This window comes from Neomonachus schauinslandi, chromosome 1 (assembly GCF_002201575.2).
Source record: "Neomonachus schauinslandi chromosome 1, ASM220157v2, whole genome shotgun sequence".
Taxonomy (NCBI): domain Eukaryota; kingdom Metazoa; phylum Chordata; class Mammalia; order Carnivora; family Phocidae; genus Neomonachus; species Neomonachus schauinslandi.
The window spans coordinates 100,646,040-100,718,128 of record NC_058403.1 but is presented as its reverse complement, the minus strand read 5'-3'; the positions used below and the strand labels follow the sequence as shown (position 1 = coordinate 100,718,128).

Here is a 72,089-nt window from a genome sequence, read left to right as displayed (position 1 = left end):
TTATATATGTCTGCTTTGTTTCCTGAAGAACTCATAGAGTACAAAATTACACTTAAAAATCCCTTTTATTACCCATAGCACAAATGGAGCTTTGTGTAACTATATTGTGTAACTAGCTTTGTGTAACTATTTTGTGTAACTATACTGTGTATACATATAGTGTATATAATATATAAGTTTTGTGTAACTATATTGTGATACATATAATGTATATAATAACATATAGTATAAAACTCCAATGAGGGATCATAATGAACACTCCCGCTTATTCCAGTCACCACCACCACCAACAAAAACAGGTATCCCTGTCAGGGCTGTCCCACACTCCAAGAGGCTCACACCTCAGCTTCCTTGAACTTAAACTTCCTTTGTGCTATATTTATCTAAACTATCTAAAAATGGTAGGGGCTCTTTTCCACATAGCACTTAAGGAATAGCTAAATTCAATGTTAAATCTTAAAATTATGATGATAATCTGGTCAATGTCTAGAATCAGGAATCAAAATCAATTTGACAAAGGATATATATACAGTGCAACAAGAAACCTAAGTATCAGTTTTTAAAAATACTTAACCTGAATGTTATAGAAGGTCTAGATACTGTTAGTGATCAAAAACAATACTCCTTCAAGAAATACTGAGATCAAAAACATGTCAAAGTCACATTATCTAAATAATGAAATACATAATGCAAATATGCCATAAGAAGCTGAAAATTCTATCATTTTATGTTGCATTTAGATACAACAGGTGCTGCTTCAACCTATAACTAAATCATTACAACTAGATCATCAAAGTATCCAGGTAACTTTCGTGGCAGTCTTAGGAGATAAAGTACATGAGAAGATAGTTAAAATGGACATTTGTCATCCTTTACAGTTCATAGAGGCTGTCATCCTGCTGGAGTAGCAGGAGCACACTTTCCAGTAGACATCAATTGTACAAAGAATTGGAGACCTAAGGAGATTGAGGCTTGGTTAAAGCCACACAGCCAGTAAGTGGGGGTCCCTGAGTCTCACACCCAGCTCTGTCTGCTTCTCAGTCTAGTTCACTCTCAGGTATAACTTGTACTTCTACTGCATATTAAGAGCAGGTTTCAGGTTTAGAGGCCTCACCCTGGCCTCAGGATCTTTGCACTTTCCATTCTCTCTGTCTGGACTGTCTCGCAGACATCCATTTGGCTCGTTACCTCACCTCCTTCAGTTTTCTGCTCTGATGCCACTTTCTTTGTGAGTTCTTCTCTGATTATTTAAAATCCCATTTACCCTCACCCCCACACACATACCCAAGAATTTCTCTGCCTTTTTCTTGCTTTATTTTTCTCCAAGCACTTACCAGCCTCTGATGTTATATATTTACTTGCTGACACTTGCATGTAAGGTCCACAAGAACAGAAGTAAAAATTCCTAATAAAAATTCTTCTGCTCCCTGTGGTATCCTAGAGCTAAAGCAATGGATGGCTTCTAGAAGACAACAAATATTTGTAGGATGTATACAAATTAAAAAAATAAATCCATGTAATTTCAAGTTTGAATTCATAGCAGTACAATTGTCTTCTGTGGCCGTAGTCTGAACAGCCTGATTTCTAGCTCTGAGGTTTTCATTCATTCACTGATTTGCTTTACTTCACATAATTTATCACTGCCTGAAACTTTATTATGTACTTATCCATGTACTTATTTATTATCTGTCTCTTTATTTTACTATAGTATTAGCTCTAAGAAGGCAAGGGCTTTGCCTGTCTCGTAAAGGGCTATATCCCCTCACAGAAAACAGTACCTGGCACATAATAGGAGTTTATTATAAGATAATAAATTAGTAAGTGTATTCATTTAAGAAACATTTATTGACCACCTGGCATGACCTGTCTTTAGTTTTATGAGGGAGAAAAACAAGTCAACAGGGAATTGCAACATAGGTAGGATTTACCATGGAAGGGGGAGAAATGTGCAGAAACGCCTAACCTGATTGTGAAGGGTTAGTGGAAGACTTTAAGCAGGATTTGGCATGAGTAGATTCTCTTTATCATCTCACTGTGGCATTTGAAAGGAAGGACAAGGCAGCAAGAATCACTGCTCATTACCAGATCCGCAAAGTCAGCAAACTGTAGGCATGAGCTGGGACTGTACCACCTGATAAGCCTCCACCCTGGCAGGTACAGAAAGCCAGTCACAGACCCAGCCTTCTGGAAGTGGATGGGCTAGACTGTCCCATGGCTCCATGGGGACAATTCGAACTCCACGACAGTGCTTGGGGACAGCTTATGGGTGTCTGAAATGCCCACCAGGAGCTTTTCTCACTAGTGTAAAACCTGGAAATAAGCAAAGCTGTAAAAATCTATATATCTTGATAAGCTAGTAATTCACATTCTAAATAACTCTAGAAAGTAATAGAAAGATTAAAAACTCTCCTTTCCCCACTTCCATCATGCATACAATTTTAAATAATACATGCAAATATTACATTTAATACTTGGAGATTTTTCTAAATAACTGGCTGGGTAAGCAGAAGATAAAAGTGATACTATGAATCAACTTCGACTGACTCTAGTTTCTTGAGACCCTATGATAATTTGTGTCAGCAAAGTCAACTTCCACCTGCATATAATAGGGAGAGAAATAGTGGGGGGCCTGTAAATGTGGGGGCAGAGGGATCTGTGCCTCTGGGGAAAACTTCAGGCACAGTGAGGGGAAAAAGCTTAGTGAAGAGCGTGTGTCCATTCATTCAGCTCACCTGTAGTTGGCCCTGCATGTGAAAAGCATGGTTTTAATTCTCTAACAGGAATCAAGGCTGGAGGGTAATAAATAGACCCACACAAATGCATTCAAATGATTTTTTTAAGAAATTGAGGTCAAACTCACATAACATAAAATTAGCCATTTTAAAGTGACTTTGAGTGCATTCACAATGTTGTGCAACTACCATCTCTGTCTAGTTCCAGAACACTTTTATCACCCCAAAAGGAAACCCCATACCTGTTTAGTATTTGCTCCCCATTCTCCCTTCCCCCTGCCCCATCTCTGAGAATTCACTTATTCAGGATATTTCGTATATATGGAATCACACAATATGTGACCTTTTGTGTCTAGCATCTTTCACTTAAGGTGAAAAAATTTCAAGGTTTCAAGGTTCATCCACTCTGTAGCATGTATCAGTACTTCATTTCTTTTTACGGCTGAATAATACTCCATTGTATGTATATACCGTATTTTGTTTATCCGTTCATCAATTGATAGACATTTAGGCTGTTTGCATCTTTCGGCCATTGTGAATCATGCTGCGGTGAATATACATGTGCATGTACTTATTTGAGTATCTGTTTTCAATTCTTTTTTGCATATACTACTAACTGATTTTTGGCAAAGAGGCAAAGTAATTCAATAGAGGAAAGACAGACTTTTCAACAAATGGTGCTGGAGCAATTGGACATCCATAGTCAAAAAAATAAACCATGACTTGCCCCCGATAACCTTGTACAAAAATTAATCCAAAATGGGTCATAGATTTAAATATAAGATGTAAAGCTGTAAAAAGTTCCAAAAGGAAACTGGTACAGTCACTCCAGAAAGCAGTATGGAGTTTCCTCAAAAAGTTAAAAATAGAGCTACCCTACGACCCAGCAATTGCACTACTAGGTATTTATCCAAAGGATACAAGCATAGTGATTTGAAGGGACACCTGCACCTCAAATGTTTATAGCAGCAATGTCTCCACAATAGCCAAACTATGGAAAGAGCCCAGATGTCCATCGAGAGATGAATGGATAAAGATGTGGTGTGTGGGGATGGCATAGCCACTCTGGAAGGATAGTTTGGCAGTTTCTTATAAAACTAAACATGCACTTACCATAATGACCTGGTGATTGCACTCTTGGGTATTTATGCCAGAGAAATGAAAACTTATGTTCACACAAATATCTGTACGTGAATGTTTATAGCAGCTTTGTTTATAAGCACTCCAAACTGAAAACAGCCAAACTCTGGTACATTCATACTGTAGAATACTACTCAGCAATCAAAAGTAGTAAACTATTTTTTTTTAAAGATTTTATTTATTTATTTGAGAGAGAGAGGATGAGAGAGACAGAGAGCACATGAGAGGGGGGAGGGTCAGAGGGAGAAGCAGACTCCCCGCCGAGCAGGGAGCCCGATGCGGGACTCGATCCCGGGACTCCAGGATCATGACCTGAGCCGAAGGCAGTCGTTTAACCAACTGAGCCACCCAGGCGCCCAAAAGTAGTAAACTATTGATACAGGCAACAACCTGGATGTTTCTCAAGGGCATTATGCTCAGTGAAAAAAGTCAATCTCAAAAGACTAATACTTTATAATCTTATTTATATAACATTCTCAAAATGACAAAACTATAGAGATGAAAAACAGATTAGAGGTTGCGATGGGACAGGGACAGGTGTTAGGAGAGGATGTAAATATATATGGAGTGTACGAGAGGGTTCCTTTGTGATGTGGAGCAGTCTGGTGTCTGGATTGTGGTGGGGGCTACATAAATATATATGCTTGGGATTACGTATGCATATAGGGCATAGAAACGCAAACACACACAAATGAGTGCATGTAAAAATTGGTGAAAAAATGAACACAATCTGTAGTCTAGTTAACAGCATTGTACAAATGTGGATTTCCTGTTTTGATATTGCATATATGATGTCACCATTGGGGAAAGCTGGATGAAGGGTACTACAAGTATTTCAAAATACAAACTTAAAAAAAAACACCTAAATAGTGAGTAAAAATGCTGGTAAAAAACTTAGAAATACCTGTATTTTGAGCATATAAATGAGAGTGTGACTTTAGGCCTTGCTGCATATTCCAGGCGAGCTAGAGGGAGTCCGTGCCTTCTAGGTGCTTAGGTAGTGGGTAGGATGGTTCAGTGAATGGCACATTGTCTCATAGGAGGTGAGCATGTAAACAACCTCCTATAATCTCTGAATCAAATACATTGATTAATTCCAAGCAAAGTGTGCAGGAATTGAGAGGAAAGAGGTTTTAAAGTAGTCCAAGAGGCTGGGAAAAATTTCTTAGGGGAGGTGTTTTCTGATATGAACCTTGAAGGATGGGTCTGATTCTGAAAGTACAGAAGAGAGTAAGGAAATTTTTCATGTGGATCTTAGAATTTTTTTTTTTTTTTTGGCTAGTATTTTTAAAATCAACCTTCTACTTTTTCCCCAAACTTATTCTTTCATGCCTTTAGCCTAGGAACCTAGATGAGTTTATATATGGTAAAAATGCACCACAGGGACTGGCTTGAAATGTGCTTATTTTGAGGCTCAAAGAGTGTTTAATGTCACTTCATAGTTCTTCAAAGAGAAGTACTTTGAGAGAGAACTTGAATTCCTTGGTCCTATAGCCATATGCCTAGAGGTACCAAGCTGCAGTCATGTAGCTGGGAACCCTGCCAAAATAAAAGAGTATCTCTTCCATCCTCATAGTTTTGTTTTGTTTTGTTTTGTTTATCAAGAAGAACTTGAAAAATGAATCCCACCAAGTGCTGCTGACAATAAAGAATATTGCCCCAGGTAGGGACACAACAGACCATTTGCAGTCAACAGAGTCTTGATTCTATATTTTCTTGCATCTACTTAAATTTGGGCTCCAGCCCAGAGGAGCCCAATTCCAAAGGAAAGCTAAGTGCCAGATATAAATAGACCGGGACAGAGCACAGGCAATTTATTCTATCATTTGTTGTCATGAGGAACTTACATTTTACTTGGCCCTGCCTTACCTTATTGGCAAGTGTTAACTCTATTATTTATCTAGTGAGGTTTTCTTCTATTTTTGCAAACATGAATTTGTACTTTAGAAAGAGGACTGCAAGTCCTTTCAACTCTATAGAGAAAGGATGCCCTTGCAGAGCCAACCGTTAGGGTGCACATACAACTATAGACAGAACCTGGGTGTTTGGCTGAACGGTGCCCTGGACATTACCTTATTAAACAACCTCATTTTGCAGGTGAGGAAACCGAGACCAGAAGAAAATACTCCTTTGTTGCAGAATAAGCGGAGTTTAAACTGCCCATTCGTGTATTTGTTCCTTCAGTACATTCTGAGCTCCTATGAGCCAGATGCTGTTCTGGATGTTGGGGGACATGGGGACCCTCTCCCAGGGAGCTGACAGAAGTGCTTGCAAAGGAGGGACTAGAGAATTAAAAAGTAAACAAGCAAACTTCCAATTTCATCACAGTGTCAAGTACTGGAGAAAAAGAAGTCCTGGGAGAGCGGCTCTCTGATGGGGGTGGGAGGGGCTCAGAGAGGGCTGTTGCCAAGAGGCACTTGTAAGCTGAGGCCCGAATGATGAGAAGGAGCCATCTGTGTTAAGACAGTGGCAGAGATTGTTACAGGTAGAGGAAGAGCTGAAGCCCTGAGGCAGGAAGGTGCCTGGCAGTTTCAAAAGAGCAGAAAGCAGATGAGTTCAGAAGGAGGGAGATGTGCTGGTAGGCGGAGAACTTGAGGGTTGAGACCCTACAGGCCTTGCAGGCCTAAGTGGCAACTTTTGAGATGTTGCAGGTTTGAGCAAAGGAGTTGCAGGATCTGGTTTACATTTTAAAAATAGTTCATTGTGTATCATGTGGAGTGAATGGTAGAGAAGCAAGAGCAGAAGCAAGGAGACTACTGGTACAGTCAGGCCAGACGAGAAGGAATGGCCTAGAATAGGGTGGTGGCAGAGACGAGCGAGACAAGTGATTGCATTTAGGATATATTTTGGAGACAGAACTGTTAGGACTATGGTTGGATTGGATATGGGTGTGAGGCCAAATGAGAGTAATCAGAAGGACTGAAGTTTTTGGCTTGAGTAATTGGGTAGGATCATTTCCTGAGATGGGGAAGTCTGGAGAGGAGTAGGTTGGGGAGAGTGTGGGTAGGGTGAGGAAACATTTATCAGAAAAAAATAAAGCACTATCGAGAATGGGGGAAAACAGGAGTAGATCCATTTTGGTAGAACAGTAAATGAAGACCTCACTCAGAAGTTGACATTTAAGGTGAAATCTGAAAGGCACAAAGCCAGCTAAGAGAACATTCCAGATAGAGGGAACCACAGGTGCAGAGGCGCAAGAAAAGAAATGGCTTAGCAAGTCAGAGGTAGGTGAAAGGAGCTATTGTGACTGCAGGGCAGGGAGTGAGATAGTCAAAAGAGTGGTTTCTATTTTTCGTACTGCTCAGGAACAAGTTTAACACTGTAACTTAGATGTGCAAAAAGAAATATTGCTTTTTTTCCCCTCTATCACTGACCTGATTTTCCTCACAGCTGCTACCCTGAATAGGAGTGGAGACTGTAAGAAGGGACCAGAAATTTAAACCTGCCCATTTGTGGTATATTCATTGCTTTCAGATAACTCCATTGCCTTCACAACGTGTGTGTGTGTGTGTGTGTGTGTGCGCACTGGGGGGGAGACTTTGGGTCCACACACCAGTCGTGTACTGCTTTCTAGCTCCCCTTGCCTCCATCTTGACAGGAGCCAAGCTCCTGTCGTGTACTTGTGCATCCAGTCAGGTGACATGTCTTGGGAGAACTCTTAGTCTGCTCTTTGGGCTCAGTCGGCCTGGAGGTCTTTCCTGCAGACTCACCCCTACTTCCATTTTCTCTGATGCCACAGTTCCTTCTCCCTGAGGTTTGAGAGCACCTGTGACTCCCAACTTAAGGCACTTCTGAGTCACCTCATCATTGTTCTGTGGCATCTTTAGCGGCAGGAACATCATCTCACATCCTTCACGAGGCTAGCAGGAACCTGGGGCTCTTCTGTGCCATATGGCAGCCAAGGAAGTCTCTGGGTAATTAAGTGTTCTCACTCCCTGACTGGGCTATGCTGCCATTTTTACTTTGCTGTGGTCTTTCATTGTTGGTGCTCTGTGTGGAGATGCCCTCTCAGAGTTGTCAATGGGAAGGGGCAGCAGCTCTTCCACTTTTGACTTCCTTCTTGACCCTCGACCTGTCTGATACCTGCCCCAACGATGTTATGGTCCGGGGAGGTGTGGTGGTGATCCATAACACATATGCATCTGACAATTGGCTTTCTCTACCTCTCTTCTTTTTCTAGCAAATTCTCTGACTAGAAGGAGCAAGTGTCCTTCTTCCTCCTTATGATAGTTTAAAAACATATCTGCAAATTCTCTGATACTCTTTCATCAAGAGGTGGAGTCTATGTCACTTCCCTTGAAACTGGGTGGACTGTCTTCCTTGATGAAAAGAACATGGCGGAAGTGATGTGGTGGGACAGAGGCTGGATTAGAAAATGCTGTGCTCCTTCTGCCAGATTCTCTTGAGACTCACTCTGGGAGCTTTTAGCTACCATGTGAGAAGCCCAGCTACCCCAAGGCCACCATTCAGGGAGAGTATGTGGGGAGATGAGAAAGAGAGGGAGGGGGAGGGAGAGATCTGAGGAGCTTGAGCTGTTAGTTGTTCAAGTATGCCAGGCCAGGTGCCAACATGCTAGTTAAGAAGGTGTCAAGATGATATCAGTTTCAACCACTGTCTGATTGCAACCTCAAGGGACAATTTGATCAGGAAACACCTGGCTGAGTTCATTCAATGCTCAGATTTATGAGCAAAATAAATGATTGCTCCCATTCTTTTGGGGTGGTTTGTTAATAAAGATTGGAGTACTCACTCCTCCTGGAGCTCACATTCTTACCAGTATTTTTCTTCTACCTTCAATAATCTGTACACTATGTCTCATAATTAAGCAATAGGTCCAGGCCTTCAAGTAGAATGACCAATTACCCTGATTTGACTGGGACTGAGTGGGTTCCTAAGATGTGGGACTTTCAGTGCTGAAACCTGGGAATATCCTGGGCAAATTGAGATGAGTTGGTCACCCTATTCCAAAGTTTGCTTTCAAGCTGAAGAAATTTTGGGATTTTTAGAATTATTGCATCACTATGAATTTTAATAAGAAGTGGCTTTGGCCTTGGATGCTGACCCATTGTTCTAGAGGATATCTGTCCTCCCAAAGGGAGTCAATGAGTAGGCTAATGCAGGCAAAGATAATTATAGGATCTGAAAAATATTTCAAAAATATCTCCCACAGATGGGGAAACTGGATCAGACAAGATCACTGACTTTTCCAAGGGCAAATAGTGACGAGGCCATAATTTGGGATACAGATAGTTGGACTTCAGTCAAGGGCTCTTAACTCCATATTATGTCATTCCCAATCCTCATCGATCTTTACTCTGTGAGTATGGTGTAATAGTGAACCCTGGATACTATTTAGGCGGAAGGAGAAATGTCCTTGCCAGTAAGATAGTTCACCATCTTCAGCTCTAGGCAGTGCACAGATTAGAGTAAAATCTAATCTGAGCCATACCCGGACAAACAGAGAACCAGAAAATACATCTCAATTAAAACAAAACCCTAAACCAACGTCAGGTCTGTTTTGAAATGGAGTTTTAACAGTCGCATCAGAAATGTTGGTGAAAAATTGCAGGCCCTGGTACTGCTGTCCCAGAAGAAGCCCAGCTAACTTTGGGTCCCAGTTTTAGGGCTCTCCTCGAAAGTAAAGGATGGGGCAGCTTCCAGCCAGCAGCAGGGCAGGTATAACTAGATATGGGCCAACAATGTTTCTGGGTGTGTCTTTTGGCAACGAAACGCAGACTGCTTTAGCAAATAAATAGGAGGTTGGTAACTATCTGCTCTGCGTAGGGCTGAAGATGGAGGACTAGGTGGGAGGAAGGGTGGAGAAGGAGAATATTACTTGAGGTCTGACTTGGCAGGAAACTGCCATTATGCTGCTTGCCCCACCTCTGTTTAGAAAGTGTATGTGGTATGCTTGTGTGTGGGCTGTGTGTGCTCCCAACCACTAGAATAGAGCTTTTATCAAAGAAAGCAAATTGCTCACTGATATGACATGGCCACCCAAAAGCCAGCCCTATCCCGTCCAAGGGATCCAGGAGGAAGCTCTGTTTTGACCGGCAAGGCAACGTGGTGAGGAGGCTGTGAATCATACATGGTTAGATTTGATTGGCATGTGAGCAGGTGTGAGTTGCATTTCATTTAATGATTATAAGATAAAGCCCTATAATTTTGCACAACCTAGAACTCATTCAGGCAACTGAAATTAGTTTCTTTTAAAAAGAAAGAGTCAAAGCTCTTGGCATAGGGTACTATTTTGAGATTTTTAACCTTTGCTCTTCTTCTGTATTTCCTCTTTTTTTCCTCCTTCCATTGAAGCAGGCAATTAAGTTTGTTCTTTGCTTCCATGGGGGGTGGGGGGTGGGGTTATGGTTGAGAGGAGAGCAAGCCTTGTCTGCTTGTCTTCCTGGCTTTGGGAGCAGAGGTGGGGAGCGTGTGGGTCAAAAAAGCACAGAAACAACATATTGGCCAGAAACCCAAAAGAAAAAAAGATTTGTCCAAGACAAGAGAGATTTCCCAGGACTGGAAAGAGAGAGAACATGGGGAGAACAGAGAGCTCTAAAGTCCTGAGACAGGGGCGCCTGGGTGGCTCACTCGTTAAGCGTCTGCCTTCGGCTCAGGTGGTGATCCCAAGGTCCTGGGATTGAGCCTCGCATCGGGCTCCCTGCTCAGCGGGGGGCCTGCTTCTCCCTCTCCCACTCCGCCTGCTTGTGTTCCCTCTCTCGCTGTGTCTCTCTCTGTCAAATAAATAAATAAAAATCTTAAAAAAATAAAAATAAAAAAATAAAGTCCTGAGACAGAGAAAAAACATGCCCTGAATCTTTCAACATTCATTCACTCAATTCCTGTACACACCATGCACTGTCCTAAGAGCACTGAACAAATACATAGAGACCCTTGCACTCGTGGAGCTTACATTTCAGTGACTATCAAAACATATGGGATTCTGATATGCCAGAGGCTATTCTAAGTGCATGGGATGTATTTACTTCTCAAGACCCATTGAATTAGATACTATATTCCCAGCTCACAAGTGAAGAAGTTTCAACATAGAAAGGTTACATAATTTGCTGATCTCCTAGCTAGTAAGTATCAGAGGCTGAACATTGAACCCAGACAAGCAGGCTTCATTGCTTTTAACTGCTTGCTTAATTTCTAGGCAGGGCTTTGGGAGGGTGGCAAGGCACTAGAGTTGAGAAATCTGCGTGGAGCAGTTTCACAGAGACTCCCATGCCCCAGGTAGGTTAGGGCGGCAGTGAAAAGACCCTGAAATTCTAGGGACTGCTGCCTGTGATGATGGATGTCTCTGAGTCAGTCTTCCCCTGAGTGTGTTCCACTGCCCCAAATTCTGGGAGGCCAGCATGAAAACAGAAATTAAGCTGAGTTAAACGAATACAAATGATAAAATAGATGACCAAAAAATAATAAGAGAAAGAGAATAAATGTTTTTGTAATCCTGAGTCTGTAGACTAAGAGCCAGCCGTGTATTTTGGGAAGTGTAGGAATTAGAGAAAGCTATGTGCTGCCCGTGGGAGGAGTTAAAAATCCCAATCCCTTCACATGTTCCCCATCCGCCCCCCTCCCCACCGCCTGCCCAGAATTAGGGCACTGTACAAGGGGACTAGGATTTCATGAAGGTGGAAGCCCAATCAAGTAGAGCTTATATTAAAAAAATAAATAAATAGGGCGCCTGGGTGCCTCAGTCAGTTAAGCGTCTGCTTTCCACTCAGGTCATGATCCCAGGGTCTTGGGATCAAGCCCCACATCGGGCTCCTTGCTCGGTGGGGAGTATGCTTCTCTCTCTCCCTCTGCCTGCCGCTCCCCCTGCTTGTGCTCTCTCTCTCTCTCTAATAGATAAGTAAAAATCTTTAAAAAATAAATAAATAAAAATAAAGTTCATCACTCCAATCTTTGTTTCTGACATTGCATTGACTTCTTTCTGAGTCTGACTCCTGCCTCCCTCTTATACAGACCATTGTGATTATACTAGGTTAATCTGGATAATCCAGGAAAATTGCTGAGTTTCTATTGATCAAACTCCCTCTTGGTCTGATTGATCCCAATGTCAATTAGTGATGGACAGTCTTAACATTGCAGTTGTGTGAACTGCTTTTAAACAAAGCAAGCATGGCCCGTGTTTCATATTTTACATAGCCCAGAATATGTTTTTATTTTTCTTGGTACATATCCAACCATTTTGAATTCAATAAGATTTGAACTTGAAATACCTCAGGTACAATGTCACTCATCAAAGAGGAGAGGAAATTTTACACAAATTGATCGTGTTTACTTATTACAAGCTATACTGGTTTTCTCATCTGAAACCCCAAGAATTCTTTGTGTATGTGTTGTCCTCCAGCTTGGGTATCTAGTGCATGGACACCCTGTCTGTGAATTCAGTCCTAGGTGGTTACCCGCTTTTTCTTCAGGAGAGAGAACTACTGACTCCAGTAAGTGCTCCTTTAACATCCTGCTCATATTGCAACTGCTAAATTCAAGTCATTCTCGGGGCAGAATGGCTCAGTTGGTTAAGCGTCTGCTTTCAGATCAGGTCATGATTCCAGGGTTCTGGGATGGAGCCCCACGGCAGGCTTTCTGCTCAGTGGGGAGCCTGCTTCTCTCTCTTTCTCTGCCTCTCACCCCAGCTTGTGCGTGCTCTCTCTCTCAAGTAAATAAATAAATTAAAAAAAAATTCAAGTCATTCTATTATCATTATGTGTCTGTCTATGCCATTGATTGCTGGGCTCTTCAGGTCATGTTTATATCTTCAATCTTTGTATCCAACACAGTGAACATGGCATCTGAGGTATTGTGAGTTCTCCACAGATATTTGTTAAATGGATTCGTTTATTGAAGAAAGAACAATACTTTGATTCCATGATGAGAGCTTTACATTGTTTCTGGTTTTCCTTTCCCTTGCATACCAGAAAACTTCAGCCAAATTGCTCTGTGACAATAACTCTCTCATCCTAATTCTAAAACATATTTTACTTCTGTTCTTATTTTTCTTTAAATTAACCTATGTGTTTTTATTATACGTAATGCCAAATGCTTTTTAGAACTACAAAGAACATAACTTATAAATAACATGTTTGGCAAATTTTGACTCATCTGGGATTTATGTTTAAGGAAGACCGATGCCTTTCACCATAGTGAACCTAATCACTATGATGGTAACAGTAGGAAAAACCAAGGAGCAACAACTATCAGATAAACATGGGAAGGTGGTGTGCATTGTGCTTATCAACAGGAAAGACAAATAGGGATCAAAGAATTGACTGCTGATGTGGAACTTCAAACAGGTACATTTCTATGTCTGGTACAGATGGCTATTATGTTGCTAGAAGAATCATGTTGAAAACATTTATTTTACTTTTAGTTATTTTTTTTTAATATCTAGGAGAAAGAAAAGGACATAGAAAATCTAAAGGATTTCTCAGAGGAAAAGGAATATTATAAACCTGGTGAGAAAGCTGCCCAGTGGTCCAATTATGAGAAAGGCAGACGGAAGATCCTCGTACCAAGATCAGACGGAGTCTGGAAGGTGCACCTCAATCACAACGAGAGAAAAACAGTATTTGAGATTGGGGAATGGTAGCCTTGGCTAGTCACAGGGACATAATCAATAAGAATATTGTTTTGTAAAATAAGGAGGATATTCTCTGTGAAATTACTCTTGGTTTTGTTACAGGCTTACCAAAAGGCCTAGGGCCAGAGTGAAATGGGAAAACAGGAAACAACAGGAGAAAAGAAAAATCAAAATGCTTGATGACAAGACAGAGCTTTATTTATTAAAGTTTTTACTTTGGAAAATTTGAGAAAGTAAAAAAGTTCATTTTTTTTTAACTGAAAATAGACCATTGGTTTTACTTAGAAAGCAAAGAACACTTTCTAAATGAATACAAATAAATGGAAGAATCCACAAAGAAGCAGTCATCTCATCATTACGTGAGTCAGTAGTCACTCTGTAAGGTGACCAGAAATATCTGGTTTTGTTTTTTTAACCCTGATGATATAAAATTTTCTAAATTTTTACCAAAGGTTAAACAAAGGTAGTTCAATCTTTAGTAAACAAGTGGTTTTTCCAGTTGGTCCAACAGTAGACAAGGTTTGCTCAAAAATCAATTTGAGGGGCACCTGGATGGCTCAGTCAGTTGAGCGGCCAACGCTTGAGATTGCAGCTCAGGTGATGATCTCAGGGTCCTGGGATCAAGCGCTCAGTGGGGAGTCTGCTTGAGGATTCTCTCTCTCCCTCTCCCTCAGCCCCTCCCCCTGCTCACATGCTCTTTCTCTCTCTCAAATAAATCTTTAAAAAAAAAATAAATGAAATCCAGTTTTAAAATGAAAAGTGTCCTCATTTAGAATGTTTTTGTTGCTCAAAGTTGGTAGGAATATCACGATATTGGTAAGAGGGGAAGGAAGGTGCCTATGGAAAATGCTGGGATCTGTAAGTGGGAAAGGAAGTTCCAAGAGGGTTGGCTGTGCTTGGCTGTAGTGAGAGCTCTAGTTCTTGAGCTGTTCTCAGAAGGCACAAAACATTGAGCCCATCTGAAACATCCTATTATCATGATTAACATTTAATCATGAGATTTCACATAAAAAGCCACATTTCTGATTTCTCTTGAAAAATCTGAGAGCATTCAACCGTAGCAACTATCACTGAGTAGGACTGAGTAGCTGCTGCTCATTGGGACAGGGCTGGCTCCCCGTCATCCATTCCTTCCCACCCCTGTTTTCTTCAGACGTGGAGACGGAGTGTCAATTGCCATCCACCCATGAGATTGCACAGGCGTTTGTCTTATGGTAGAAGTAATAAGATATGAGAACATGGCTCATAACCTTGTCTATATCAAAAGTGTGAAATAGACCAAGATGCCACATAATTCAAGAACAATGGGCGAAAACAAATTTCCTTGTGGAAATGAAGAGTAACCTAGGGATTCATATGCATATAAAATAAATCTGTATAGAAATCACCTGCCTGTTTTACTCATTTGTTCCCTAGCAGACTTTGGGTTTAAAATGCCTGGTTTAGCTTTTGTAGCTGCGATCTCATCTTTGGGCACAGATCACCCCTGAGGCTAAAATAATATGTTTCTTTTTCCAAGGAACAGTTCCCTTTTCTTTCTTTTCAGTGAAACTCTGACTTTTTATGGTGGTAAAATGCCCACAGCTGGGTCTATGCCAAAAATTTTAACCACATTTAACCCTTACTTCTCAGCTTCCTGTGTTGCTAACCATATAACCCAGTGCTGACCAATGAGATGTAGGCAGAACATGCTGATGAGTTGAAGAATTCATTTACCTGTAAAAGGGAACAGGTGCAGTTTGTTTGGCCTTTTACTATTACCCCTTTCTTCCTGCTTTGAAATGGACAAGTTCTCTGGAGATGTAAAAACCATCTTTTACCCGCAAGGAGACAGCCACGGGGGCAAAAGCCAATTTGTGAAGGATACTGAGCAGAAATAAAGCAAGAGTCTAGGCCCTTGGCTACAGGTGAATAGCTAAACCAATTGCCAGTAACTACCTAGGTTTGATTATAAAAGACAAACCCTTCATTGTTTATATCATGGTTGTTTGGCTTTTCTGTTACTTGCAGACGTAGGCATTCCTAATTGATTCGTTCTTCTCCCCTCCCCTCCATTCATATGTGCACAGTGCTTCTCACTATTTTGTACTTCCCACATCTGCCAAATTATGTTAACACCCCAATTCAGTTCCTACCAGACAATGTTTGCAAGGCATGGTGCTAGGATTTGGAATGCAGGATCCTATAAAGATGAGCAAGACAAATACTTTGTGTTAAAGTATCTTGTTATCTAGGGGCGCCTGGGTGGCACAGTCGGTTAAGCGTCTGCCTTCGGCTCAGGTCATGATCCCAGGGTCCTGGGATCGAGCCCCACATCTGGCTCCTGGCTCCTGGCTCAGTGGGGAGCCTGCTTCTCCCTCTCCTCTGCCTCTCCCCCTGCTCATGCTCTCTCTCTCTCTCTCTCTCTCTGTCTCAAATGAATAAATAAAATCTTAAAAAAATGCAAAATAAATAAATAAATAATCTTGTTATCTAGAAGGGAGAATTAGATACCTGCACACAATAATTGCAACACAAAGTAGAGCAAAGACAATGTGCAGGTTGTTATGGAATGTTCAAGGGGGGGGGGTGACAAATGCCATTGCACCTGGTTCCTGGCTGGAGTCATCAGGAGGGATTTCTTGGAGAGGGTGGAATTTGAGATGAGTCTTGAATGTTGGATAACATTTTAGAGGACTGCCTTCTAGAAAGGGACTGGTGGGAGGAAAGGCCTGGAGGCAGCAAATGTAGAACATGTTGGAGAACGAAGGTTCTATGGCCCCCTGCTCCCACACTCCAGACCCACTGGCCTCGCTGGTTCTTCCGGGAGCAAGCTAGTCCCAGCTGTGCACCCTCGCACGTGCTCCTCCTGCTCATGGCTCTCCCTTCTTCTCCTGTATGGTGGCCATCTGGGACTATTGTTTCCTTAGAGAGGACGTCTGTGGGTAGCCAAAGTCAAATAGGTCCCACTTGCCACTCTTTCTCTTTACTGTATTCTTGGCCTTTACAAAATTTAGATGCTTGTTTGTTTAGCAGTTGTTAATATTTATTGAAGACCTGTTGTATTCCAGGCATTGGCCTCACCTAGTAGCTATATTAGTGAATAAAAAAGTCAAGGAGCGCCTGGGTGGCTCAGTTAGTTAAGCGTCCAACTCTTGATCTCAGCTCAGGTCTTGATCTCTGGGTTGTGAATAAAAAAAAAGTCAAGCTTCATGCCTGTACATGCAGGTAATGAGACAGGTGATTAACAAACATAAAATTATTACCTGTTGTGTTAAATGCTAGGAAGGAAATAAGGGTAATCTGGGAGACACCTGGGCCTGGCAGGAGATAAATTCTGTTAATGACAGCACCTACTTCAGAGGATTTTGTGACGATAATAAAGATGATATATATAAAGAGCTAAATAGAGTGACTGGCACATAGTACTAAAATTAGTAATTACAAGTTTGTGTGAGTGTCTGAGTAAACTTTTTATTGCTACATATACAAGAAAGAGCACAGAGCAAAAGTCTATAGCTTGGTGAATTTTTTTTAAAAGAATTATTTATTTATTTATTTATTTATTTATTTATTTATTTATTTCAGAGAGAGAGAACACGTGGAGGCAGAGAGAATGCTTGAGCAGACTCCCTGCTGAGCACGGAGCCTGATGCAGGGCTTAATCCCAAGACCCCGAGATCATGACCTGAGCTGAAATCAAGAGCTGGCCACTCAACCGACTGAGCCAGCCAGGTGCCTCTATAATTTGGTGAATTTTTATAAATAAAACACACACATGTTACCCTTCCCAGATCAAGAAACAGAATATAACTTGAACCCTCAGAATCCCATCATGCTTCCTTCTAGTTAGTCACTTCTCAAGGGAAATTATTATTTTACCTCTCACAGTAGAGAATGATTTTGTCTGCTTTTTGAACTTTATACAAATGAAATCATAAGGTATGTACCCTTTTGTGCTTTTTTTCCCCCTGAAAAATGTTGTGTTTTACAGTATGAGAATTTTTTTTAAAAAGCAAATATATTCTATTGAAAATATTGATATGCAAAGAAATAGTTTTGGGTCAAATATTTTTAAAATTTAGATTTGATCAATTAATTAAAATCAGAAGTGTTGATTTTATTGTTATAAGAAATATTAGTTCTTGTAAGTCTTAACTGAGAATTTCTACATAAATGCTGTACAATGTATCAAATATAAACAGTAGTATAGCAAGAAAATAAGTGGTCAAAAATACACAGCAAAAGGAAAAATCAACAAGGTGAAAAGACAACCTGTGGAACAGGAAAAAATATTTGCAAACCATATGTCTGATAAAGGGTTAATATCCCAAATATATTAAGAACTCATACAACTCAATAGCAAAAACCCAAATAATCCAAGTAAAAAATGGGCAAAAGATCTGCATAGACATTCTTTCCAAAGAAAACATACGAATGGCCAGCAGGTACATGCAAAGATGCTCAACATTACTAGTCATCAGGGAAATGCAAATCAAAACCACAATGAGATATCACCTCATGCCTGTTAAAATGGCTGTCATGAAAAAGACAAGAGATAATAGATGTTGGTGAGGATGTGGAAAAAAGGGAACCTTTGTGCACTGTTGGTGGGATTGCAAACTGGTATAGCTACTATGGAGAGCAGCATGGGGTTTCCTGCAAAAAATTAAAAATAGAACTACCAAATGATCCAGCAATTCCACTTCTGGAAATATATCCAAAGGGAACAAAAACATTAATTTGAAAAGATATCTGTGCCCCCATGTTCACTGCAGCATTATTTACAATAGCCAAGGCATGGAAACAGCCTAAGTGTCCATTGGTAGGTAAATGGATAAAAAAGATGTAAGATATATATATGTATATGAATATTATTCAGCCATAAGAAAACAAGGGAATTCTGTCATTTGTGAAAACATGGATGAACCTTGAAAGCATTATGCTAAGTGAAATAAGTCAAACAGAGAAAGACAAAAACTGTATAATCTCACTTATATGTGGAATCTAAAAAAATAACCAAAAACAAAACAAAACAAAACAAAAAAACCAAACGAAATTTATAGAAAAAAAGAACAGATTTGTGATTACCAGAGGTGGGGGGTGGGGAGAGGGGGAATTGGAAGAAGGTTGTCAGAACTTCCAGTTATAAGATAGATAAGTAGTAAGGATGTAATGTACAACATGGTGACTCTAGCTAATGTTACTGTATGATATGTAGGAAAGTTGTTAAGAGAGAAAATCCTAAGAGTTCTCATCACAAGGAAACCAAATTGTTTTTCTTTTCCTTTTTATTCTGTATGTGATGGTGGATGCTAACTAAATTTATTATGGTAATCATTTCACAATATATGTAAGTCAAACCATTTTGTGGTACACCTTAAACTTATACAGTGATGTTAATTACATCTCAGTAAAACTAGAAACAACAACAAAAAATTTAACCAGTAGTAATAACCAGACTCCCTTTTCAAAGAATCTGGATACACAAAGAATGGGAAAATATTGTTGTAAGATTTTGCAGCATACAAAAGCATTTGATCCTAATTCATCGTCATCAACACCCCTTTCTTCTCCAGGAGTGCTGGACCTAGGTTAAATCCTATCAGTTCAGTAGGTTTATTATGTGAGCCATAGTGCACACATGCGTGCACGGTAGGTTCTGAATGCCAACGTCTGTCAAAGGTTGCTTTAGTAAGACACAGGATTTCAGTGTTGATATCATTGACTAGGCTTTTCCTTCTTTTCTCCCGAGATGGATCATCTCCTGGTGTTTTTCTCTCCAGGTGGAATGGATGAGTTGCAAGGTAGCCAAGTCGTATACCTGGCTACCAGGACAGGAGATAACCAAGGCGAGGCAGGAAAGCCGTTCTGACCCCGGGTGCTCCTAGGAGCCGGTGGTGTCTGATGCCCTGGAAGCAGCACCTTGCCTACACAGGCCACGTTCTCTAGCATCTCCCTGGATACCTTTACCTTTAGCTGAAACTGCCGCTCCTGCCCCAGCGTTGGCAGTCCCAGCCTCCGCTGGGCTATGCTATGCCTGCGGCTGCAGGGTGTTGATTTTCTTTACTTTTCTTTCTTTTTTTTTAAAAAAGATTTTATTTATTTATTTGTCAGAGAGAGAGAGAGCACAAGCAGGGGGAGTGGGAGAGGGAGAAGTAGGCTTCCCGCAGAGCGGGGAGCCCGATGTGGGCTGGATCCCAAGACCCTGGGATCATGACCTGAGCCGAAGGCAGACGCTTAACTGACTGAACCACCCTGGCGCCCATGTAGTGTGTTGATTTTCATTGCGTGTAGCATTCCATGGTGTGACTGTGCCACAATTTATTTATCCATTTCACTGTTGATGGATTATTTTTAAATGTTTGTCATTTCACCAGGTTGCATCTCCACACAGGGTTCAAAAGATTTTTATCAGATGAATGGGTATTGAGCAGGTGATGTGAGATAATACTGGAAAAGTGAATTAGGGCCATATTATGGAGAAATGTAAAAGTCCGGTAAAAAGTTTGCAGCAATTTCTTAGGCGAGAAGCTTTAGGGGGGGAGAGGTTAAAAGCATGAACTATGGTGGGGGCGCCTGGCTGGCTAAGTTGGTAAAGCATGCCACCCTTGATCTTGAGGTTGTGAGTTCGAGCCCCATTTCGGGTGTGTTCACTTAAAAAAAAAAAGCATGACCTGTGGAGCCAGACAATTTGGGTTTAATGGCCAGTTCTACTTACTAGCACTTAGTAGCTGTGTAACCTGGAGCAATGTACCTAATATCTCTGCCTCAATTTCCTTCTCTAAAACAATGGGTGTCATAGGGAGATTGTAAAGATTAAATGAGTTAATATTTAGAAATTGCTTGGATCAGGATCCAGCACATGGTAAATTCTACAACAGTGATCGTTAAGTAGAATGAGGGTCTCCACTGTCAGTTTTTTAACAGGGAAGTGGTATTGTTGGAGCACAGTGAGAGGCTGTCAACAAGGCAGGACCAGCGGTCCAGCTAGGGCGACTGTTCTTATCAGGAGGCTGACGGTCCCTGACCCGAGGGGTGTTACCTGTATCAGAAACGCTAGCGAGCAACTCAAATGCAGAGAAACAGCTACAAAACTATAGTTCAAAGATTCCATCCTCTGCCTCAGCAGACAAGCTGTGAACGGGCGGTTTGGAATTATGACCTATAAGTAGAAAACTTTCATCTTTTATGACCATCAGTTAACAAACAAACTGTAGTTATAGAGGTGGAATTTCAGAGCAGCAGAAGAGGGATTTTTTTTTCCCATCCCACTGAAATGACACAATGTTAAGAGTCTCTCTCTGCTCCCTGGGCTCTTGAGATTTGCTGGAATTTCCGCCGGAAGTTTCCTGCCGTGAAGTTGTCTGTGTTATGCTAGGTTATTCCGCTGGAGCCAAACTACAGAACAGTGAATATGTAGGAGTCTGGGAAGAAAGAGATGCTACACTCCAACTGCATAATTTGAAAAGAGTTTAAGAAAAGGACCATTTTACAGAATTAGGAGATATAAAAAGGTAGTGCAGAACCCTGAGACTTGCAAACTTGGGAAGATCTGACCACCTTAGATCTGAGGGCGGTGGGGAAGCTCACCAGAACCCAGAGAGGGCTGAGGACAGAAGCTGTGGGCTTTGGTACAGGGGACACCCAACCAATGGTTCCCTGGTAAGGAGGGAACTGTGAGAATGCATCCTGGACTTTCCTCTTACCCTGCCCTCCCCACTCTGCTAGTGTGCCCATTGGCGGAAACTTTCTGGAAGCCGGAAGGCACAGGAGTCCACTGATGCAGGTCCTAAAGGTCAGCCTTCCCAAGACACAGAGCAGGTGGAGTCCACAGAGGCATGGACCTGAAGGGGCAAATAATGCATGTCCCGCGGAAACAGAAAACAATGGCATTGGCCAGACAGCCCATTTCGCTACTTTCAGAGTCAACGTAATCTCATAAAACAGCTATGATTAACATGAATAGTAATAATCGGCATAGTAAAAACATACTTTTTATCTACTGGGCATCCCCTGTGCCAGGCACTGCGCTCAGCACATTGCATGCTTTAGTTCACTAAATCTTTACAATATTCCCATAGTTAGTGTCACTGCTATTTTGCAGATTAGGAAAACTGAGGTGTGAGAGAATTAATTGACTAACCTTAAGTACCATAGTGCAAAGGAAACACCTGGATCAAAATGTAGTCCCATGCTTTCTGAAGCCAAAGTCTGTGCCCTTGTTACCACTTGAGTGATCTACTGATCCCTTTTATTTACGCATTCCCTTCAAGTATTTTCTACTCAGTTAGATGAATCTATTTACATATAAATTGACACAATACAGAAATTATAAAGTCAGTTAAGTCCTTCCCATCTCTGTCCCTTAAAATATTTCCCTTCTCAGAAGTTCTCAGAAGTCTGTTAATGGTGTGGTATGTCTCCTTTCAAACTCTTTTTTCTGTGCATTTACAAATTTACATGTACATATGCAGCTATTCTATTTTTACATAAATAAGATCATTTTGTTTATAATTTTCTTCAACTTTTAAAAAATTAACTCATTTTTTGTTGATGTATAATTGACACACGGTGCTCTATTAGTTTCAGGTGTACAAGACTGGTCTGACATCTTTATACATTATGCTCAGGGCACCCGGGTTGCTCAGTTGGTTAGGTGTCCGACCCTTGGTTTCTGCTCAGGTTATGACCTCAGGGTTGTGAGATCAAGCCCCATGTCAGGCTCAGCACTGGGTATGGAGGCTGTTTAAGATTCTCTCTCTGCCCCTCCCCGCCTCTAAAAAAAAAAAAAAAAATTATGCTAAGCTCACTGCAAGTGTAGCTGCCGTCTGTCACCATACAATACCATTACAAATACCACTGACTATATTCCCTATGCTGTATATTTTATCCTCATGATTTATTCATTCCATAACTGGAAGCCTATACCTCCTACTCCCCTTCACCCATTTTGTTAACTTTTTTTACCCTGGTTTTTTTCCCCTACTTTGGACCCCTCCATACTATAGTGACTTGAATTATTTTATGTGCTGGCTTAAATACATATAGATATATAATTATGTATAAAACCCCCTTGTGCTTCTAGGTCATACACAACTATAAAACCCAAATGAATTAAGGACCAACAAAATTCCAAAATAAAACATTATCAGCATTAATGTAATACAGTTTAATGTAATTGAAAGGAAATTATAGATGGATGGGTTTAACAATAGGATGATGTTTGATTTTTCAGTTTTTGACTTGATCCTTTTGATTTTGAGCATGATGGCCCATTTTTTATGTCATCATCATCATTATTTTTATTTTTCCTTTTAAACAATAAACACTATACTCTCTTTTGATCCTATGACCAATCAATGTAATAGAGCATGCCAAAACTTACTGAAAATTTTACAAAGGACCATTGAACACAAATATTTTCCATGTATCTCTACAATTACATGTTCTGACAATAAACTTTTGCAAGCTGATTGATACAGAAGGAGATACATACAAAAAAGGAGCTTGCTTCCTGAATGGTACTAACAATCATACCCTTATATCTGAACTACTGTGTATAATGTGACCTGATTCCCCAACCATTGTTTAGCTTTTGCATAGCACAAGATGAGGTAATTTGGCCTCCAGTTGAACTTGGTGCCTCATTTCCATTCTAGGTCTGTCTCAATTCTTTCCTCATTAGCTTCGTGGTTTAGAGTATGTTACTGCACATTTTCATGATGTCATGTCAAAATCCCAGTTTATTAAGTGACTTAAGAAACTAAAGCGTTAGTCCGTGAAAATATCTTTCAATTTTGAGTATCATTGCAAATATCAAGATTTATCTTTATAATTGGCTAAAATAAATCATTTAAGTATAATAGCAGCCATGTTGTCATTTGGGTATGAAGATACACCAGCTCAAATGTGTGCAGTTATGTCTATTAACACATAAAAGTTAAATGCTGTCCTTTCAGATGATCAGGTGATAATAAGCTGATTACAAACAGCAGTGCAAATATGCAGACACTGGAATTAGTGGCAGTTTGTGGGTATTAAGTGGTCATCCAGATTGACCCAGAATATGCCTGTTTTTTTTCAAGAGTATCAACCATATGAAAATAAAGAATTAAAATAATCCCAAGATATTTGTGGGTATACTTCCCTCCCCCCCCCCAATTATGTGTAAGTGAACATCCACAGTTTAAGAACCACCGTGCACTATGTTTTATGTTCCTGCATGGGGTATAAAGGCAATCAGGATTGGGGGCAAGGAGGACAGAATTGCTAGAGCCAAGAATTTATAGAGTTTCTGTCTGCTGCTGGCAAGGAAGTTGGTGTTAAGAAAGGGATACTGTGGTCTGTGTGGGTTTCTGCCTCCCCAAACCCCAACCCAAGAAGATATTTCTCCCTCCTTCAGACAGGCTTAGACTAAATCCTTTCTGTGATGTCTAGGCCTTGAAAGATTAATGTCAACCTTCCAAGTTACCACTCCACTAGTTCGTACTGTGGCTTGAGACCCTTGTTTCCTGTTCCAAAGTATACTCATTTGCTATAAAAGGTAGGAGGGAAATCCAGGGTGGTTGTATGGTAATGGCCTCATAAATGTATTACCCTGCTATATAACTCACCCAGGTGGCATGAGTGCCAGAAATGTGTTTTGTTTTTTATCTTTTCTTGTGATTCAATATGGGTATATCCCATTGAAAGAAGAGTGTCCCCTTAAAATACTTTTTCAGACTAAGCAATAGTTAATTTTTCCTTTTTTCTTTCCTCTCCTCTTCCCTCCTTCCTTTCTTTCCCCCTCTCCTCTCCTTGCCCTTCATTTTTCTGAAAGATACCCTTTAGGTTATCTCCTTTGACTCAGAAGTATAGAATAGACATTCCCAAGTTGATAGATCTCGCTGGGGCAGAGCTATTGCTAGACAAGGATCTCCAAGACTCCCAGAACTGTGCTTACCATCCTAAGCATCTGCTAAGGAGTACAAATCAATAATATATTAATAAACACTGAGCCTTGTAGAACAATTTATCCAATTAATAAATATAAATGAATGAGGGAAATCTAAAACTGCCACTGGGCAAATACCATAGTAATAACAGATACAGGCAGGATCCACTGATGGATAAAATCAGTGGGTGAAAGTTGGAGTAGAAACTGGTTATTAGCAAAATCTCAAAGTATCAGTTATAAAGAAAAAATAGTAAATTGCAATGGAGAAACCAAACAGATGCCACAGTAACCAAATGGCCAAAGTCAATGTCACTGGCACTGAGACGTATCAATATCACCTACCTCTTGATATGATGCACTGAAGAAACATCACTTTTGTAGTAATCTTGTCAAAAAGACATAAAACCTCTGTTAAATCACGAGAAAACACCAGATAGGTCCAAATTGAGGAACATTCTACAAAATACCTGTCTAGTACTCATTAAAAAGTCAAGGTCATATATCAGATAAAGGGCTAGTATCCAAAATCTATAAAGAACTTATCAAACTCAACACCCAAAGAACAAATGATCCAATCAAGAAATGGGCAGAAGACATGAACAGACATTTTTGCAAAGAAGACATCCAAATGGCCAACAGACACATGAAAAAGTGCTCAACATCGCTCGGCATCAGGGAAATCCAAATCAAAACCTCAATGAGATACCACCTCACACCAGTCAGAATGGCTAAAATTAACAAGTCCGGAAACAACAGATGTTAGCGAGGATGTGGAGAAAGGGGAACCCTCCTACACTGTTGGTGGGAATGCAAGCTGGTGCAGCCACTCTGGAAAACAGTATGGAGGTTCCTCAAAAAGTTGAAAATAGAGCTACCGTATGACCCAGCAATTGCACCCCTGGGTATTTACCCCAAAGACACAAATGTAGTGATCCGGAGGGGTATGTGCACCCCAATGTTTATAGTAGCAATGTCCATAATAGCCAAACTATGGAAAGAGCCAAGATGTCCATCAACAGATGAATGGATAAAGAAGATGTGGTATGTGTATATGTATACACACACACACACACACACACACACACAGGAATATTATGCAGCCATCAAAAAAGGATATCTTGCCATTTGCAACGATGTGGATGGAACTAGAGGGTATTAAGCTAAGCGAAATAAGTCAATAAAAGAGAGACATGTATCATGTGATCTCACTGATATGAGGAATTCTTAATCTCAGGAACAAACTGAGGGTTGCTGGAGTGGTGGGGGGTGGGAGGATGGGGTGGCTGGGTGATAGACATTGGGGAGGGTGTGTGCTATGGTGAGTGCTGTGAATTGTGTAAGACTGATGAATCACAGACCTGTACCTCTGGAACAAATAATACATTATATGTTAAAAAAAAGAAGAAGAAGATAGCAGGAAGGGAAGAATGAAGAATGAAGAGGGGGAAATCGGAGGGGGAGACGAACCATGAGAGACTATGGACTCTGAGAAACAAACTGAGGGTTCTAGAGGGGAGGGGGGTGGGACGATGGGTTAGCCTGGTGATGGGTATTAAAGAGGGCACGTATTGAATGGAGCACTGGGTGTTGTGCACAAACAATGAATCATGGAACGCTACATCAAATAAATAAATAAATAAATAAATAAATAAATAAATAAATAAATAGAGAAGGGAAAAAAAAGTCAAAGTCATGAAAGACAAGGATAGACTGAGGAACTGCCACAGGTTGGAGGAAACTAAGGAGACAACCAAATGCAATATGGGATCCTGAATTGATTCCAGAACAGCAAACGGACATTAAAGGGAAAAAGTAAATACATTCAAGTAAGATCTATAGTTCAGTCAATAGTATCATACCATGATTCATTTCCTGATTTTGATCACTATGCTATGGTTGTATAACATATTAACATTAAAAGAAGCTGGGTGAAGGGTATATGGAAATTCTCTGTACTATTTTGCAACTTTCTGGCAAGTCTAAAATTATTTTATTTATTTATTTTTTAAAGATTTATTTATCTATTTTAGAGAGAGAGAGGAGGAGAGAATGGGGTGAAGGGCAGAGGAAGGGGAGAGAGAATCTTTTTTTAAAAAAATTTTTTAATTAACATATAATGTATTATTTGTTTCAGGGGTACAGGTCTGTGATTCATCAGTCTTACACAATTCACAATGCTCACCATAGTATATACCCTCCCCGATGTCCATCACCCAGCCACCCCATCCCTCCCACCCCCCTCCACTCCAGCAACCCTCAGTTTGTTTCCTGAGATTGAGTCTCTTATGGTTTGTTTCCCTCTCTGGTTTTGTCTTATTTCATTTTTACCTCCCTTCCCGTATGATCCTCTGTCTTGTTTCTCAAATTGAAGGAGAGAGAATCTTTTTTTAAAAAATTTTTTATTGTTATGTTAATCACTATACATTACATCATTAGTTTTTGATGTAGTGTTCCATGATTCATTGTTTGTGCACAACACCCAGTGCTCCATTCAGTACGTGTCCTCTTTAATACCCATCACCAGGCTAACCCATCCTCCCACCCCCTCCCCTCTAGAACCCTCAGTTTGTTGTTCAGAGTCCATCGTCTCTCGTGGTTCGTGAAGGAGAGAGAATCTTAAGCGGGCTCCATACTGAGTGCTAAGCCCAATGTGGGGCTCTATCTCATGACCCTGAAATCATGACTTGAGCCCAAACCAAGAGTCAGCCATTTAACCGACCGTGTCACCCAGGTGCCCCTAAAATTGTTTTAAAATAAAAACTTAAAAACAAAAAGAAAAAGTACTCAGAACAGACATTCTCTCTTGAGAAGGGCAGAAAAAATTTCAATCTTTAGGACCATCTTTAGAGTGCCAAGCAAGTTGATGGGATAAAGATCTTTGAGAACATTTGTACAAAGTCTTGTAGTTTGTGTGAGGATGTGTGAGGAATGTTATTGATTTTGTTTTGTCCTCCCTTTTCCATTTTCTGCCAAAATATCCTGCTTTTCCTTGGTAAGTGTGGTTTGAAAATTGTGTTGTATTTTAAATGTTATCATTATAAAATTCTGAGCACACAATTTTTCCTGTTGGGAACTCATTTCTAACTTTAATAGGGAAATAAAATGAGTTTTCCTTCCCCCAGTTATTGGTGGTAGTCTGCTTTTCGGGACTACAGCTCATCTTTTAAATGAGTCATAGTTGTGTCCAAATCTGATAAAATTAATCAATCAGCACATGTCTACTTACCACTTGCTGAAAACTCAGGACATAGCTGCAGTCCTTAGTGAGCTCACAATCTCTTTGGAGAAACAAGTGAACATAGGGAAAGCAGGGCAAAACCCGAAATGAAGCCCTGAATGATGTTGTGGTGCAGAATTTAAGTGCTGTGGAAGGAGAGGGGGTTAAGGGGTTGGAATGGTCACAATAACTTTCCTGCATAAGAAATTATTTCAAGGGGCGGCTGGGTGGCTCAGTCGTTAAGCGCCTGCCTTCGGCTCAGGTCATGATCCCGGGGTCCTGGGATCGAGCCCCGCATCGGGCTCCCAGCTCCGCGGGAAGCCTGCTTCTCCCTCTCCCACTCCCCCTGCTTGTGTTCCCTCTCTCGCTGTGTCTCTCTCTGTCAAAATAAATAAAAAATCTTTAAAAAAAAAAAAAAAAAAAAAATAAAAAGAAATTATTTCAATACAGTTATGCACAAACAATGAATCATGGAACACTTCATCTAAAACTAATGATGTAATGTATGGGGATTAACATAAGAATAAAAAAATAAAAATAAAAAAAAAAAAACATAAGCAGCAAAAAAAAAAAAGAAAAGAAATTATTTCAATACAAAAAAAAGAAATTATTTTAATATCAAAACATCAAGTCATACACATCAAGCGTATACAATTTTTATATGTCAAAGATATCTCAGGAGAGCTGTTAATAAAAAGAAATTATTTGATCTCAGTCTTGCATTGTTGGCAGAATTCCATAGATGGGGGTGATGGAAAGGATTTCAGATAGGGAGAGAATAAGCCAGCAAGCCCACACTCAAGTGATCAATGACAAGCACAGCCTGCCTGGGGTAGCCAGTGGATGTTGACCTGAAGTTTGATCAGTAGCCAATAGCAGGGGAAGAAGTGGGGCTGAATTATGGAGATTCTTGAAAACCAGGTCAAGAATATTAGATTACAAGCCTGTAGCAGATAATAGAGTCTTCACATGTTTGGGAACAGGGAGTCTATTGTAGTGATCTAGATGGGACCTGAGACCTTGCTAGGTTTGCATGTTGATAGTGGGGATGGAGAATGGACATGACACAGAATATATAAGAAACATTCAAGATTTGATAAATATGAGGGAAATGGAGAGGAGTCATAGAGGACTTGAGAATTTTCGTCTCAGGTAATTTGGATGCCAGTACTCCCGACAGCAGGAAATTCAGGAGGCAAAGGGATTCAGGGGAAAAGGACATTTTGGTATAAAGTTTGAGATATTGTAAGAGATTTGAATGAAAATGTTTTAGTAATAGTTTTATAAACTCATTCATTCATTCATTCATTGAAAAAACTATTATGTGTTTTGTGCCAGGAATTATGCTAAGTGCTGCATATCTTATCCCAGGGGAGTCTGGTAGAGCTAGACACCTATGCTATGATTGTAGGGAGCATGAAAAGGCTCTAGGAGCATCAAGGCAGGGCAAGTTTCTCAAGGTGTTGGGACTATGGGACTACAGGTCAGACAAAAATGGAAGATCCAGAAGTGTTGAAGTCATCTGCAAGAAATAATACGTGGAAACCAAGATTGGCTAAATCCAATTTTAATGGAAGCAAAAAGGCAGAAGGTCAAGGTGTGAGTCCTGCTGAGACACAGAGAGAATAGCAGAAAATCAAGTGTCAGCAACAGGGAGAAAGTACTGGAAAATTTGCATGAGCATATGTAGTGGTGTCCCAGACACTGAAGAGAGAGTCTCAAGGAGTTTGCCAATTGTTTGGATTTTGGAACAGCTTTGAGGGAATGGTCTCAGGGGAGCCAAACTAGCAGAGGTTGGAGAGGAGCTAGAGAGGAAGTGAAGGCATTAAGCACTCGTGTAAAAAGTAAGGTAATAAAAGAAACCTAAAAATAGGAAAGTAACCAGGCAGGGCACCAAGAGAGAGTGAAGTAAAATCTTCTCTGTTCATTTACTCTGTAAAAAAAAAAAAATGCTGATTCAGTTGCCAGGCACTGTGATGGCTACTTCATGTATATTTTCTCTTTTATTCCTCACAACTTTTTGAGTGAGTAGCAACATTTATTCAGCAAACATTTATTGAAGGCCACTTGGAGCCACGTAGTGTTTCCAAGGGGACAGGGATACAATAGTGGACAAAAATAGACAGTTCCTGCCCCCGTGGCACTTATTTTCTAAGGGGAGAATTAACATGAAATAAATCATGTCACGCATTATGAAAAATTGAAAAAGGAATAAGGTGTACTGTTACAGGACTTATCATTCAAACAGGGCTGTGCTCCAGTTCACCTTTGTCCTGTAAACACACATTTTGCTAAACAAATTAATAAAGGAAAGGCCACGACATCTTTATGAAAAAAGTTCTAATTTGCAGAGAAGTGTGCAAATGAGCACCCCGGGTTTGCAACTCTTAGGGCCACTCTGATTGTGGGCACTGATGTTAGGTGACTTCAAGTGGAAGTTTGTTCTGCTGCCCTCCTGAATCTTTGGATTCACCTGAGGCACCTTCTCAAAGCCAAGAATTAGGCCAAGAGTGTGCTCTGAAAGTAGCGGAGCTGGTGTTTAGCACTGAACCTGGGAAGCTGGCTCAGGTTGACCAAATGCCCCCTCTACCCCAACTCCCAGCGGCAGCCTGGGATTTAGAACCCCAGATATGTCTTACCAGAAGTGGGAGTTTCTAGGCACTATTCCCACTCTAGGCTCTGGAGTTTCCCACTTGGTTTTTTTTTTTTTTTAAGAGATTTTATTTATTTGTTTGACAGAAAGAGAGAGCGAACAAGCACAGGCAAGGGGGAGAGGGAGAAGCAGGCTCCCTGCTGAGCTGAAGGCAGACGCTTAATCCACTGAGCCCAGGCACCCTCCCACTTGGTCTTGACTCCCTATTTCTGTTCTCCTAGCTCCTGCCAATCCAAACAATTATTTTCTGTTTGCTCAGATCTTGATATTGGTTTTTAACCCCTGCCCAATAGACTGATATCACCTCTGACTGTTTTTTTTTTTTTCAAGATTTATTTATTTATTTGAGAGAGACAGAGAGAGGGAAGGAAGGGCAGAGGGAGAGGGAATCCCAGGCAGACTCCATGCTGAGCACAAAGACCAATGTGGGACTTGATCTCAGGACCCTGAGATCATGACCTGAACCGAAACTAAGAGTCAGATGCTTAACCAACTGCGCCACCCAGGCTCCCCACCTCTGACTGGCTTTATTTTTTATTTTTTTTAAGATTCTGTTTATTTATTTGAAAGAGAGTGAGGGGGGAGAGAGAGAGCACGGGGCAGAGGGAGAGCGAGAAGCAGACTCCCCACTGAGGAGGGAGCCTGATGTGAGACTTGATCCCAGGACCCTGGGATCATGACCTGAGCCGAAGGCAGATGCTTAACTAACTGACTGAGCCACCCAGGCGCCCTGGCTTTATTGTTTTTTCTAAGCTGGTTTCTGTCTCTGGAAGAGTCAGGATCCCACCATCCTGAATAGGTTTTACCATTTTTTCTCCTGTCTTTCATCTGGGAGGCAGGTAACTTCAAGTTTCCAGGATATATGACCATTGTTAAATCAGATCGACTTTTGAGCCTGGATTGAGTGTCCCATTATAGTAATTAACCCAGAGTCAACCCAGGTTTTAAAGAGGTGAGAAGCAACCATGTCCTCCTTGTGATTTCTTCTCTGAGCTTCTCAATGCTTTCAGGTCTTACAGGTAAATGTGACTTACAAGGCTTGTATCTTTGCGTGTCTGTGGAGTAAAGTCACCGTCACGGTCAGGTTGAAAGTTATTCATTATTATAATTTGAAAAATATGGCTGTTAAATGAAAGGCATGATCCCGAACCAGAAACAAATAAAAACAGGATTCCAATGCAGTCCCTTTTTATTTTCTTTGATCAGTGGGCTGTCCTGTTGGCCCAACCATCCCTAAACTAAGGCTCAGCATTATAAGTAGAACCAATCTTTATTTGTCTGAAACTCGCCAAAATCTAGCATCTTCTCCCTCATATCCTCATGGAGTTACCAGCTCATTACCTTTGATTTATTGGAGAGTCTGAAGCTCTTGCCTGTAAGAGGGAACAATTTCCTCACTCTCTGGTGCCCTGAAATATTTTCTCCTTTCCTAATCAAGAATTTTATTAAATCTTTCCCTCCCTTTCTAACAACCCAAGAACATCACCTGGAAGTGACATTATGCAAAGCAAGTTACCGCAGTTAGGACAGGACTGCACTTTATTCTTGCACATAACTTAATGGGTTTTTTTTTTTTAGTTTTGGGGAGGGATGGTCAACTCCATTTATGAAATAATGTATTTAAAGGGGGGGGTGCTAGATGACTCAGTCAGTTATTATCTGACTTTGGCTCAGGTCATGATCCCAGGGTCCTGGGATGGAGGCCTGTGTCCAGCTCCCTGCTCAGTGGGGACAGTGGGGAGTCTGCTTTTCCCTCTCCCTCTGCCTCTCCCCCTGCTCATGTTCTCTCTTTCTCTCTCTCAAATAAATAAATGAAATCTTAAAGAAAAAAAAGAATGTATTTTGGGGTCCAAGCAATATAACCAACTGGAATGGGAGAATGTTCATATTGGAGAATAAATTGATTTTAAAGTGGCCAATTGCTATTTATGCTATTTACTCATTAATATGTAACTCAGGCATCATCTCAGGTAGAAAGCCTCTGAATTTTCCCACCCCCACCTAAGACACTGCCGGGGCAAACCAGGATGTATAGTCACCCTCTGTAAAATTCTGTCTAAATCTCAAAGTGTTTTACTACATGCATTGATCTCTGGCAGTCACAGGGAATCAGTAAATAATAGAATGCAAAAACAAAAAAGTAGGGTAAAGGGGGGTGGTTGATATAGATGTTCAGAAGAAGATAACATTTCATCCAATGGTTAAGCACATTTCCTCTGGTGCAGACTGCCTCAGTTCAAATTCCAGCTCTCTCAGAGATTGTGTAGCCTTGAACAAGTCCCTTACACAATCTGCCTCAGCTTTCCCCCTCTGTAGAATGGGGATCCCTAAACGGATTGCTATGAGGACTAAGTGAATTACCTATGCAAAATGCTTAGAATAGTGCCTGACACATAGTACCTGCTGCATAAATGTTACCATCTATTATCATGGCATACGTTGGCCTAGCAGAAGAAGTAGAATTTGAACTAGAGCTGACAAGTAAGTGTGACTGGGTAAAGACAGCTATATGCCAGTATGTACATATGGCTATAAAGATTAGTGCTAAGGTGGTGGAAACAGTTGTTTTCATTTTATTTCTACTGGTCTCCATCCATTGCATTGGGTTGGGACGGCAATTCTCTGGTGTTCGGCCCAGTGGAAATTAAGCTTCACTTTCCTTCCGACCTCCTGATAGACATTGATAAGTCGATAATAGATTTCTGTCCAGTGAGCTGATACAGCCTCAGAACGCCTCTCAACACACACTCCAGGAAGGCCCTGCTAGTGACTGAAGAACCGAAAAAGGCAAAAACATATGTGCCATTCCCAGGTGAGTGTCTTACCTCACAGCAGAGAAACCTGGAGCCTAGAGAAGCGAAGTGACCCGCCCAAGGGGACACACAGCTACCAGAGCAAGAACGAGAACTTGGGTTTTTCTACCCTCCGGTTGACATTTATCTTTTCATCATCCACCACTGGCATTCATTTTTCTATTACACATTATCACTTGGTTAACTTAGTTTCTAATTAGAATGGCTTCTGTCACCAAATACATTAGTATGGCTTTAGATGGTTTAAAAATATGTGTGTGCGTGTATTGTCAAAAGTTCATAAATAACAGAAGGAAAACCAGGGATCACCTAAGTAGTAATTAGTAAAAGTTTATTGTGCATACACCAAAAAGACAATTCTCAAACCGAGAGCACTGGAACCAAAACATGGAATGAGGCTCAGGGGTGCATTGTTATAAGACAATTTATATAATTGAAAGGCGGTGACTATTCTTCATAGTGATTGGTTTATAATATTATAATTTTCTTAAATGATGGGGAATTGGTTAGTGGTTACCTTTGGGAAACTGTTCTGCTTATGATTTCCAGAGGCATAAGCAAGAAATGACCTAGTCAAGTCCGTCCGGCAGCATAAGCTAAATTAAGCTTTGCTTCTATGACTAAACTGGTTTTGTCTGCTCAGAGAATTTTTAAGGCTGGTCTCTGTTTGTTTTTGATTTTTAACGATCTCCTATATTATGTATCTATTACGTGAAAGACAGGTAGCCGCAAGTAATTAAAACAAATGGAATCGAGGTACAATCATGCATCCATAGGATGCCTTGGTGCCTTCCAACCATACGGTGAAATGGAGAAGCCTTACACGTTCTGCAGCAGGGCTGATGACACTATCTATCTGGCTTAACTGAATTATGGTGACATGATCTCGTACTCAGGTTGCAAATGAAAACTCCACCAAGCTCATCAGCGGCAGATTGAGTGTACTTAGAGCTTCAAGCCTAGAAGCATAAATTGTGATATTTTACTGCTCTTAAATGATGCATGATGAATGATTGAAGACATCATCCCATTGAACGGAATCTGGGGGGGAGTGTGATGTTCTTAACTATTTAGCACTTTAAGCTCTTAAGGGAGTGTTAAGTACTTTTATAGAAAACCTGTAGAGAAGTGATATTTGTTATGATTTAGACTGTGTCTAGAGAAACAGTGGAGCCTTGACCCTGTCATAGACATGTTGGGGAACCTGACTAGCGGGAGAAAGTTAAGTGGAGTGTCCAGCTTTAAACTGGATTTTAGTGACTTAATTAGCACTTAGCGAAGCCCTGGTAAAGTGGTTCTTGGTCTAGGCTGAATATTAGAATCACCTGGGGAGCTTTTTAAAGTACCACGCTGTGGTCCCCTTCAGGGATTCTGATTTAATATTTTGGGTGGGGCCAAGCACTGGTGGTTTTTAAAGCTCCCAAATGCTTCTAATGTATAGCCACAGATGAGAACCAATGGCGTGGTACTTGAGGAGCAAATTCATCAATTAGCTTTTAAAAATCCTCCTTCTTTCAGCAGTGAGCATGCAGCAATTGCTGTGAAGGAAAAATATAGGAGCGGAAGAGGAGTAACAGGTAGGAGATTCTAAGGGAGGGTCAGTAATTTCTCAAAACCTTCACCTACACTCGTTCAGAGTTTAAAAACTCTTTAGAGGTGAATCACTCAATACAAACTCTAACGACAGATCACGTCTGGAGATAGGACTCTATGCTTCCCGACCTGGAATTGTCAAAAGGACTTAATTTATTCATTATTCAGTTCATTGAATGAGCTTCTACAAAATTACATGGGGCCAAAAACACAAAACACAAAAAACAAAACACACATACACAAAACACAAGGTCTGTGCTCTCCAGGAGCAATTCACACAGGACTCTGTGGAAACTGACATAGGAGAGACACGGAATATTCCTATGTGGGTAACGGCTTTTCCTCCCCCGCACCCCTCTTTTGGAGCCAGTTACTTTTTCTGGCTCAGGGGAAACATAATTCCGGGCTGGGAGGATGGCAATGCCTTTGCATAACAAGGTGTAAAAGATAAGCTACCAGAGGTTACAGCGGACCCTTGTCTGTTGGCTAGACCAGGACAGGAACCGAACCGCTTCCCTCTTTGTAGATTCTACTCAGAGCCGGTCCTCTTATCCCCAGTCCTTTGTGTTCATCCAGTGGTGAAAACTGAGGTTGCTGAGAAAGACAGTGAACCATTCCTGGGGCAGCAAGTAAGAGTAGGCAGGGGGAGGGCCCCGAAGAGGCCTTGGGGGGGGGGGGGGCTGCGGAGTAGGCGTGGCTACTGAAATGTAAGGTGCAAGCTGAATCCCCCAGGAAGGCCTTTCCTATAAACCCACCACCCATTCAATGAACTAGATTTTCTCAACTGAATCTGCGGTAAAGGACTGACTGATTGCTCTTTGGGATTTTGTGTGTTTGCTTGTTTGTTTTTATTTGTGGACTGTCTTAACCTTTCTCCCATAACAATGATGGTTAGTGCGAGGGTTACAGAGGCCATAGAATTTCAGAGAAAGGTCAGGTTCCTATCAATAACCAGGGAAAGCTTCAGGAAGCTGAAATGCTGAGAGTCACTAGAATTTCATAGACTGTAGACTTTTTAATTTGAAGACACTCTGGAGAGACCCAAATCCATTCCCTAATTATCTAAGGAGGTTATTGAGCTTTGAAAAATAATGACGTAGTGGGGTTGGGATGGGGTGAGACAGAGTGAAACTTAGAAGCCAGGCCATAGGGGAGGGAAGACATAAGACCCACTGGAGGATGGAGAGAGGATCAGTTGCCTGATTATTCAGAAGATTTTTTTTACTATGGGCAAAGGTGAACTATTTTAACAAAAGAAACTGAATTATTAATATGAACAAGATATAAAACATTTGGACATGGCTCGTGTTAGGAAAAAAATATATGAGATCAGGGAATTTCTTTGAGGGATGAAGATGGAGGAGAGGCATTGCACTTTACTTGGAAGTGCGACTTTCCCAGTATGAACTCAGAAAACAAAAGGATAAGCCTTCTTCCATTTTCCTTCTTCCCTCCCCTCCCCCAATCTCTCTGACTCTTCTTCCTCCTTGTTCCTTTCTCTTCTCATTGCTGAGTGGGAATCCAAGCTGGGTGACATGGGGCTCTCCTCCATCGCTGCATCCCTAGTGATCAGGATAATGCCATCCAGGGAATTTACCCGCTGTTGTGTGTGTGTGTGTGTGTGTGTGTGTGTGAGAGAGAGAGAGAGAGAGAGAGAGATGTGGGGCACTCTCTCCTCCATTTTGCAGTCTCCCCTCCCCGACAATCAGACATCTGGGTTAAGTGCTGCCTCTGTTAGGAACAAAAATACAATAATAAAAAGCAATTTGAATTTTGAATTCCATCTGGAAATGATTAAAAGTGTGAATTTTGTTAATGGAATACGTCATCATTGTTCACAGAAAAGCTACAGAAATAGGCTTTGCCATTATGGTAAAGGCAACTGTAATTTTATTTTGGAACTCCTTCTGCCTCCTATTTCCTCATAATTTCTAACCAAATAACTGAAATTAAAAATTGGTCAGCCATGCTCCAATAACACTACTATTAAATCTTCTCAATACCATTACTTTCACTGTTCTCAGCATAATAATTCGGGAATGAATCAAAGAGAACCCGAGCCCGGAAGTTTGCTTTTAAAGCCTTTTCAAGCTGTAGAATTAGTCTTGGGATAATTTAATCCCTAGGAACAACCATGCTACTGATATTTTGGCTAGTCCGTTTTGATGATGCAAAGTACCTAGAGAATAACATTCTGTTTCGTGGTGGAAAATTGGAGTCCTTTCTTCCAGTCATAAGTGTAAGGACTCTTGATGAGATACAATGGAAAAAATAGAAAAAATATATGAAGGTGGCTTCCTTCAACCTCTCTTAGGATAGTTAATCAGCTCCAGAAATAACTTTACCAAAATGGGAAGTTTCTTTTGGAGTTTAAAGAAAAAGGTTTTGGGTATTTAATGCAATTACTCCTTTGATCCAGCCTATAAATAAGACGTATTGACTTTCTAGCTCCTAAATATATGTCAAATCAGACCATCTGTGTCTCTGCTTCTGATACTGCCCCCTTAGTCCAGCCCTCTCCTGCATGGGTTCTCCCTGCTCTGACCCCTGCCCCTCCTACTCACCCTCACACAACAGCCAGTGTCCCCCTCTTACAGTGTAAGATCACCTCCTTCCCACCTCGTCCTCCTGCTACCATCCTACAATGAGAGAAGTTTGGATTTAAGTCTCACTGGGTCTCCCAAATGCTCGACCCTCCCCGACTTTCTGTTGCTTCCTCTCCAGCACTCTCCTGTTCCTTTCGTAAGACCTTACCACAACTCATAAATATTTTGTTTGCTTATTTTTTTCTTGTGTCATCTTATGTACCAGATTGTATGATTCATGAATTTGGGAGTGTTACTGTTTCAGTCTCATTTATCTTTGTTTCCTAGTGGCAAGCTCAACAACTAGCCTGTAGTAGACTTCTCCTCCAGCGTTTTTTCGTTTGTTTGTTTTTTGTTTTTTATAAAAACTTTCAAACAGGGCTGCCTGGGTGGCTCAGTCGTTGAGCGTCTGCCTTCGGCTCAGGTCATGATCCCAGGGTCCGAGCCCCGCGTCGGGCTCCCTGCTCAGCGGGGAGCCTGCTTTTCCTTCTCCCTCTGTTCCTCCCCCCCCTCATGCTCTCTCACTCTCTCTCTGGCTCGCTCTCACTCTATCTTAAATAAATAAAATCTTAAAAAAAAAAAACCTTTCAAACATGCAGTAAAGTTAAGAGAATTTTACAATGGACATGTGAATACCTGCAATCTAGTTTCTACTAGGCTTTCTTCATTAGGTATCTATCCATCTTTCCATTCCTCTATCTGTACATGGTTGGCTTTTAATACGTTTGTTGAATGAATGAATAAACAGATGAATGAGTGCTACTCTTCTGGTTGATAGATGGAAGCTATTCATTCTGAGGTTGGCCCAGTACAAATACTGAGCTTCCTAACCTGTCGGTGACCCCATCCCATTGTTTCTGTATGGATAAGGGTATGGGGAACTATGTGATGTGCTCTAGGATGTGTATCTGCTAAGTTCTGTATTATGAACTGGGCTAGATACTGGGGATTCAGAAATAAGAACAAATTTCCTGCCTTCCAGGGGCACATGCTCTGCTAGTGAGAGAACCTAAATATGGTAATGATGGAAGAAGAAAGAAGTAGAAGATGTGAACTAGTGATTTTTTTTTTTAGTACACACAACTTATTAACAAAGACTGACCAGTGTTATCTTGGTGTTAAAACTGCCTGCTTTCTCAGCATTTTGTATTTTTGGTTGCACAAGTAGGGAAAAGCAGTTGTTGACTTGGCCAATATCCATGCAGGAACATTTTATGATTCCAAGTTCAGTGAGTGACAAACGCAAGCCCATTTTAACCATGAAACTTTTGACTGTTCTTTTTTTTTAAAGTTCTGTGACCACTATTGAAATATACAAATAATAGAAGAAAAGAAAAAGCATATAAAAAGTGTTTGTAATCTAGGCTAACGCTGGTCATGGTAAAGAGCATCTCTGCCTAGTGGGGCAAATTGACAGAGCAGGCACTGCAGGTGGGGTTCTCTTCCCTTCTGCATGCAGATAGGTGTTTTCCCCCCATACTATGTTTGATTATATTTGATGAACCCTGTGTTTATCATTTTGATTGCTCAGAGGAAATGCTTACCTTCAAAGTGACATCCTGAGGGCAGTGCTTTGCAAAATCCTTTATTAGGCTTTACTGTGTCTCTTCACATTTATTTTAACTCTTATTTTTAGAAGGAGGATTTTAAGAAGGTCAATGCGGTATCTTTGTAATTGAATTCCAAGAGTACTTAGCAGGGGTCCTTGTATATAAGCATGTTGAATCATTGTGAACTGGGAATGCATCCAAGTTCATGCTTAACTGAGAATCCTCTTTTAAATATTTAAAAGTGAAAGCAATCTTTCAAAATAGGCCTATGGGCTTGGACAGCGTAGAAATGGGTGAACACAGCACCCGGGTAAGCAGCAAAGGTGGAAACTGGGACCTGGGCTTCTTGCTCCTCTGACCTCAGCTCCTCTGACCTCATGCCCTTGCGTCTTTTAATCCATGTGGTTCTGTTTCCTAACCTGTTGGTGACCCCATCCCATCATTTTTCGTTTGCTCCCATTGTCCTCCCACGGGCTCCAATGTGCCACGTATTTCTGGGCCCGGAGGGTCCCCACCCTGGATTTGCTTCCTTGCTTTGCCACTAGCAGCTGAAGGACCTTGAACAAGAAATGCGTCTTTTCCAAGTTCCACGTCCCTTACCTGTACCTGGGAGACCTTAATATCTACTCCAACATGTAAAATGGGTTCACTATGGAGAAGACCCTTAATAAATGTTCATTTTACCCCGCTGTTTTAAGATCAGTTGCCCCAATGGATTATAAGAAAAGATAAGTTTAGGGGCATCTGGGTGGCTCAGTCGTTAAGCATCTGCCTTCGGCTCAGGTCATGATCCCAGGGTCCTGGGATCGAGCCCCACATCGGGCTCCCTGCTCCACGGAAAGCCTGCTTCTCCCTCTCCCGCTCCCCATGCTTGTGTTCCCTGTCTTGCTGTCTCTGTCAAAGAAATAAATAAAATCTTAAAAAAAAAAAAAAAAAGACAAGTCTGGGGTCAAGTGTGGATGGAAGTACCTAGATAGTTGGTGCAATATGAGGAAAAAGCAAATCTGGGGGTGACTGTCTTATTTACAAAATTAAGCCTAAGGGAGGGCGCCTGGGTGGCTCAGTCGTTAAGCATCTGCCTTCGGCTCAGGTCATGATCCCAGGGTCCTGGGATCGAGTCCCACATCGGGCTCCCTGCTCTGCGGGGAGTCCGCTTCTCCCTCTCCCCCTCCCCCTGCTTGTGTTCCCTCTCTCGCTGTGTCTCTCTCTGTCAAATAAATAAATAAAATCTTTAAAAAAAAAAATAGTAAGGTTCGTAATTCTGAGGGTCAAAATGTAAATAGTTTTTGGACAGTATTTGCACCCATGTTTGTGTTATGGAAAAAACATTTCCAAGGAAGGCTAGAGAGAAAGATGTTTGGCATGCCAAATTAACATGCATGTTTGTTAAAAAAACAAAACAAAACCAAAAACACATGTTTTGAAGATAAACCAGATCTGAACCTGGACTTGTTGATTTTTGCAAAATAAACTTCACTTAATTTTGTTTTTTTTTGTTTGTTTGTTTTTTTTAAAGATTTTATTTATTTATTTGACAGAGAGAGAGACAGCGAGAGCAGGAACACAAGCAGGGGGAGAGGGAGAGGGAGAAGCAGGCTTCCCGCGGGGCAGGGAGCCCGATGTGGGGACTCGATCCCAGGACCCTGGGATCATGACCTGAGCCGAAGGCAGTCGCTCAACCGACTGAGCCACCCAGGCGCCCACGAACCTTACTATTTATTGAAAGGAAAGACAAACTGTAAGGTTTGGTCTTTGGCATTCACATTTGATTCAGCAGTACAATTAAAAACTTATATTTGTTTTAAGATAAACACTTTGAAGGAAATTTAATAAATCTTGTTTTTGCTCTGCAAAAGAGCCACTGTATCAAAGCATTTAACTGGAGCTGTCGAGTTCCTGCTGGTAGAATATTACTTCCAGCCTATTTATTAACTTTTCTTCCTGTAGCCCAATACGTGCTTCCCCCAACCCTCCTCCACTGAGTGAAATCACAGAAAGAAAGCAATTTCTTTTCTCTTTCCCCCCCCCGGCATCATGCAAGGCAAGGCAGCATCACAAGTCATGATATCTGAATTTACTTTGATTATATTTTGTTCTTTACACTTAATATTTTTTGTATTATAATACTTACTGGGTTATCTAAAATCAACATTGTTGATTTTAAACTCTTATAACGCCAGACTTTTAGAGGCGTTTGAAATAATTTATGAACCATTCTGAAAAGAGATAATTGCCTCCCGCCTATTCTTTTGCACTTGAAGTAAAAGAATTTTAGGTATCAGCAGTTTGCTAGAAAATAAGACTTTAGGGGGCCCATATAATTTATTCACATTTTTTTATATGTGTAAACAAGGATAGGATACTCTTGACAGGAGCTTATGAACAAATTTTTTTTTTTAAAAAATATACCCTTTAGTACAGAATAAATATCAAGGGACCATTTTAAACATGATTCTGGTAGGTCTCTTATGAGCCTACTTTTCAGAAAAATTTTATATGAAATTTCCTGATTAAAAAAAAAATCTAAAGTTGTAGATTTAAGTTGAAAGAATATGGTTGGTATGTGAGGCAAGGTGTATGCATTATACGGACTGATGCACCATGTAGCATGTACAAAAAAACCTAAAAGACATCTATCCCACACTGCAGGCAAGATATAAGAGTGCATAGACAAGAGAGTTTTTCAGATCAGACAATGAAAGAAGACACATATTCACGTAAACCGGTAAGTTGTAAGCAACATATACATAGGCAAAGCTGATTCACAGAATGCAAACAGGATCAATTAGAAATTGTACTGTGATAGCCACATATTTTGGAGAAAAATTCCCAAGCCAGACGAATGTGGATTGGGATAAAAACATAGGCGGTATACACCACCATAGCAAAAATGGTCAGTAAGATGGTATTGAACATGGATTGCTCCCAGGGCTCCAAGACAGCACAGCAGCTAATGATTTGGTATTGATAGTAGAGCCAGGAGAAATAGTCCTTCACACGCTTGAAATCCATTGTTGGCTCCTTCAAGCTGCAGAAAGTCTGTCCTGTTAACAGATTAGAAGAAAAATAAAATGAGGAACCAAACACAGAATCTCCTTAGATTTTCATGATCTTAGCATGTTAAAACCTTTAAAAGAATGTCAATGATCATTGGATGGATTATTTATATGAATATTATATTAGAAATAATTCCCAGTATATTAATCATAGGAGCTCATAATATTGCCACTATGGATAATAATTACTACCAGGATTAATGGCAGCAATATTATTAATAATAGTAATAGTTATCTAAAAATGATAATTGTTAGTGGATAATCTAGTGAAAATACCTAAAAATCAAGGCTAACCACATTTTCTTTAGCTATGTAGGCAAAGAGTGAGAAGTGTGAATATTCTATTTCCTACAACCTGTATTCTGGAAGAAGATTTAAAGAATGGTGTGCAGAAAAGAGTTAATACAGCAAGCCTGAGGCTGCTATATTTACAAGGGTCTGCTTGCAAGTTTTTGGCCCTTGGCCAGCATCTGGGAACTTGCTTTCGGAATGTTCTCTCTGTTCCCTAATGGATAAGGATGATTCGCTATGCTTAAACTGTGCAAACACTGTAATTTTCGGTGAACACCTGCTTTATTCTGGAAGTCTGAATTTTGATAATTGTTAGGCAAAGGATGTCCACAGAACCAGCCCCAATTAAAACCCTGGTGCCGAGTCTCTAATGAGCTTCTCTGGGCAGAAGTATTGCATATGTATCACTGCACTTTTTGCTAGTGGAGAAAGAAGCACACTTGGTCTGTCCACTCATGGGAGGCAGAGAGCATCGGAAGCCTGTAAGGAGATGTTTTCCAATTCCACCTGTATCTTTCTTCCTTGCTGATCTTGTTGTACATCCTTTCACTGTAATAGTCCCTAGCTGTAAGTACAAACATATATTGAGTTTTGTGAGTCTTTCTAGTGAGTCACTGACTACGTGGGCGGTCTTGGGGACCTCCAAAGCACATGGAAGCCCAAAGTTGGGTGATCATTTGGTTTTTGGGTAAAGAAATTATGAAAACCATATAAAAATGTTTTGTTGGTCCCCAGATAGGATCACACTTACAACCACATGCATGTAAAAATTCCTAGAAAGAAGGGCATCTATTATTTCTTAAAAAAATTCTTGGGAAGATTCTGTAAGCTCCCATAGACACTATGGGAATATAAGCTGACCCTTGTGCCTCTTCTGCTTATTCCTAAGAATATAATGGTGCCACATCATCTAAGTCCACTTTGCTTACATTTACTATTCAAATCACAGTTAAAGTTTTTGAAGATAATTTCTACCTTCTGACCTAAACACATCTCTCTTTTCTTTGATTCTCTTTGAGTAAAATAAGATGTTTTTGCTCCATAAGACTAAGGACTCCTCAGGCTATGGGGAGACTTTCATGATCCTAAAGCCTGCCACAAAGATGGTCATAAGTAAATATGTGCTGAATGAATGAGTGAATGGATGAAGAGTAACCAACTTAAAAAAAAATAATTATAGATCACTCATAGTCCCAACCTAAGTAGGATATGGTTAGCTACTGTTGACTTTCAACAGCTTGGCTTTGATAAGTAACTATTTCTGACGAGGGTAATTTCCACAAAAACTCAAAATACAAAGTCTTTGTTGTGATTATCTGTAATAATGGCCAGGATAATCCAAACAAGTAGATGGTACAAACTGAAGTCATTGTGCTTTCTTATGGAAAGAAAAGTCAGCCTCCCACCTGTCCTAGAAGCCAGAGCGGGAACTAAGTAATTGGATTGAAATGCCTTGTCCTGGTCGGTGGACCTTGGTTAAGAAGTCACTTCCAACATTCTTTTTCATTCCTAGCTCTGGCTGCAGAGAAAGAGCAGGCCAATAGAGTTTGGTCTCAGAGGAAATGAATGACAAAAGTGGTCATTTCAGTGAGCAATATTATCCAAGCAACCAACATTTTCCACTAATAGGCCAAAATGGAGAAAATTAGGAGGTATCACTATTTGAGCTTTTAGGCTGTCCTACTAGACAACTGTATATTTCAAACTAAACTTACTTGTTTAAAGATCTCATTTACGGCTACCCATATTTGCTTCCTCTTCATTACCTAGATATGGTTCAGGGTGACACTGGGTAACTGTTCGGGAGTGTGAGAAAACATTCATCAGGTATCACGTCCAGGCTGTACTAGGCAAAGTTGGGAGACTGATAGCTCAGACAGGCACAGACCCTCCCCTTAGGAAGCTTCATCCAGTTGAGGAGAAAGGTAGCAATCAAGTGGTATACACAAATATGTATATTAACTACATTATGCCCTTAACGAAAAGAGCAGCATATGAGAGGCTATGGGAAACCTGATCCAGTCTTAGCAAGTCTTGGAGGAAGAGATGCTTGGGATAAGATCCAAGGGATGACTATAAGTCATACAGATAACATGGGTAGTCAGGTGGGGAGAATGGCCAAGAGAGGGATCAACTTATGTTTGTGCAAAAGTCAGAGGTGGGAAGAGGTTTGACAGATGTTTGCGGGGATCAGGGAACAGAGCCGTAGACACCTGGGGATGGAGAGTGGGAGTAGGAGAAAACTGAAGAGAAGGGGGTGGCCAGAGTTAGGCCAAGCACAACAGGGCCTACTTGGATAAGCTAAGTATTTTGTCTTTATCCTATGAGTGAGGGGGGCTGTGGTGGGTTTGAGACAATAAGGCGTTAAGCTCATATGGACACGTGGCCTTCTCTGCATTCTAAAGCCAAGATGAAAGGATTTTCAAGACCAGTCATTTCAGAAAATCTATACCTCTGCTGTCCCAAGGGTGTTACTCATTCAGAATCAACCTCCTACCGAAAATCTACTTAAAATATTCTTAATACTCTTTTCACTTTTATAAATGAGATAAATGACTCATTTAGAAATATCATTGACTTTTTCTCTATACATTTTAGCTTTTAAAAATACACACAACAAATTGCCTGGCCATAGCTTTCTCTTCTATTTTTAACTTTTTTCTTTTTTAGTAGTCTCTACCCCAATGTGGGGTATAGATTTCTCTTCTAAAATTAAATTTCTTGCTTAAGCAGCCCCGATGGCCACCTCGACTGCAGTCTTGTGAGAGACCGTGAGCCAGAGGCACACAGCTAAGTTGTGCCCAGATTCCTGAGCCACAGAAACCGTGAGACAGTCAATGTTCATTGTTTTCAACCGTAAAAACCAATCAATCGAACAGACAAACAGTAGATCTGAAGCACACCAACGTACATTCACCAGAGGTGGATACCTGGTAAGACTTTGACGTATACTGCTAACAATTTAAAGAATCAAGGTTTTAAAAGTTTTTCTTGCCAGTTTTCCTGGCCCCTGTGTCACATCCCAGGCCCCTGTGTCACTTCCCAGTTCTCTCAGGAGCCAGCTAGGACATGTGAAAAGGCTTGTACCGCCCCATCTCACTTCTGTCTCCTGAAGCCTAGAAGTCAACAAAAGGCATTGATTTCTCCCCTCACTTTGATTCTTTTTTCCCCTTATTGATGAAAAGCAATTTTAAAGATGGTTTATTTGTTCCTTAGCTGGAAAGGTAACGATACAAATTAGTCACGGGGCGGAAAAGTACAGCATAAGAAATATCGTCAATAATAACTGTAGTAACTTTGTATGGTGACTACACTTACCGTGCTGAGCACTGGTGAGTGCGTTGAATCACTGTGTTGCACACCTGAAAGTAATATAAGATTGTATGTCAACTACACTTTAGTTAAAAAAAAATTACTAATGCAGCCGGGAAAAAAAGGAAATAGAATTATAGTACATTCTAGAATCTACGTGCATTTTTACGGAATAAAAGAGGATAGTGTTTTATAAAACATTAAAAAAAAAGAAAAGGTGAGAAGAGAGAGTTGGTTATGATTGGTAAACCATCTGTTACAATCTATTGTTAGAAAAACACTATATTTAGTTTCTAGATTTGCGTAGGTAATATATTTCTATTTCCTTTTGAGCCCATTTTAAAATTTCCTATGGGAATACATCCAAGATTTTAAAAAAAAGTATTTAAGATGAGTAATGTGGGTAGAAGAATTCACTCATTCATTAACAAATGCAATTTGAGTACTACTGTGTGATTTCTTCTGAACAGTGATGGCTTCAGAAGGAATCTATCCCCAAAATGGCAGTGTAGACAGGAGATGCTCTTATAGGCAGCACGCTGGACCATGTAACAAACACGCAGTGGATGAGGGGTCAGGAATGAACACCACATGGGGATAGGACATGGAAAGATGCTAAGAAGGAAACTAGGAGACTAGGCTGAATTTGGGGAAACAAGATGGTAGAAATGTCATGAAAGGAATTACCCATAGGTAACTTAGAACTGGATGAGAGCAAACATCTTAACGTCTTAATTTCTCACAATGAAATGTGGAATTCGTTTGCCCACTTCCTTAAAGACCTAATGCCCTATCCCGGCAAAGCTAAACAAAGGACTTAAAATGATAACTTTACTCAAGAACACAACAAATCTCCTTGTTTTCAGTTGTGTGCTTTTGAAAGGTGATTTCCATACATGGAAATGAGGGAGGCAGTAGTTTGTTGCCTTTAAAAAAAAAACTTCCCTCTAAACTTGATGATTTTTAAAACCTTCCTAGATCTTTAAGGAAGTTGTGCTTTTGTTTAGGGGCGGCATTGCTTAAGCAGATAGTGATATGTCTTCGGGGGCCTAGATGGGTATGACTGACAGCTGAAGCTGAGTGATGGGTACACCCTTGGGTGAACTGGGAGGGCTGGGAACCCCTGTGGAACACAAAGCAATTGAAGCTCCAGGTAAGAAGTAGGGGGTGAAGCAAAGGGCAGCAGCTTTACCTGGAGAAATGGACTGTGAAGCCTAAGGAAAGGCTTTCTCTGGGCCATTGTTTTAAAAACATGAGGACCAGTGTAGGACCACATTCTAAGGTGCCTAATGGATTTGATTTATCAGAGTTTCTCTAGTAATAATAGCAACAAAAGAATTTATATTTTCAAAGGATCTTCTATAGTTTGAAAAGTGCTTTTTTTTGCATTTGCATAATGCAGAGTATGGGCTTGGGAATAAAGATAGATGTTGGTTCGGGGCGCCTGCGTGGCTCAGTTGGTTAAGCAACTGCCTTCGGCTCAGGTCATGATCCTGGAGTCCCGGGATCGAGTCCCGCATCGGGCTCCCTGCTCAGCGAGGAGCCTGCTTCTCCCTCTGACCCTCCCCCCTCTCATGTACTCTCTCTCATTCTCGCTCTCTCAAATAAATAAATAAATCTTTAAAAAAAAAAAAGATAGATGTTGGTTCAAGTCCTGACTCCTCCACATACTGGCTGTGTGACCTTGGCCCAGTTACTTAATTGTTCTGGGTCTCAATTTCCTCACCTGTAAAATGGAGACAATAATCCCTACTGTTTAGGGTTGCTGGAAGGATTAGCAGAAATGCAAGCAAAACATCAATTCAAAGAGTTGCATATGGAGGAAGGACACAGATAGGAAGATAGAATCTAACTGGAGAAAGCCTTCCCTTCTTCCCTCCCATCCTTCCTTTTATTTACTGAAAATAATTATTGACATGCTGGTAATTGCACTAGAAACTGGAGATTCCATGGTGACAGTCATCATTGCCCTTGAGGATTATAATTCAACTGAGTATATTCTACCAATCTACATTAGAGATAATATTTACCATATATAACAGGTAGCTAAAGTGAAATTCAGAATGTTAATGACTGGATGGACTATAGAGATCCCCTAGACCAAATTACTCATTTTAAAGAAAAGGACCAAAGGGATTATAATTCAACTGAGTATATTCTACCAATCTACATTAGAGATAATATTTACCATATATAACAGGTAGCTAAAGTGAAATTCAGAATGTTAATGACTGGATGGACTGTAGAGATCCCCTAGACCAAATTACTCATTTTAAGAAAAGGACCAAGTCTATGGGGCTGATATCAAATTGATATTAAATTGGTTGACATTGAAATTGGTTTGTCAAACCAAATTGAAGTGACTGGACCAGGTAGAGAACACCCGGTATCTTGGCAGTTGACACTGGATGAATGAAGTGAAAATTCCAGTGAAGGTTTTCTGTGGTGTTAAGAGACTTAAAGTTGAGCAAGGACAATGGACTCAGGTATGTAGGATATCTGGAAGACCTCAGCCCCTACCCTCTGTTTCCCCAGACTCTTTCCTGAATTCCCACCCTTCAGATGCTCCTCTGACCAAATGAGGATCTGGATGCCTATTTATTGCAAATGTTACTGGGAACTAGCAAAAATTAAGGTTCTTGTTAGTGATGCACATCTTAGCATGGCTTTACCCATGCTACGATATGCAAAATAATAAATTGTTTTGTTATTATGATTGGAGAAACTCTGATAATTGGCTTTACCCATGGCTTGACCCAACTTGGTAAAGCAGAGTTTTACCAAGCAGAGGGGAGGAAGTGGGAGAAGGATTATTAGAGTCCTGGGAGACACAGGAAGAGACTGAATACTGAAGGGAATCCAGCGAATGAACAAGGATACTGGGGCCCTGGAAAATAGTAAGGGCTTGGAAGTCCCCTAAGAAGTTATCTTATAATTGATTGGAGAGTAAGTGACTATTTTTTATTTCTGAATGTCACTGCCCTTTTATCAACAGGTGATGATTTTTTCCCCCTCACTCGATTTGTGTACAGTGAGGAAGGAGATAAAGTTGCACCTCTTCTCCCAGAATGAACGGAGAGGACCTGGGACTTATGACCCACATTACTCAGGGGCAGGACTTTGTTCTGGTCTGTATGGACAAGAAAGAATACATACAGCAACAAGAAAACCCCATGTGTTCCCATGAACCCATGTGTATGAGTCATGAAACGAGAGCATTGTGAAGGGAACGTGCAGGGAAGGAATGAAAAGAGGCTGGGCTTGCTCAGGAAGTTCTGTGTTGTTGTTTTCTGTCCATGAGAACAGGAGTGGCAGGAGGTTAGGCAACTGCAATGAGGGGGAAGCAACAGGTGGTTTGGCAGGCTGGAATTGACCTTGTGGACATTGCAGAGGCTTGATCTTGCAGCCCTCCTCCACCTAAAGAAGGTACTCCAAATTACCGGATTTTCTCAGTGTGGGATCTCCCTTTCTAAACATTAGCTAAAAATGAATCTTCCCTCTTGGGGGGAGAAAAACCCTAACACATTTTGGGTTTGGGTTAAATTTTGGGTTAAATTTACTTCTAAAGTGTCAGAATCTGGGGCTGAGGAGAAAAGTCAGAAAGATCTGCAATTGATTTTGAGTTAATTCCTTTCCAACTTACTTAGAACTTTGTGTCAGTCACTTAGCTTTTGTGTGTGTGTGTGTGTGTGCTTCATATTTGGAACCTGAAAATCTGAGATGTGAAAAAAGTGTCCTGCCTGCTGCAGAGAGAGATGCTGTATCTAAAAAGAGACTGTGTCTGTACTCAGAAGTAGCTTTCTTTGGAAAGAAGTCAGTACTTTTTACTCAGGTTCAAGCCTCCCTTTGATTAAGTAATTCATTTTTATTTTTCTTAAAGATGTTATTTATTTGTCAGAGCGAGAGAGCACAAACAGGGGAAGCAGCAGGCAGAGGGAGAAGCAGGCTCCCTGCTGAGCAAGGAGCCTGATGTGGGACTAGATCCCAGGACCCTGGGATCATGACCTGAGCCGAAGGCAGACACTTAACTGACTGAGTCACCCAGGGGTCCCTAAGTAATTCATTTTTAAAAGGAGCAGAGTGATTTCCTCCCAAAGAGTACTGTTTGACAAGGGGGATAAAAAAGTAAATTTAAAGTGGAGAAGACTGATTAGCACTACCTCAGCCAGTGGATCAAGGCCAAGATCAATAGTGATAAATGATGTTGATGGTATGTATCCATGATATCATGGCATGAAAATGGCATTTTACCTCTGTGGTCTTCCCCCAAATAACCCACAACCTCAGTGTAATCATGAGAAAAAACATCAGACAAAATTCCAACAGTGTAGCATCCTGCAAAATACCTGATCAGTACTCTTTAAAACTCTCAAGGTCATCAGAAGCGAGCAAAATGTGAAAACCTGTCACAGCTCAAAGGAGCCTATGGAAACATGACAACTAGATGTAATGTGTTATCCTGGATGGAATCCTGGAATAGAAAAAAAGGATATTAGGTAAAAGCAAAGGAAATATGAGTAAAGTATTGGCTTTACTTAATAGCATATCAACATTGGCTCATTAATTGTAATACTAATGTAAGGTCTTTTTTTTTTTTTTTTGAGAGAGAGAGAATGAGAGACAGAGAGCACGAGAGGGAAGAGGGTCAGAGGGAGAAGCAGACCCCCTGCTGAGCAGGGAGCCCGATGCGGGACTCGATCCCGGGACTCCAGGATCATGACCTGAGCCGAAGGCAGTCGCTTAACCAACTGAGCCACCCAGGCGCCCCTAATGTAAGGTCTTAATAGGAGAAACTGAGTGCAGGGTATGTGGAAACTCTCTGTACTATCTCCTCAATTTTTCTGTAAGTCTAAAGCTGTTCTAAACAATTAAGTCTATTAATTTTTTGAAAGCAAAATAATAATTAGGGAAGTCTTGAAAGGTCCAGAGTTATCCCTATTCTAAACTCCAATGAACTAAACTCTGCTCTTCTGGGAACATCTTGTTAATAACTCTGAACATAGTTAAATAATACCCTTTCATAAAGGAATGGCTTTCAAACATTTTTAAACAGAATAGGGAGGGAAAGTACATTTGCATTGTGATCCAGAGTACACACACACACACACAACACACACACAGCTCTATAACTGAAACAAACATCTCTCACAGTATTACTCTACAGTGCATGCTACTTTCTTTTCTATTCTGTTCTGTTTGATTTAATTCTACTGTATTCTATGTTATTCTCTTTGGTCATTAAAAAATATCCCAGTTGTGAGCTACACCAATTATAACCTACAGTTGGAAACACCCTGCTTTAAGGCTTAACTCAAGTGCTAGCTTCTCTAAGATGCCTCTGCACTGGCCAATATGGCAGCCACTAGTCACATGGGGCAATTTAAATATTTAGTGCTCAGTAGCCACATGCAGCTCATGGCTACCATATTGGACAGCATGGATACAGAACATTTCTGTTATGGCAGCAAATTTTATTGGGCAGTGCTGTGGATTCTCTCCATATCTTGCTTGGACTAATGAAATAGCCTACAAACTTATCTCCTTTCACCTTACAATCTTCCATCCTGATGCTGGAATTAACTTCCTAAAATCACAGATTAATTCCTTTGCTTGAAACCCTTCAATGGTTCTCCATTTCCTATGATATGAAATATTCCTTTAAGGCCCCTCATGATTTCATTTTTCTACCTCTCCAGCAGCATCTCTGAACTCTCCCGCTAAATTCCATTCACTCTTAAGCTTCCATGCTTTTGTTCATCTTTTTTTTTTCCTAGAAATGTTCTTGTGCCCTTTCTCTTCTAGATAAAATCCTGTTCACTTTCAAGACCTAGCTCCTATATTCTCTCTTCTACGAAACATTTTCAGGAAACTACCCTTCCTGAGGAAAATATATTGCTTTCGTTTATGTGTTTTAATTGGAACAACGTTTCAGCACTTATACCATATTATAATTAGCCATGTAAAGTTTCTTCACTAGACTAGGAGGTCTTTGAGAACTGGGAATATGCCCCAGTCATCTCTTTATCCCCAGTGCCTGGAATGTGGGATACTTGCATGCTGGCTGGTGAGCTGGTTGGCTAGCTGGCTGGCTGGCTGACTGAACTGTAAGTGGGGTGAGGGCAGGGAACACACTTGTACTTATTTAATATTTCCATAGCACAGTGTGGGCTACATAAAAGGTACTTATGAATTCTCATTGTCTGCTTTCAGGCAATGAGTTTTAGGCAGATTGTTTTTTGCAAATTCAGTACAATCTGTCTTTTTGTAGGAAGGAAAGAAGCTGGTACTAAATTTTTTTCAATGTAACATATGCTTTTTTTTTTTCTCATACTGTTTAAAGTTCATGGACTCTGGGGAATAAAAAAACAAACACTTGTGAAGTGGTTTTAAAGCCCATTAAAATGGCTTTTACAAGTGCTTACTCTAGGTGAGTAATAATTTAAGATTGGTAGGTAGAAAAATTGTTCTAATAGAGAAAAATCCCAGGATGGGAACATCTGGAGACCTTAACTGTGTTCTAGCTTACTCTTTTCTATTCATTCATCCATTCATTCATTTTGCTTCATATTCCTGAATAAGTTCCAAAATCTTCTGGGTCCCAGCCTCTTTATGTAAAATGAAGATAATCATAACTGCCTCCAAGTGTCTCAGTGCTGCGGTAGGGAATGTAGGGGTAGGTTGTGAGCTCTTTAGAAGTCATTGTCATGGTCCTAGTAGTGTTTGTTGTTGTTCCTTGTGGATTGGTACAACTTTAAACTGTTTGCAAGATTTTTCCTAAGTTAAGAGAGTCAAAATGTCTTTGTCAAATAATGGTTACCTATAATGGAGTGCCGTGTATATTTTATAGGAAAGAAACCCTCAACCCTTATTTGTGTTCACTAGTTGAATTGTCTAGTAATGTTTTTGAAAAAATAAACACATGCATATAGCGATTACCACAAACCACCACTTGAAAGGCATTGCAATCTCTAAGCACATTTTCAAATGTGTCTTGGGCAGGGCAACCACATACCTTTGTGTGAGCTGTGCCCTGCGCAACCTTACGTAATAGTTCTTGTCTTGGGGACCTAATTGCAAGTTGCTGCTTTACGTGAACACAGTTTGATTCACAAAGATACAAAGTTCTTACAATTAATGGCAAAACTTCATATTGTGTCTATGTCAGAATCAGGCATAATAGCAGTTTATTGGTTTCCCACTTTCCAGATATCTTGCTCTAAGTTTTCTGTGGATGACTCCAGTGTTTTTTTGTGCCTCACAGGAAGTTCCATCCTTGCTTCACATTTTCCTGTGAATTTCCGTACATCTTAGAATACTCTCCAGCCATCCTTTGGCAACCAATGCCTCATGCTGATACCCAGGTTAATATTAGCAGTCAGACGAGAAGTGATGGATTTGAATAATTCTAGGCTCCTCGGAGAGGAAGAAACAAACAATTGTAAGTCAAAGCATGTTACTGCTTTGGGCAACTAAGTTACTCTAAATTGTCTAATCCTGTACTTAGAAGTGAGTTACTGAAATAATGTACTAAAAGGAAAAAGTCTCACCAAAAATTTAGCCAAGTTGTTGTTAGTACAGTGTTGGTTTGAATTACATGCAAGAGCAGAGTGTCTTTGTGGCTATCTGAACTGACCTGATTGCCTCCAATTGTCATTGACACTAACAAAAGCAGCACAAGAGAAAACATGTATTTCCAGCCCAACTATTTATTGAGACTGCTGGGCAACATGGCATGTGTTGAATAACTGTAATTTCAAAGTAATCCTTATTGTTTGGCATATTCTGACAGATTCCAGAGGGATTTATGAATTAAAGACTTCTGCCCAGGAAAGAAAATTTGGAATTTGACTTTAACAGAAAATTTCATAATAGTTTAAGAAATACTAAGTTCACATTAGATCAGTCTCTATGTTGTGTAGCTATCAAAAAGAAGATAAATATTTTGAAACTAAAAAAGAGCAGTAAGTACATTCATTATGAATAGGAAGAGAAATTTGTAACAAGTGGGATGATATATTTTGTGTTGTTCCTGGTGTCCTTTCATTTACTCATATAGAAAAGAGCCAAGTACCCCTGTTTATTTCTGCCCAAACTGGAGTGGAGAGTAGAATTTCTGAGCCAAGCTTTTAGCTAGAATGTCATTTCTTAGGATGAACCTCTTTATTACTATTTTTTAAAAAATTTTTATTAACATATAATGTATTATTTGTTTCAGGGGTACAGGTCTGTGATTCAACAGTCTTACACAATTCACAGCGCTCACCATAGCACATACCCTCCCCAATGTCCATCACCCAGCCACCCCATCCCTCCCACCCCCCACCACTCCAGCAACCCTCAGTTTGTTTCCTGAGATTAAGAGTCTTTATTACTGGGCGCCTGGGTGGCTCAGTCATTAAGCGTCTGCCTTCGGCTCGGGTCATGATCCTCGGGTCATGATCCCAGGGTCCTGGGATCGAGTCCCACATCGGGCTCCCTGCTCGGCAGGAAGCCTGCTTCTCCCTCTCCCACTCCCCCTGCTTGTGTTCCTGCTCTCGCTATCTCTCTGTCAAATAAATAAATAAAAATCTTTAAAAAAAAAAAAGAGTCTTTATTACTATTTTATTAAAGAAGAAGAAACCGGGGCACCTGGGTGGCTCTGTCGTTAAGCATCTGCCTTCGGCTGAGGTCATAATCTCACGGTCCTGAGATCGAGCTCCACATTGGGCTCCCTGCTCAGCGCAGAGTCTACTTCTCCCTCTCCTTTTCCCCTCCCCCTAGTCGTGCTTGCTCTCTCTCTCTTAAATAAATAAATGAAATCTTAAATAAAATAGTCTGAACAATATATATTTTTTGTCATTAAAAGTTATTGAGATTCTCAATTTGTAGTGGGGCATGACTAGCTGAGCAAAATTACATAGATGTACCATCCAAAGCTGAGTAAATAAATAACCCCAAATGTCTTCAAATAATAATTCTTTTTTTTTTTTTTAAGATTTTATTTATTTATCTGAGACAGAGAGAATGAGAGAGACAGAGAGCACACGAGAGGGGGGAGGGTCAGAGGGAGAAGCAGGCTCCCCGCGGAGCAGGGAGCCCGATGCGGGACTCGATCCCGGGACTCCAGGATCATGACCTGAGCCGAAGGCAGTCGCTTAACCAACTGAGCCACCCAGGCGCCCTTCAAATAATAATTCTGAGGTCCCAGTGGGGTTCCCTTTCTCTTGACTTTTAGGATACAAGAGGAAAATCAGGAACTGCCAAACTACAAATAACCTTCTGAGAGGAGGGATGACATGTTTACGTGTATTCCTGGCATCAGTGAAAGTCAGTATACAGAATACATACAGTACTTGGGGGAATTGTAAATTCTATGATATGCTTATTTGGTTTTGACAGTGATGTGAAAAATGGGGCTTATAAGACCCCGGTACCCAGAGCACTTAAAAAGAAGTAAGAGTGGAAAAGTGGTTAAATTGTCTGGCCGAAACTTTTCTACTGTCATTACAGAGCCCTTTCTAGGCAACTGTATTCCAGGCACATCATAACAGTTCTGCTTTGTGTTTTCTTCCCCAGCTCTTGGCCATCAAACCCACAATTTTTTTTTTTTTTAAGATTTTATTTATTTGACAGAGAGAGACACAGCGAGAGAGGGAACACAAGCAATGGGAGTGGGAGAGGGAGAAGCAGGCTTCCCGCGGAGTAGGGAGCCCAATGTAGGGCTTGATGTGGGGCTCGATCCCAGGACTCCAGGATCATGACCTGAGCCGAAGGCAGACACTTAACGACTGAGCCACCCAGGCGCCCCAAACCCACAATTCAGTAAAAGAACTATATGCTTACTGTTTGTTTCTAAGGACTCTGTTTTCTTAGGAGCTAGAAGTCTGACCATGAAAAATTAAACGTTTATCTCATCCTATCTATCATCATTATATTTGATATGTGTTCAGAAACAGAAACCTTATTTCTAAGAAACAATCTGAGGCCAAAGAAGGTGAGTTACTGCAACACTGATCTGTCACAATCATACCTGCTGAGCACTTGCTCCCAGAGTTCTGTCAATGGAAATCTGTTTGATAGGCAGGCAGCTGGTCAATTGAGACACTTCCAATAGTATGTCCTAACAGTAGTTTTCTTTGCAAATTTATTTTTTTGATAACATTGAATATTTGCTCATAAAACTTTTTTGTTTTTGTTTATTATCTGTCCTTCCTCCTCTTTCTCATTCTTCTGGTTTGTTTTTTACTTCTTATTACACTGTTTGGAATGCTTCCGGTGATGAGTTCAGTGTTTTTCTTATTTTGGTGACCAACAACACTGTACTCTCATAGGCGTGATTTTTGTGACAGTAGTAATACGGTCTGTTGCTTTTTCACTGCCCTCAACTGAGCTGCTTCTGTGTCTCAGTTATTATTGCTTTTAGGCAAATGAGTAGAAATCTAGGCTGACTCCAAGGGTCATGGAAATAGACATAGCATTGTTGAGATGTTTTCTCTGTCAACCCTCAGATCTGGGGGCATTTCCCTACGGGGTTGGTTGGCATTCTAGGTCAGCTAGTTTCTGGCATAGGGAATTTAGGGGTAAGAGGAGGAGGCGGGAAAGGAAAGACAGGTGTTTATAGAGTTATGTCAAAACAGGTTGTTGCTTTTAGGCAATTAAATTACTCTAAATCTTATGATTTTGTACTTAAAATTGAGTTACTTAAATGATATACTAAAAGAAAAAAGTCTCATTGACCATTTAGCCAAGTGGATTTCTCATTCTCCTGGTAAGAACTGTGTAGACATATTATTACTGGCTTCATTCTCTTTCACCTGCTCCCAAGTGCATGGCTACCTTGCATGATTCTAGTGAAAAGTGGACAAGTGCTAAGCTCCAGGCCTGTTCTTTTAAATGGGTAACAATTGTTTGTTTACCAAGAATTTTATTGATTTTCAAGTAAATGTGAGAAGGCTAATGGCAACTGGGTATATTAAGAAAAATATTTTCAGCCGGCAGATTTTATAACCAATTTAACTATAGGTGTAAATTGGGTGAGATAAAATGTTCTTTTCCCTCTTGGAATAAATGTGGGCTTGTTGGTCAAGAATACCAGAGGGAATCTCCCAAGACCTAAGCATATTTAAATTAAGATTTCATAGTAGGTTGAATGGTGGATCCCAAAGAGATATGTCCACACCTTGGACCTTGTGAATGTGGCCTTATTTGGGAAAAGGGTCTTTGTAGCTGTAATTAAGTTATGAATCCCAGCAGAGGAGGTGCAGAGAAAAAATTCCCCGTAAAGCCTTTGGAGGGAATGCGGTCCAGCTAACACATTGATTTCAGACTTCTAGCCTCCAGAGCTATCAGAGAATACATTTGTTTTGTTTTAAGCCACCCGTGTTGTCATAGTTTGTTACACCAGCTCTAGAAAACAAATTCAGATCTCTTTAAAAACACTAGAATTTTGGGATGCCTGGGTGGCTCAGTCGGTTGAGCCTCTACGTTCAGCTCAGGTCATGATCTCAGGGTCCTGGGATCTAGTCCGCATTGGGCTCCTTGCTCAGCGGGGAGCCTGCTTCTCCCTCTGCCTGCAGCTCCCCCTGCTTGTGCTCGCTCTTTCTCTCTCTCACAAATAGATGAATACAATCTTTAAAAAAAACCCAAAAAACATGAGGGGCACCTGGGTGGCTCAGTCGTTAAGTGTCTGCCTTCGGCTCAGGTCATGATCCCAGGGTCCTGGGATTGAGCCCCGCATTGGGCTCCCTGCTCGGCGGGAAGCCTGCTTCTCCCTCTCCCACTCCCCCTGCTTGTGTTCCCTCTCTCGCCGGGTCTCTCTCTGTCAAATAAATGAATAAAATCTTTAAAAAAATAAAAAATACAGAAAAAACATCAGACTTTTATAATGTGAAATTCTCTTCAGAGAACAGAAAAAACGTTTATTAAGTACCACTGTGGCAGGCACTGGCTAGATGCTTAACTTAAGTGACTTCTATTTTAAGGATGAAAAAACTGGGGGCAAAAGTTTCACAGTGACCGAATGTGGAGCTGGGTAAGAATCTCACCGAGAGACTGGGTGTGGTGAGTAGTGATGAGCTCTGGCCCGGGATCACATCTGGGTTTAACCCTGGCCAAGTGACTCAACCGCTCTGACTCAGTTTCCTCAAGTGGGAATTAGGAATCATAACAGAACTTCATTCATAAGATTTCTGGGAAGATTAAAAAGTGTAAGGTATTTACAATAATACATATGAAGAGCTAAATGAATATTAACTATTATGATTACTACATAGTGTTTTATATACTACATTACTTACACTGCACACTCTATTAATATTACTAATCATTGCCTTAGCTATGAATACCAGGTATAGATTAAAGGAGCATGAGCTCATCTTTAAGACAAGGCATCTGAACTTTATCTGTTATTCAATTAGAGGCCACTTTTAGAGATATTCTTCTTTAGTATGTTTATTCAATTCTGGTGTGGCTGTCATCAAGGAGATAAAAAATACATCATTTTAAAGACAAGAAAACTAGGGGCACCTGGGTGGCTCAGTGGGGCGCCTGGGTGGCTCAGTTGTTAAGCGTCTGCCTTCGGCTCAGGTCATGATCCCAGGGTCCTGGGATGGAGCCCCACATCCAGCTCCCTGCTCTGCGGGAAGCCTGCTTCTCCCTCTCCCCTCCCCGACCCCCCCCCCCCCGGGTTGTGTTCCTGCTCTCACTATCTCTCTCTCTCTCTGTCAGATAAATAAATAAAATCTTTAAAAAAAAAATAAAGACAAGAAAACTGAAGTGCATTAACTTTTTGCACTTTGCTTATTGCCAAAAGCCAAAGCGGAAACAACAGTGGGATTCGGTCCTAGGATTCTCTCACTCTGAGCGTCATTTCTATTGCCACACTGGCCCTCCTATGAGACTGCTGTACAAATGCTAAGTGTCCCATGAGTGGTTTTGAAATAGTAAAATCAGGCCTCGTTATCAATAACTTTAAAGTAATATAGGAGCTTCCCAAACTATTTTAAAATGAAGACATTTTTGCCAACCATTTCAGAACCATAAATCTCTTAAAACATTGTGGCAAAGGGAAGGATTAAGAAACAATCAATTTAGAAGATAAGTCTATTTCTTTTTGTCTCCACCCCTACTCTTTTCCCCATTTCCCATAGATTTCATCAAAGCGGTCAGGCAATTAGTGGTAATCTAGGTTTTTTTTTTTTTTTTTTCATTTTACTTCCTTTTCTTACTTTCTTAAAAATAAAAGAAACAGAATGAAAATGAAGGTCCTATTATAAGCACGGATCATCCTCACTTTCACTGCTAACATATTTGAAAGAAAAATGTTTTCATTTTATCATATTTCTCAATTTGTCCCAACCAGTTAATTAAATACTTATTAAAACATTTATACTCTCTTGAATCAAAGGTCTTCCAGGATAAGATGCCACTCCATTTAAATAAAAGATGAAGGATGCTGAAACAGAAGACGCCTTTAACCAGCAGACCCATAAATAAGAAAGGAGCTGGCATTATGCAGTCCTGACCCTGGCACTCGTACTGGGCTTGGCCAGAGGTTCTTAACCTGCAGGCCAAGCACTCGGTGGTGGTGCACATCTAGAAACCCCTTGAGATGTTAGCAAATTTTGCATAAACCTTTTTCTGCACACACGTCAAAGGAGCCTGTGATGTCTGTAAGCTAAGCTGTTTCAAGGCCTCATTGCTAAAGCTAATTGCCACATTTTATTCCTTTGTATCATCTTAAATGTCATTATAATATCAAGGATATAATGTTTGTTGGTTGATTAAGTGAGAACCAGAAGACCCATGTTGTTGAAGATGTCATCTTGTCATCAAAAGGGTCAGATTTCTAAAAGTGAGACTCCATGATATAATCAGAAGAATTTACCTGCCGAGGAGGGTCCAGAGCCGGGTTCTTGTCCTTGTGCCTCTGTGGAATGATCCTGTGTGGGTTACTCCTCTTCTCTGGGTTGCTGTTTCTTCATCTGTGAAATAAAGATTTGAATTAACCCAAAGTTGCCTTCAAACTTCAAAACAATTCTGTTCCATGTAAAAGATTATTCAATCTCTTAAATGGATATCTCCCACAAAATTCTAGAATGTATTACAAAAACAAGGTATGACAAGCTAGCCATATTTTTAAAATTGTTTTCAGAGAAAGTTACAGTTTGAAAACATGCCATTGGCTAGTCACTTCCGAATGTCCCTGGGGGACTATGAGGTGCCACGTTACCGTCTATAGCAGGGTTGAGGGGACGCCCCAAGTGGGACAGAGACAAGGCTAAGGGTCTTGCACTTCATTTCTATCAGAACAGCCAGCTTTTAATCTGCTTTATATGGTGGGTTTTACGTGAGATGTTGTTTGTAGAAAATGTTGTGTTTTTTTTGAAAATGTTTTTTGATTTTAATTAGTCTCTTTTGATATCCATGGTGGGGAGAAAAAGGAAAAAGAGATTAGGTTAATCTTTTTTTAATCTGTTTAAAAATCTGTTTTTGAAAAGGCACTGGAAACAGTCAGAAGCCCTAAGGCTTTTTCCTATTTTGACATTTATTAGCTGTGTCACATTAGGCAAGTCAGATAGTCTTTCTGAATTTTTGTCCTCACATATAATGATAATAGTATCTGATTAACAGGGTGGTTGTAAGAATCAAATGAAATGTTTGTGCAAGTGCTTCGTAATTGGTAAAGCATCATCAAGTCAGGGAGTGGGTCTTTAGTGGTGAGGCCCACAGGTCTGCATTTTGTCCTGACCATGGTAGCATTTTTGTCCATCTGAATTAAATCATAGAAATTATGCATGATCAAATTTACAGATAAGCCCAAGTTATGGGGTGGAGTTATAAAAGACTTAGCAGGTTACAGGGTTCCAAGTATGGTAAAACTTAGGAGGAAATATAAAATCTTGTTCTTCAATTCAAAAAGTTAACTGTCCAAGGGTCAGATGGGAGAAAATGTGGCCAATGATCAGTTCAAGTAAAAAAGACTAAAGAATTTAATTTGACTTCAAGTTCATTATGAGCTGTTAGTGTTGTGAAATGTTGGGCAAATAAATAAGTGATGTAATTGTCTCAGTCCATTTGGGCTGTTATAACAGAATACCACAAACTGGGTAGCTTATAAGCAATAGTAATTTATTTCTTGCAGTTCTGGAGACTAAGAAGTCCAAGATCAAGGTGACAGCGTCACTATCATTCTGGTGAAGGCCCTCTTCCTGGCTCATAGCTGGCACCCTCTACTGTGTCCTCGCATGGTGGAAGGGGCAAGAGATCGCTTTGGAGCCTCTTTATAAGAACACTAATCCCATTCATAGGGGGCTCCATCTTCATCACCTAAGCACCTCCTGAAGACCCCCACCTCTTTCTAATCCCTTTGGGGGCTCAGATTCAACATGGATTTTGGGAGGATGCATTCAGACCACAGTGCCAGTATTCTTCTGTATTTATAGGAGTACCATGCCACAGGTGACAAAAGGGGGCTACAGCCCTTGGCTTTGATTAGCATCCTTCTTCCAGCTGTTAAAAACAGTTACTCCAGCAGGTTGAGAGCACATCCAAAGGAAGTTAAATAGGGAAAAGTCTGGAAGGTTTTCTTTTTTTTTTTTTTAATTAACATATAATGTATTATTTGTCTCAGAGGTACAGGTCTGTGATTCATCAGTCTTACACGATTCACAGCGCTCACCATAGCACACACCCTCCCCAGTATCCATCACCCAGCCACTCCATCCCTCCCACCCCCCTCCCCTCCAGCAACCCTCAGTTTGTTTCCTGAGATGAAGAGTCTCTTATGGTTGGTCTCCCAAGTCTGGAAGGTTTTCAAGGGCAATGTTGAGAGAAGATTTGAGGAGAGAAACGTGTCATGGAGGTCTTAAAAGATCTGAAAGCTTTTAAATGATGTTACAGGCAGTCATGGAGGTGAAGGTTTGGAATTTATTGTTTTCAGAGGTGAATCTCAGGGAAAACTTTAAATAATAAGAGCTATCTAAAGGGAAAGCGATTGCCTAGTTTTAGTAGTGAGATTTCCATTAGGGAAACTGTTCAAGCAGAGACTGGACCACACCTCCCGAGGGTTGCTATCAATCAGCAGGAAGGCTTTAAGAAGAAATTACTAAGATTTCATCAAATCTGAGATCCTATTTCTACAACAGAATTCAATATCTCACTGGAGAATGATTCGCTTCACTAAATTTCGGGGGGCTGTAATAAAAGTGTGGATTTTGAAATTGGCAAACTGGAGTGATATTCAGGATGCTGTTTAACCTCTGGGGACATCAGTTATGTGGTCAGTGACAGAGATGATTATTTCTGTGTCGCTGTAAAGATGATACAGCACAACATTGGTGAAGGATGCTTAATGGTGCCTGGTCCTAGTAAAGGGCTCAGAGAGTAAAGTTTATCACAATTATATTTTGTTCCTCTTATTTTCTACATGCATTTTATTTCTTCTCCTAAGAGATTCCTTTCAGGTGACCACTGAACCCTTTAGAGACATATGGTGTAAGTGGGTAAAATGGTGACTTCCGTGAGCCTAGGAGAAAGCATTCACTCCAAAGGTCATAGGGGTACCATATCACCTCTTTTGTGTTTGCATCAAATGTTTGTTTTCTCCTAAATGGAGGAAACCTGTGGAACAACTTCTTTGTCCTAAAGTATAACCTGATTTTCCTGCCCATCAAAACCAGAACTAGGCCAACCTGATTGATTTTTTTTCTTTGCTGAAAATTTTAGGCAATAAAACATCTTATTAAAAATTTAAGGACCAAGATCTCCCTTGTGGAGTAGAGGAAGTATCTAGAGCCTTGAGGAATAAAAAGAGTTGGTAACTGAAGAATTGGGGTCAGTTAGGTCTTCCTTCTAGGCCTAGTTTTTTTCCATCAATAGAGTGATCCTAAGCTAATTTTACTTAAAAATGACTTCCCAGTTGATGAGTTAGTAAAGGAGAAGCAGTTTACTATTCTTAGGGGAAGACGAAAGCCATGAGATTCCTCTGTGGTTGGGAGAGAGACCATGTGAATTCTGTTTGCCAGAAGCAGAGGGAAGAAGTGAGGATGCTGGGTTTCCATATGTTGGTCACAGGTTGGCGTTTGGTCTCATTCAGAAGGTGATAAGGAGTTGTCTGTGAGGAGGCGCTATGATAATTCTGACCAAAGGTCTCACACAAAATGAGGATTATTCAATTTTCAAAAGAAATGAAAAGGATACTATAACACTTGTAGGTTTAGATAAGACTCCACTTCAAATAATTTTTTTTCCACTTTTCTTTCTTCTGCATCAGTGAACACTTATTGATGCCTAAGGTGCATGACATTTTATGAGGCACGAGTGTGTTCCAGAATGGGGATGAGCTGGTACTTGGGCTATCTACAGGGGAGGGTGAGAGCACTAGAGGCTATTATTGCTCCAGAAAAGTTGCTTTGGACATGCCATCTTGAGCTTGTTTCCTCCTTTCTTTTTCTAGTCTGTTTAATTTTCTTGTTCAATATCCTACTTATATTAATTCCCAAATTCTCTTTTTAATCTTTTTGGAGAGCTTGAACTCAAAATAACACCTTTAGCTTGGAATTCCTAATTGACATCCTTTGATCTTACAATGCAGCTGAAAGAGCAGAGATGCAATATTTGAATAGCAAACTGTCCCCCAGGAAATTGCCATTCTATATTGGTAATAATAGCAGATAGTATTTATTGAACAACTTTTGTCCCAGAACTTTGCTAACCACTTTGTATGTTTACCTTATGTAGTTCACTTAATAACACTATAGTGGAGGCACTATTTCTATAACCATTTCACAAATAAGGAAACTGACACATTGGGGAATTTATTTTATTTTATTTATTTTTTAAAGATTATTTGAGAGAGCAAGAGAGAGAGAGAATGCAAGCCAGGGGGTGGGGGGAACAGAGAGAGAGGGAGAAGCAGACTCCCCGCTGAATGTGGAGCCCAAGGCAGGGCTTGATCCCAGGACCCTGAGATCATGATCTGAGGCAAAATCACTGGACACTCAACTGACTGAGCTACCCAGGCGCCCCTGACATTGGGAATTTAAAAGCTGACCCAGAGTGTCACAACTAATGTAGAGTACACAACTCTTAACCACTCTGCCAGACTGCCTATCTATGCAAAGAGCTTTGATCTTAACCTGGCAAATCATTAATCTACCCACCCATCCATCCACTCAAATATTCATCAAACATGTGCTAGAGAGGGGCGCCTGGGAGTCTACTTGAGATTCTCTCCCTCCCTTTCACTCTGACCCCACCCCATGCTCCTCTCTCTCTCTCTCTCTTTCTCTCTCAAATAAATAAAGAAATCCTTAATTTAAAAAAATGTACTAGAGATGTAAACTATGACTAAGACTGACGTGGGCACTCTCCTCTAGCCACTTTCTAGACAGGAGAAAGGACAGTTACACTAGCATCCCCACACAGTGTGACAGCACTATGACAGGGAAGGGGGCAGGGAAGGAGGCTTGAACCCAGTCTGGAAGGCGGTGTCAGGACAGGCAGGTGGAAAAGTTCTTATCCTCATCACTGTGTGCTTCAACTTTTGTAGCAAAAGGCATATAATGTAACCTCTACAAAGAAAGGTGTTTGAAACAAGGTCTTCCTCTATGTTGTTCCCCCAGCACCTGGCACATAGTGACTGCTCAATTAACATCTGTAGAATAAATGAATTAGAATTCTAATACTCCATAATAACCCCATTATAACGGGGAATCTTTTGACTTATTTCTAACTGGACTCTGAACCTGCTTAAATGTTTCTCCTCTAAGCCTGAAATAAATGCTCTTTTTTTTTTTTTAACTTAAAAACATCAAGTCCCTGATCCCTTTTAAGCCATTTTCTAAAAGCTCTATTCCAGGAGAACTGCCACATCCATTGTCTTTTCCTAGAACAATGTGTCCTCTGGTGTCTTTTAAAACAGGGGCCTTGGGGTGCCTGGGTGGCTCAGTCGTTAAGCGTCTGCCTTCGGCTTAGGTCATGGTCCCAGGGTCCTGGGGTCGAGCCCCACATCAAGCCCCACATCAGGCTCCCTGCTCAGCGGGAAGCCTGCTTCTCCCTCTCCCACTCCCCCTGTTTGTGTTCCCTCTCTCACTGTGTCTCTCTGTCAAATAAATAAATAAAAATCTTTAAAACAGGGGCCTTGAGTAGAGATTCTGGGACAGTCCAGGAAAGTGGAGACTCTGGTTGCTTCCCCCCCTCCTTTTTCGGGTGATCTGTGGGATTCCATGCTCTGTTCTCTAGTTCTGAAAGCTCCGTTCTCCCTTCACCTTTCCAAGATGACCTGGAAAGTTTTCTTCCCCTCATCCTCTCCCCAACCCTCTCACTCTTCAAAAAAGATGTAAACTTTGAGAAAGCAGTTCTTAATTATTTACCACACGGTCCTCCGGCAGACCACAAGAATCCAGGGCAAAGCAAGAGAGAAAGGCAAAAGAAAACTGAAACCCCAGGCTAATGATTTTGAAACCTCAACAAGAATTTTTGTTATCATAAGGTGGTGTTTTATTTAGGTTATGGTTCTTTGGAGCAGGTGTTAAACTATGTCTTCCTTGGGGCTGCGTTAAGACTCGTATTTTCCTTAATGAGACAGCGCAAATCCAAGGGAGCAAAATAATGCTGATGGGAAGGGGACACCGAGACTCCTGAGGGGAGAAGTTCACTTGGAGCTAGTCATCCTCACGGTCCATCTCAGAGACACGGGGCCAGGTTTGTACACGATCTTTACATTATCTAATTACATAATTTTACTTCCTAGCATGATGCCACAGTTTAAAACTATACCTCATTCCCTTCCCTGCTTAATTTTTTCTCCAGAGTCCTTATCTCCTATCATACACTGTAATTCACTTAATAATAACAATAATAATAATAATAATAATTTTTTAAATCATTCTTTAAATGGCTGATGTCCCCTCTAGAATTGAAGCTCCTCAAAGGAGCTTATTTTATTACTCATTCAGGGCCTAGAGTTGTTCTGGCACAAGACAGGTGCACAATAAATATCTATTGGATAAATGAATTATTAATCCTGATCAAAGCAATATTAATAAATAATAACTGTGATCAAGTTCTTTTTTACGTGTATTTAATCTACAGACAACCGATTGGACCTTTAAAATTATTTTGTATAAATCTTCTGATTGGATAAAATATGACAATAGGACCTTTACAAAAGCTTTGATGGTCAAAAGCCAAACGGAACCCATTTTCATCAGCATGGTATGCTCTTCGAAACATGTACATGGAAGGATAAGCCTGTGCTGATGAGAATAGAAACTCTTGTATTTTCCTGATCCAGGCAGACTTACTTGAATCCCTAAAGCTAAGGGTATGGTTAGGCTCATTGTACTCATAACTGTTGCTAGCGGCAAGTTTAGCTGCTGCTTACCAGACCCATGGAACTCAGAGACTCACTAATTTTATATTCTTATTTCTGGACAAAGCACTATCATCCAATTCCATGTTTCTTGCTACAGGATCAGGCAGTTTATGGGAACTCAAACCATTAAGGTGACTAGAGGAGTATATGCATTATTTGAGAGCTCCTCTTGTATTGGAGACCGTCGTAATCACAGGAGATGCTTTCTAGCAGCGCCGTATCGGTGTAGTCTGAAGGCCATAGTGGCGGCTCCAGCTCTTCCTTCCCCCCCCCCGCAAGACTCCTACTCCGGGGGCCAATCTAGTGGGAGTGAAACTGGGCTAATCTGAGCGGCAAAGTTCCCTTTTGGTTGAGATTTAAGTAACCTTCTCTCACGCAGTGTGACCTCTTTCAACAACTGGTCTGAAGAACTGATAAAGGACTAGAGCTATCTAGAAGTGGGAGGAACAGCTGTCCTCACTGGGCTTAAATTAATATGGCAACTTGGCGAGTCCAAAAAGATAGGGCATTTACAAGCCGATACTCTATAAGACTACATTAACGACACTTGACTACTTTCCTTCTTTCTTTCTTTCTTTCTTTACTTATTTGAGAGAGAGAGAGTTCATGCCGGGGCAGGGGGGCATTGGGGGCAGAGGAAGAGACGATCTTAAGCAGCCTCCACGCCCAGCACAAGCCCAACCCGGGGCTTGATCTCACGACCCTGAGATCATGACCTGAGCCGAAATCAAGAGTGGGCTGCTTAACCGACTGAGCCACCCAGGCGCCCCTACATTTGACTGATTTCTAAACAGAGGAAAGTTTGGGTGGGTGTGTAAACATGTGCAAATCACATAGCTATGTAACACCTGTGCCACTCTTGATTATTTCATATATTTCAATGTGGCCTTGGGGGAAAAGCCTCATGTAGGGATACCTGGGTGGCTCAGTCAGTTAGGCATCTGCTTGTGGCTCAGGATCCTGGGATCAAGTCCTGTGTCGGGCTCCTTGCTTGGTGGGGAGCCTACTCCTCCCTCTGTCTGCCACTCCCCCTGCTTGTGCTCTCTCTCTCTCTCTGACAAATGAATAAATAAAACCTTAAAAATTTTTTTTTTTTTTAAAAAGCCTCATGTAAACTATTGGTCTAGTGGTATATGGGGATTCATGAACTCCAAGTTCTAAATCCACCTGTTTTTTTTTTTTTTGGCCAATTTATTTTTAAAAACCAGCTTTATTGAGATATAATTCAGACATTTCAAGTACACAATTCAGTGGTCTTTAGTATACTCACAGTGATAGAAACATCACCAGTCAACTTTAGCCCATTTTCATCACCCCAACAAGACACTTGTATCTTTTAGTAGTCACTCCCCATTCCTCCCCAACTCCACCCTTTCTGTCTCTATAGGTTTGCCTATTGTGGATCTGTTATATACATGGAATCATATAATATATGGTCTCCTTCCATTTAGCATGATCTTTTCAAGGTTCATCCATGTTGTAGCAAGTATCAGTACTTCATTCCTTTTTGTTGCTGAATAATATTCCATTTTTCTATTCTGTATCACATTTTATCTCTCCTTTTATCAGTTTTGACCACTTAGATTGCTTTCACTGTTTGGCTATTATGAGTAATGCTGCTGTGAACATTTGTGTACAAGTCATACATTTGTGTACATGGACATACATTCTCATTCTCTTGGATATATAGCTAGAAGTGGGATGGCTGGGTTATATGGTAACTCTGTTCAACTTTTTTTTTTTTTAATTTATTTAGTTGAGAGAGAGAGAGAGAGAGAAAGAGAGAGTGCGTGTGAGCAGGGGGAGGGGGAGAGGTAGAGGGGGAGAGTCTCAAGCAGACTCCCTGCTGAGCTTGGAGACCGATTCGGGCTCCATCCCAGGACCCTGAGTTCATGACCTGAGCTGAAATCGAGTCAGATGCTTAACTGACTGAGCCACCCAGGCGCCCCCGCCACAGCAACTCACCATCTTATATTCCCACCACCAATGTATGATGATCCCAATTTCTCTACCTCCTTTCCAACAGTGTTATTATCTGTCTTTTTTATTATGGTCATTTTGTTTGGTGTGAAATGGTATCTTATGCTTTTGATCTTCATTTCCTTAATGACTACTGATAGTAAGTATTTTTTCATGTGTTGATTGGCCCTGTGTACATCTTCTTTGGAGAAATGGCTCTTCGATTCCCTTGCCCATTTCTGAATGGCTTGTCTTTTAGATGTTGAACTTTTCTTCATATGCCTTAAGAATGGGGGTAGTTGGAGGAAGAGCCTGAGACCTCTTGCCTGCTCCTGCCTAGATGAAAGCTTCTACAACACAAAATGGGTGGTAAGATGCCAGTGGCCTGCTTTTCCCAGGGTTATACCATAGCCCTAGACTGGGATCTAGGTTGAGAGGGAGCCCTGTGTTCTTGGCTGCAGGCCCCAGGAATGGAGCACCATCCCCTAGCTGGAAGGGGGCAGGGAAGTGGGTTGTGGCTGAAATGCCTCACACTCCTGCTGTTCTTACTGAATTGCAGTAGTTTATCTTGAGTAAAGTTTTCTTCATTTGTTGTCTTTCCTCAGAACAATTTCCAGAGATGAACTAGTTCATCTGTAATTTTCACCAGTGGTTGTTTTGCTACAGAGTGGGTTCATGGAGTTCCTTACACAACCATTCTGGAAGTTGAGTTCCTTTTGAATAACTTTTAATGCAAATGTTGCATCTCTTATACTTGGTGGTAAAAGAGTTTATGCTGACATAGTAGATAGGTAATTATGAAGGACAGTTTTTACAAAAGTAAATTTTGTAAATTTATTAACAGTGGATGAAGAGAACTGATTGAAGTTGAGGCCTGGTTGACTTTTAACTTTATATCCAGTCAAATTCTAGAATGCTCATGCATTTGATTTGACAAACTATTCTTAATTTATTGTTATTAAATGGCTGAATAGAAATATTTGAATAATGAGGGTGACAGGGCATTTCATATGAGAGATTATTGCTCTAGTAATCTATGTACAAAGCCATCAAAGCCCTGACAGTTATCAAAATGATCCCTGTTTTTGAAAGCACAGGAATAATTAAAATGTGAAAATCAAGTTACTAAAACCTCATTAGTTTTATGCATTAATCTAAAAAGTTCACAGGCAAAAATGACCATATATTTTTAATTAATTCAAAAGAACGACCACACCACTACGTCTTTTAGAAAAACAACTTTCCCAATTTCCCTGATGAACCGGTTTGTAGTTTTAGGGCTAAGATTTACATTTAACAATTCCTCAAATTCTTTATTGAATCAGGAGCTGAACTCATCTATGTTAATTGCCAACCAGTCGAATGTCACTTTAGTTGAAACAGACATAGAACCTCTGCTCATATCTAAAACCCTCTCTTTCCATTCCTTTCCATTCCGTGGCAAAGTTAACTATTCCTTTCTCCTGGGGTTTAGAAGTCTGGTTACTTATGAATGATCACATAAGCATCTTTGAGAAAATACATACTGCTTCATAATCATGAGAAAATGTTAAAATGTATTCCTTGTTGGAAATTCTTCCCTTTTTGGGCAGTTGACTTGTGTGTACTATCGCCTAAAGTAGCTTTAGGGGCTAAAAGTATTATATAAGAACATAACACTAGAATATTTAAGAATGAAACCAAGCACCTCCCAAAGATATTTCCCTGAATAGTTACTGAACTACACAAAGATAAATACTAAAGTAATTCACAAAGTAATTTTCTCTTCTTGGGCTGGGAAAGTTTCGATAATAAAGTTTGGCTTCTGTTGAGTGAAACCTCTTAGTTTCTAACTATGTTAGAAAGGCAACTGTGTTACCAAGGCAAATGGAAAAACCCATTCAATTCTTAAAATTTTAATGCAGTTAAATAATAAACTGATAAATTGCATTAAAGCTAGGATTAATTTTTCCCCTATAGAGACAGGAATTCCAACCTACTAAAGCTACTTTAGCGTTCAAGCATATATTTTGGAAGATGCTTACCTCCCGGTTGGGTGTATCTCCCTGCGGCTTAGGTGAGCACCCAGGCTTTGGCTCCTCCCCAGCTGCTGCGAGCTTCCCACTGCGCCGGGCGCCTCAGAGCCTCCTGGAGTTAGGTGTTCGGCCCCGCCCTCTGCACTATTGCTAAAACTCCAATTCTGCCAGACCGATTCCGGTGATTAATTATTGACAAAAGGAAAACACTCCCGCGCAAACTTGTGTCCAACCGCACTGCTCCCAGCGATTGCTTCCAGAGGAGAATGCCGGCTGCACCACTCCCCTCCCCCCTTTGCTCTACGGTCCCAACTTCCCACACGCTGCCACTCTCTGTCCTGGGCGATCAGGCTCGTCCTCGGAGGAATGCAGCCCAGCGACTTCTACATTTTTTAAATTTGGTTTTCTGCAGCTCGTTAGCACTTCTCCGGGGACCAGCCTCTCAGGAGGGGGCGCTTTCCGGATGCAGGGGAAGCCGGGGCTCTGAGAGCAACCGAGGAGGCGAAGGCGTCGCTGTCACCTCCGGCTGCTGCAGTAAAACCCCGAGCCGCGGCGGGGATGGGGAGGAGGGGATAGGGAGGTGTCCTCCCCCTCTTTTGGGCTGGGAGCCCCGACACGACCAGAGGGGCACGTCCTTCGGTAGTGGTGGTGGGGGCGGGCAGATAAACGGGAGGCGCGAGGTGGGAGTTTGGGGCTTTAGCGGGAGCCAGCGTTAACCCGCCCAGGGGAAGCCTGCGCCCCGCATCCATCCATCTGCAGACTTGGGCAAGGGGGCGAAGCTCGGCGGATGCTGAGCAGGACTGCGGTGTGAAACTCGGCAGCAGGCTGCGAAGTGAGCCCAGGGCTCCGGGCCGGGGCGGCAGTCGGCCGAGCAGGCATCCCCCTGCATTTGTTTGTCAAAAATCGAAGAAAGTAAACCCGTTTAGCGTCGGCAGCTGATTTTGGTGCCTTCGAACGCGCAAAAACGCCTCTCCCCGCCCCACTCCCTCCATCCTGCCCCCTTCCCTCCGCCCCTTGGCTGGGAGGTTAATCGTTGAAAAACTGGGCTCCCCCGGGGAAACAGACGGAAGGATCGTGCCCGGGGAACTTGTGTGTGCTCACTCACAAGTGGAGAGAATTAATCCGGGCCCGGACTGCGGCAGGAAAGCAAACTGGGGAGAGCGGGCTGGGAGGCGGCTCGGCTGTGCAGACCCGCGCGGCGCGGGCTCCCGCGGTTCCGGGGCCGGCGTGCCCAGCGCCCGCGCTCCGCTCTCAACGATCTTCCCGAGGAGGCGCGGGACCGCGAAGAGCATCTTCCCTGGAAACCCGCATCCAGAACACCATCGATCCCTTCTCTACCGAGCGCAGGATGTTGGCTGCGAGCGCAGAGGCCCTTGAGGATCCCGGCCCCGATATCTCCGCCACCGACACTCTCTGCGCAAGACCCAGGGGCGCCCGGGGCCCAGAGCTTCTTGTGATTAATGAGCATTTGGGCAACTGCCAGTCAGCCCCCACTGCTGAAGGAGGAGGCACTGCACATGCTCGGCCAGGGCTGATGGTGCTGAAGCGCGAATTTGAGCTGCGGGCAGGTTTCTGCTCGTTTTCACCGCACTCTTCCAGCAGGTTCCAAGCTGCGGGTGCCACGAAGAGGGAGACTTACGTTATTGAGAGGGATTTTCTCCTCGCAGGAGGGGGTGCGTCCCCAAAGGAAGCTGAAGGTGGTTGGGGCCAGGGAAGGGAGCCACTAGGAACGGAGGAGCAATTTGAAGCCTGTACTGGCCAGTTTTTACATCGTTATCTTTTCCTTCTCTGAAACTGTATCTAAATATGAGCAACCACGCCTAGCATTTTTCATTTCATTATCACTTTGTGTTGTTCACATTCCTTATCTCGCTGCCTCTCCTGACACACCTTGTAATTTCGGCAGAGCAAGTAAGACCACACCATTGAGGCGTGGAAATAGATGAGGAGATAGAAAACCTGAAAAGTGACTTGTCCAGGGTCACCAAGCCCGTTGGGTGGTAGGACCAGTACTATTACACTAGTTTTTAGGTCTCGTTCTTCATTATCTCGTTCTCTTACTGGACCTTGCCAATCACCATGTGATTGTACATTGGTGGAACTACAGAAACAGGCCCCTTTTCTCTGTGCCAGAGATTTGTGAAATGGATAGAAGACCTTGCAATTACTTCAACTGGCGGTTGGGAGAAAGGGGTACATTTGGCAGAAGCATCCAGACTATTAAAAAGGATCTTAAATGACATATGTGTAATATAACCACACACAGATAAAAGGGATGTGTATCTTTTCACCTCCAAATGGAAAATAGATTTTTTT

At 41.1% G+C, this 72,089-nt stretch overlaps 1 non-coding gene across 2 annotated transcripts; it reads right to left on the bottom strand.

Moving 5' to 3' along the window:
- Positions 1–41,795: 41,795 nt before the first annotated feature.
- LOC110591770 lies at positions 41,796–71,529 on the bottom strand. Of its 2 annotated transcripts, none has more exons than XR_006541061.1 (5): positions 70,879–71,529; positions 69,783–70,656; positions 59,308–59,404; positions 45,450–45,493; positions 41,796–41,828 (listed from the first exon to the last, which is right to left on the bottom strand). It is a non-coding gene; the product is annotated as an uncharacterized LOC110591770 (transcript). The 2 variants fall into 2 exon arrangements; XR_002481052.2 differs by lacking the exon at positions 41,796–41,828 and adding an exon at positions 49,790–49,914 and having other exon boundaries at positions 45,449–45,493.
- Between the last annotated feature and the right edge of the window lie 560 nt (positions 71,530–72,089).